The sequence below is a fragment of the Lactuca sativa genome, chromosome 1, assembly GCF_002870075.4.
Source record: "Lactuca sativa cultivar Salinas chromosome 1, Lsat_Salinas_v11, whole genome shotgun sequence".
In the NCBI taxonomy this organism is placed as follows: domain Eukaryota; kingdom Viridiplantae; phylum Streptophyta; class Magnoliopsida; order Asterales; family Asteraceae; genus Lactuca; species Lactuca sativa.
The window spans coordinates 25,780,293-25,852,381 of NC_056623.2; the positions used below are offsets into that span (position 1 = coordinate 25,780,293).

Sequence of the window (72,089 nt, forward strand, 5' to 3'; positions counted from 1 at the left end):
GTATTTACTACGTGCTATGTGTGCATATTGTCTGTTTACTTGTTGTCTATGCTCGGTGAAAGATTTTATACATGTTTTAAATGATTTAAACTATATATGTATTTTATATCTACGAAAATGTTGGGGTAAAACATGGGTAGATATAATAGATGAAATATGAGTTGGACGATGAGTCGAGAGGTGATATAGACTATGAGGTGCTGGTGAGAGGTGTACGATGTGAGAAACCTTTTTCCCAAACGATGTCCCCGTCATTCAGCAGAGTATGGATGACAACCACGGACTATTCTAGATAGTCCAGTGGAACACTAGCAGGCTCGCAACCTGTAGGTGTTGTGAACGATGTGTTCACTCAGTGTACTCTAAACCTTGGTGATCATGCAGACTTGATACCTAGACCCTGGTGATCATGCAGACTTGGTGCCAAAACCCTGGTGACTATGCAGACTTAGTGCCTATTGTATAAATTCTGGCGACTATGCAGACTTAGTGCCTAAACCCCGGTGATGATGGACTTCGTGTCGATTTCTTAGGATGATCCTTAGGAATGTATGAACGAGGAATGGTTGATTCTTAGGGTAGATCCTTAAGAATAAAGAAGATAATGGGGATGGGTAATTGGGTTGATTGTTTGATTGTTTGAACATAATAATTATATTATTGTGGGTTGAAAACCCTATGTACTCACCAGGTTTCCCAACCTGACCCACTCAGTTTATTTATATCACAGGTGTTGATATGAAGTCACATTGCACTGAGAGATTTAAAGAGATGTAGATCACTAGTGTAAATAAATGTAAGTTCTGTTTATGCTTATGTTTCTGTATTAACGAATGACATCCCAAACGTTTTAAAAGGAATAAATTACGTTTCTTCAAAAATGTTTTAATAATGTATTTATCGTGTTTTTCTGGGAACAAATTCCGCAACATTTTTATTAAAAGAAGTACTCTGATTTTTATAAAGCATAAACAAAATCGGTTTTTTCTGGCCGTGAAAATGGGGATGTCACAGTTGGTATCAGAGCATTAGTTTAAGCGAACTAGGAATATGGATTTATTTCTAGACTTAAACTTAGAATGCTAAGCGATGATTGTGAGGTGTGAGCACTGGCTTATTTTAGGAATGATGCCTAAATTGCTTTTATGTGCTAAATGATTTGTTATGCTGTAGTTTGATCGGATCTATGGTCTGTTGCCGACCGGATCTGGAAACCTTATGTGTTTAGGATTCTAAACGTACGAATACGATATTAGAACTAGCATGTAAACGTTTTCGGAGTGATAAGGATGATTTAAACGTCAATCCTAAGTAAAGGTCTAGATTCACCTCATTCGGTGTATAGATCAAGATGGTAAGAACACGTAGTGGAAACGTGAATGCAAATGGGAACCAAGATCAGCCCCCAGTGATTGAGCAAATACCGGTTGTGGTAGCCGCTGCTGAGCCAATATCGATGACCGGAGTGCAAGCAATGATCCAGGCGATGTTGGATCATAAAATGGAGGAAACCAGACGTTTGCTCCAACAAAATCGAGAGGAAGTGACCATACAGATTGAACAGCCCGAGTTGAACGAAGGGCAGACTGAGGAGGGAAACTACAGTGGGACTGTTGGTCAAGCCAACCCACCGATAGTTAGGAAAAACCACCAGGATGGAGGAAATGATGGACGTGGATGCAAATACAAGGACTTCATGGCATCCAAACCACCGAGTCTATCTGGAAGCCCGACGCCGGTGGAAGTCATGAACTGGATCTCCGAGATGGAGACGATGTTTGAGAGTTGCGAGTGTAGCAACAGGCAAAAGACCGCTCTCGCGGTTCCTTTGTTGAAATCTGGAGTACTAAGCTGGTGGAAGCTACTAGCCGATTCGATGCCCAAAGGAGAAGCGAGCAAGATGTCATGGGAGGATTTTCTGGTGCAGTTAAAAATGTAGTACTGCTCTGAACAGGATCTTCTGGAGATCAACAACGAGTTTCAGAATCTAAAGAAGGGAAAGATGAGTGTCGTCGAGTATGCTGCAAGTTTTACGGAGAAAATGAAGCTTGTTCCTCACCTCGTCCCAACTGAACTCTCCAAGGTTAACAAATTTGCCCTCGGATTACCAACGGACTTCGGTCCAATGGTCAAGCAAACTACCACTCTGAAAGCCGCCATCTGGGCTGCTAAGAATGTGGAGACCCAGATACGAGAGAATGGTCTGGAAAGAGCTGAAGTTGGCGAGAAAAAGAAGCATGAAGGATCTTCAAAATCCAACAAGGAAAAGAAATTCTCAAAAACGGAAGAAGGAGGAGGAGGTGAATCCAAGTGGTGCGAGAAGTGTAAAAAGAAGCACTTCGGGAAATGTGGTGAGGAGGTGACTTGCTACAAATGTGGAAAGACAGGGCATTACGTCAGCAAGTGTGCGTCCAACAAGAAGGTGTGTTATGGATGTAACAAAGAAGGGCATATTTCTAGGGACTGCCCGGGGAAAAATAAAGTGGAAAGACCAGAAACGCCACCAAGGCCAAGGGCATTCCACATGATCCTCGACGAAGCAGAAAACCGTGCGAGGAATCAAGGATGAGGACTTCATATTCGAAGATCAAGTCATGTAGTAGCCATAGTATCTTATGATGTAGCCCATCAGAGGCATAGTCTAGGGTGAATTTGAACACCTATGTAATAGTTTCAAGAAATAATAAAGCCTCCGTTTTATTATCGGATGTGTTAAACTGTTATGTGATTCTCTTGTATGGTGACTTGGAAAACTGTGAGACAATACTTGGGACGAGTATGAGTAGGTGTGAAAGGTAGTGGATGCATATACTACTGGAAGCACAGGACTCACGCTTGGATCAGGGAAAGTCACAAGGTTACCAAGAAACTAGTAAATGATTTCGTTTCATTTAAGTATGTCGTTACCATTGTTTCGGTAATGACTAAAAAGATTGTTGATATTCCGACCCGAGTGGTCATATCAAAATTTAGTCCGACTACGATAAGTATGTTACGTGGTTCAGAGAACCAAGTTCGATATAGCACCGACTTAAGCCAAAAGAATTAATCAAAGCAATTAGTAGAGGTATCACGACGGTTGCTAGAAATGCTACCTTTTTAAAATGTGATCTAGAACATGAAGGAAGGTATAGTCTGTTCTGGAATTTGACTCTAAGAGACTTGAGTCTAAGCTTTGCAACATACGATGATAGGTCATTAGAATATGACACATCGATCCATAATAGTAATAGAATAAATCATCTCAAGTTCGTATCCAGTAAGGATTGAGATTGTGACTTGAAGGTTATAATTGGGAGTCTATCCTGAGGTAGAGAGCAGGTACACGATCGAGTACTGCTTGCAGTTAATGAGTCTAGGAGATAGACTTAAAGGAATGTAAAAGTTATAATTATTACCTAAGATGAAGAGATGATGTATGGATTCATTATACGACCCTGTTTCGTTGATGATTCCGGGACGTAATCATCCTAAGGGGGAGATAATTGTAACGTCCGTAGATCCGGGCTAGTCAATTTAAAGGCAATAGGGGTCGAAAACGACTTTTCAACAAAAGATTATTTAGAAAATATTAACCAAGTTGTAGAATATCTCACAAGGTTTTCGTACATATAAAGAATGCCGAAATCCGAGTTATAACGAAGAAGTTATGACCCGTTGAAGTTTCACGACGGAACCGACACGATACCGGGAAGCGTAAATAGTGAATTTACAATAGAGCGAAATTTAGCATTAGCGATCTAAATGAAAGTCGTAGAATATGTTAAACTAAGAACATCGATAAAAAGAACGCCCAAATCTAACTTCATATGAAGAAGTTATGATTTTTCGAAGTCTCGAGCTAGCAGTGAACAGCTCAAAATTCAAATATTAGATCGAGCGGTTTTTAGACGACACGACCTAAATGAGAATCGAAGATCTCGTTGAGAGTAGCGTAACGAGAAAAAGATGGGAGAAAACGGATGTCGGATGAAGAAGTTATGAGGATTTAACAGACCAATCGTGTCCCGGCCCGTTAATAATATAAAATTTAAAATCGAGCCAAAATTAGCCGACAAAGTCTAAACGAAAGTTGTAGAGTACGTTCCCACCTTCGCGTGGATATAAAGAACGTCAAAAACGGAGTTCGTATGAGAAAGTTACGAATTTTTAAAGTTGAAGCATGAATCTACGAAGTCTGTTGCGAGGATTGATGACGTGGCTGCCTGGACCGCCCATCGTTGATGAAGGAACGCGCTTCGGATCATGCCACGAAGCCTTCGCATTACGCCCCGCGTACGAGGTTCGGTACGCCCCGCGTACCTTCGGTCTTATCCGGGTCCTGTCCGAGTGCGAGTCAGTTGGGTCATACGTGTCCGCCTTATCCGAAGTTACGCCCCGCGTAGCCAAGGATTACGCCGAGCGTAGTCCGAGGTCTCACAGGGTATAAAAAGGGGCGAGGGCCTTCGCATTTTTCACACAATTTTCCTTCTCTCTCTAGATTTCTTTCTCTCTCTAGGGTTTCTAACCCCCCCCCCCCCCCTAAGCCCTAGTTAAACCCCTAGCACCCTAAGGAATCCCCGAGGCTCCCGGAGTCCCGAGAAAAAGTAGTTTTTTGGTTTTGAAACGCTGCTCCAATTAAGTTCCAGTTTTCGATAAAATCCGCTGTAAGTGTGCTACGCTTACGCAATTTTTAATATAGCTTTCAAATAATTATAGGAATGTTATTAGGTCCTTAAAATAATTATTTGGGCTATTATTATGAGTTATATTGAGTGTTATTAACGCTTATATAATAATAATAATAGTCAGACTAATTAATTTATCGCGGTTATCGTTAGACTAAACCCTAGTGGTATTGGTACTAGGTTTTATCGAAGGAAAATCGTTTCTAGAGTATCGAAGCACTCTCTGAGTGCTGAGTCATCACCTTTCAGGTGAGTGCATGGTCCCTTCAACTTACACATAGATATGAAGTATTTACTACGTGCTATGTGTGCATATTGTCTGTTTACTTGCTGTCTATGCTCGGTGAAAGATTTTATACATGTTTTAAATGATTTAAACTATATATGTATTTTCTATCTACGAAAATGTTGGGGTAAAACATGGGTAGATATAATAGATGAAATATGAGTTGGACGATGAGTCGAGAGGTGATATAGACTATGAGGTGCGGGTGAGAGGTGTACGATGTGAGAAACCTTTTTCCCAAACGATGTCCCCGTCATTCAGCAGAGTATGGATGACAACCACGGACTATTCTAGATAGTCCAGTGGAACACTAGCAGGCTCGCAACCTGTAGGTGTTGTGAACGATGTGTTCACTCGGTGTACTCTAAACCTTGGTGATCATGCAAACTTGATACCTAGACCCTGGTGATCATGCAGACTTGGTGCCAAAACCCTGGCGACTATGCAGACTTAGTGCCTATTGTATAAATTTTGGCGACTGTGCAGACTTAGTGCCTAAACCCCGGTGACAATGGACTTCGTGCCGATTCCTTAGGATGATCCTTAGGAATGTATGAACGAGGAATGGTTGATTCTTAGGGTAGATCCTTAAGAATAAAGAAGATAATGGGGATGGGTAATTGGGTTGATTGTTTGATTGTTTGAACATAATAATTATATTATTGTGGGTTGAAAACCCTATGTACTCACCAGGTTTCCCAACCTGACCCACTCAGTTTATTTATATCACAGGTGGTGATATGAAGTCACATTGCACTGAGAGATTTACAGAGATGTTGATCACTAGTGTAAATAAATGTAAGTTCTGTTTATGCTTATGTTTCTGTATTAACGAATGACATCCCAAACATTTTAAAAGGAATAAATTACGTTTCTTCAAAAATGTTTTAATAACGTATTTATCGTGTTTTTCTGGGAACAAATTCCGCAATATTTTTATTAAAAGAAGTACTCTGATTTTTATAAAGCATAAACAAAATCGGTCTTTTCTGGCCGTGAAAATGGGGATGTCACAATAGGAGGGAAAGTGATCATTCCATTTCTCTCCACTTCCTTCCTTTAATGAAACTTGGGAACACCATTTTTTTCATTTTCTTCTCATTTCCACCCATTTCATTTCCTTTCTCTCGTTAAGTTGAACGCGGGAACGGGGTGTACCTTCTGTCACAAGGCTTATTTCACTTGTTGTACAGGTTCTCTTCAATCACAGATTCTTTACACTCCCAAATTAAATTCACTTGCTCTGATACCAATTAAAGGAGTTCTAGAATAACTTGGACAACACACCAAGTAAATAGATGATACGGACAGAACACGCATACATGCCACATCTGTTTCATAAATTCGCCAACACAGTGTTCTATTATACCATCTATGCTAGATTTTGTCTCTTCTTTGTATCTCTTGTACATCATCTCTTTCTCTTTGACCTTTTGGTCATATTCTGCTTTATTCACATTCACATGTTGGTGTTGCACGTGTAATTTGAACTATTGAAGCTCGGCTAGAGGTCTACAGATTTGCTGAGGTACTAGAATTAGATCCCTGAAAATCAGACCAAGTTAGAATTTTTCAAAGAAAAGTTTATGGCTAGACAATAGCGTACTTTCATTTATAAATATACATCAAGATGAAATAAAAATGTTGTAAATATAATAAATAAAAAGTACATTGCTATTTCTTTTACTCAACCATTTTTTTTCTTATTGTTTCAAGATTGGCATAGGGACAATAGCAACGACTTTCCATTTATTCTTAGTGTTTCAAGATTTTTTTAAATGCAATACTGTTGTAATTGAAAAAATAAAAGTAAAATATGTAAATGAAAGTACTTTGTTCTTTATGGCCTTTATTTTTTTCTTATTCTTTTAAGAATGCTTGAGCTTTGAACAATCTCATCTTAGCCTCTTCCGCTTCTGTCCTCTTTCTTTCTTCCATCTCCTTTTGCATTTCCTCTTCATGTATGACCACGCTCTTAACCGAAATGGATGATGATGGCTAATCAACATCATGATTATCATTACCATTATTTTGGTGCTCTCTTTCTTCTTCTTCCATTGTTATATCTTTTCTTTTTAATTTCCCCTCTTTCTTATATTCTTCTTATTATTATACTCCATCAAGTCTACCCGTACGTCTTCAACCTCAATATAAGCCTTCTTAGAATAAGCCATTGGTTTCCTTCCTTTTCCACTATTATCAAGATTAACATTTTGGTAATTGATGTGGAAAATCTAATAACATATTGGTTTAGATGATACCAAATCATAGAAGGATTGCATCAAAATCTTTGTTGTAATCTATGTAATCCTACCTTCTTTCAGCATCAGCCAACCCAATAAGTATCCTACATATGTAATATGTAACATAAATATGGAACCTGATAAGAAAAGTCAAATTTGTTTTTTCTTGGACCAAGTACAATGTTGATTGTAAGTTATTATATTTCACCTTCCAATTGTAATTAAAAATCTAACTTTCAACTATTATGTCATTTGAAATATGCAGATGGTTTACATATTTGGTGTTAAATTCAATAAACCAAATTTGATAAAGACGAAACCATTGATACATCAAATTTGCTCAGAAGATTTCCGAAAGATTGAACTCTTTGAAAACTAAGAAAACATGTTGAATGAAATCTATAACTAATCGAATTTGAGGCTCAAACGTACTTACATAATTAGTGAGTCACTGCCTTGTTCGTCGATGAATTCAGAGCTTTTAGTTTCGTGGGACTGCATATTTCAAAGTCTATTGTCGATACCTACAATTACAGAAAACCAGATGTAAAATTCTTCAATAGAACATGAATGTGTTTTAAGCCATTCATAATGAATGTTTGTAAGGATAAGGGAAACTGGCCAATCGATAGTATTTCTTCTATTCAAGGTAGACGAACAATCAATTAGGGATTTGTGGGGGTGGTGGCAGGCAAAAATACGATCACGTGAGAAAATCAAACAACAATAACAGAAATGAAATTGAAGAAAAGAAATGAAATTGAAGAAACAAAATTTACCTGATGCGTGTGTGACTGTGTGTGATACCGGGAGAAACACCGATTGGAAGCAGTGATTGGAAATAGTGATCGGAAGTATCAGTGAAGCCCAATCGTGATTTTGGGATATGGGGGAAAACATGAATTTGGTAAATTTCGTAAATTTGTCATAGGTAAATCTGAAGATAATTCTCCACTTTTTGCAGCATCGTTCAAATATCTCTAAAGAATTTGTGATTTTTGAAGCAGAAATCAGTAAAAATTGAAATAATTCAAAGATGTCAATCAGAATATGTATTCAAATTTCGAACTTGAAAATCCTTGAAGTTTAACATGATTTTCAATTTGAAATTCAAAACTCAAAATTTAAATTCCCTCATGTTTGAATCGATTGTGACTTCTAATTTCAAAAGTGTTAATAATAATTGATTGCAACAAAGGCTTTACTAATATACCCTTTTGAAGACGTGTTGGAAAATATTTAGACATTAGACGAATTCTGGCGTGTTGCGCGGTGCAGGTTAAAAATATATTGTTAGAATATAGTTTTCAGACACTTTTTAGTTAATTCGATTCATCAATTTAGGTTTCTTTATTATTATTATATTTAATGTTTTCCTTTTAACTATGTTAAAAATATATATATTGAATTTTTTTTAAACATTATTTGATACTTTACTTTAGATTTTAAATTTTACACTAAATTTTTAAACTTATTTGATATATTAATGTAGGTTATTTATTTAACTATATATTGAAGTTAACAAATTAAGTATATCATATTGATAAGTCAAAAATTCTTCCATTTATTATAATGTTTACAACTAAAAACATATTTAAGTTATTAAATTAAGTATATTGTATGGAAATATGAAAAGTTTAGAGTTTCAAATGAATGTGGTGAAAGAAAAAAAATCATTTATAATACAGTATGATATGATGATTATAGTATTAATTTTTAAGTCATTGTGATATATACAATCATCTAATAATTTTATAAACTGTTTAAAGTTGTGTAAATTATATATCAAACGTATGATAATCTATATATAACGGGTAACAAAATGTATGAACAAAAATATGAACTAAAACTTTTAGTAACATAAAAATACAAAAACATCTATTATAACATTTGTATTAAAAAAGATATTTATACAACGAATAATAAAAAATATGAAAAATAAACACTACAAATTTTAATAACATACAAACACTAAAACATTTATTATAACATTTACATTAACTTTTCATATTTAAATCACAAATCTCTTCAAATACATTAATGTTTTTATTGAGCAAAACTTTAAAACCTTATAAACGAAAGGAAAATAAAAGGTTATTAATGATTACTAATTAATAATCATAAGTTAAAAACTCTTGAGTTGTAACTAATAAATATACATAAATTAGAAAACTATTGAGTTTTACTGTGAGTTCAAATAAATAAAATACTTGGAAATGTGTATTTATTATTATTATTATTATTATTATTATTATTATTATTATTATTATTATTATTATATTAGTCTAAATAATTGGTTTTGATGCATCATTTTAATCCTTTCAATTATTAAGCATAAAGATATTTAATTATAAATTTATAACATACATAGGTGCATATATATGTTAAACAAATCACATATAATATATATTTTCGTAAATATCATATGTAATTATTCTCGTAGTAATATGGATAAATGGCTTTCATATGAAGAACATATCATGATAAGTCATCATAATTACATATCAAATGTTAAAAATTATGTTATCTTTTAAATATTATCTTGTAAATATGTTGTGTATGATAACCCAACAAAAAAATAATATAAAATAAACATAATCAAAATAGAAAAACTACAATCAAATAAATAAGAACATTAGATGGCTGAATATATAATAAAAATGTTACATAAATATACGTTTAAATCAAAAGAAAAAACTAACATTCTTCTAATTTGCTCAAAAAAACATATATCCGTTTTCTGAATCTTCTTTCTTTATTGAACACCATTCAACCATAAAAACTTGATGACAATTCTTCACTAACCTGCAGTCAAAATGTTTTTCTTGAAAAAAAAAGAATTATAAAGATACTCCAATCAAAACACTGATGTTTGGAGAGTCACATTCAAGATTGAATAATACATACAAATCACATATAAAGGTTAAATGAGAAATTGAATATAAAGAAAGAATAGAAAAGCTTCATTTGTTTTGATTGAAAGAAAAAATCATATTACAATTACCATCGATGCGAAATAACTCAATTCTTCAAATCATCATATTTGAATCGTGAATGCTTCAACTATATAAAAACTTTTGAATCATAATATCTTCAACTAAATGACGACTTTTTGTAAGAAAAATGTACTAATATAACTACATATATAATGAAGGTGAAAGGGTGTGGTGGTTTGAAATGCATGAGGTGTTGAACTTATAGAGTGTGTGATTTTCTTGGAATGAGATTATATTTGATTAATTACTTTGAAGGTGAAAGGGTGTGGGGGTTTCAAATGCATGAGGTTTTGGCAAATTTTTATGGGGGTTTCAAATGCATGAGATTCAAGAAAAAAGACTAGCTTTATAAGTATGTATGATTATAAACAACCTATGTTTTGTCAATTGTTGATTGGCTTTTTTTTCCAAATAACTTTTCCATATATATATATATATATATATATATATATATATATATATATATATATATATATATATATATATATATATATATATATATATATATATATATATATATATATATATATAGGATATAGATCCGGTAAAAAAAAATTTGGTAGGAAGGTAAGAAATTTTTTTTACTTATTTTTTTGGAGAACAAAACAAATGAATCACTAAATGAATCAATAATAACATGATTCACCAAAAAAAATCCCGAAAAAACATTCATTTTTATGATGATTTTTTTTATATTCACTAAATTTGTCATAAAAGTGAATTTTTTTTCTTGATTTACTTAAAAATGAATCATGAAGGTGTTTTTTTTCGGAATCTTTTCTTGTGAATCATCTTACTTTTGAATCATCTAATGATTCAGTTTATTTTTTTTGCTAAGAAAATATGCATATAAAAAATTTCTTACTTTCCTACCAAAATTTTCCTTCTTATTTGATCTTGACTCTCTCTCTCTCTCTCTCTCTCTCTCTCTCTATATATATATATATATATATATATATATATATATATATATATATATATATATATATATATATATATTAACTTGATTTTAAAACTAATTTAATTTGATTTTACAACTAATTTTTTATTTTTTATTGATTTTTTTTAAAATTAATTTAACTTTATTTTATAACTAATTTAAAATTACTAAAAGTACGTTGCTATTAATAACTTAATTAAGCTAAAGTTATAATGACCAACATTAAGTTACTAACAAAATTAAGCACTTTGAAACCATATTAACAAGAAAATAAAGACATAATAAACATCTAATAAAATCATACATGTAAATACAAACACTTTAACTTATTAATTACGCACTTTACAATACAAACAATAGCATCTAAATAAAAAAAAAACTATAACTTATCAATTAAGTACTTTATCCCTTCATCTTATATACACCAAACTATTAATCCTAAATATGACACAATCATACATGTATATAATACATTCAATTCCAATTTTCATTTCATTTTAGACATACAATACAATTTTCATATTACAATTTCATACAATTAAGCATATAATACATCCAATTCAAATTCTAATTTCAAACAATTAAGCAATACATCCAATTTCATACGATCATATCTTATAGCACTTACCATTTTAGACATCCAATTTCAATTTCATACAAATGTATACATCTAAATAAAAAATCAAACAAACCATGTCTAATTCCATTTTCATGCCAATACACCACAGTGAGCATAAACACAAATCAATTATACAATAGGTTGCATAAATCTGAGAAAACATATATAATCACTCAAAATGCATAAACACTTTCATACCTAGGGGTGGCAAATTGTGCTATCGTTTCGTGTTTCTGTCTGACACGACAAGACACGACAAGGTTTTATGTAACACGAACACGACACGACATGATGTCGTGTTTTTTTTAACTAACACAAAAACGAACGAATTAAAAAACGACAAACACGACACGACACGAAAAATATATCATATACTAAAAACTAGTTTATTTAATGAATACTTTATCAAATATGACACGGAAAACACGACAAACACGAAAAACACAATAAAGAATTGCTAAAGGGAAAATACTGGCAATAGTCAAAAATGGGGGGTATTTTCAAAAAATAGACATAAAATAGACTTTTCCGGATATATACATGCATTTCGTGGAGGTAGCTCCGCGGAATCTACTGTAGCTCTGCGGAATGGCAAAATCGTAAATAAATCAATGTATTAAAAAAAACACTAAAGATCCATTCCACAGAGCTACCTCCGAGGAATGAACTCATTCCGCGGAGGTAGCTCCGAGGAATGGATCTTTAGTTTTTTTTTTCACATCGATTCTTCGGGGTTTAGATTCATTCCTCTAACTAATTATTTTTAAGAAAAGATTATCATACTATTATAATCTTATTTGAAAATAATTAGTTGGGGAATTAGTATAAATCCCGAAGAATCGCTGTGAAAAAAAAACACAAGATCCATTCCGCGGAGCTACCTCCGCGGAATGCATATCTATATCCGGAAATGTCTATTTTTGTGTCTATATTTTGAAAAACCCCTCCATTTTTTGACTATTGCCGGTATTTTCTCATTGCTAAATTATGTCAATTTCGTGTTAAATTTTGAACACGAACATGACACAAAACGATATCGTGTTTTTTTTAAAGTTAACACGAACACAAACTCAAATTTTAGTTTCGTCCCAATTTTGTTTTGTGTCGTCTATTTTTGTCGTGTCGTGTATTTTTGTCGTGTCGTGTTATAAATTGTCACCCTTATTCTTACCTCAAAATTCATATAGAATCACTCAACCAAACAAAATCTTAGAAAACATATAAATCAATGATACAACAAGTTTCAATACTAATTAAAACTAACATCAAAACAGAAGAAGAATAAAAATTAGGGAAAGAATTCGACCTTAGATTGTCAAATTTTCTGAAATTTAGCTATGTCGCCCTCTTGGTCGCTGGACGCCGGTAATGAAGGTCTTGTCGCCGGTAATGGAGGTCTGGTTGGCGGCAAGTGTTGTGGCAGCAACCGGCTGTCGTTGGTCGGAATCGGCAGGGAGCAGGCGGCTGGGAGGATGGTGAGAGAAGAGGTAGACGATACAGGAAATTAAGAACGAAAACGGGGGTAAGAGGTAATAGCGACGACAGGTATTAGCAGCAACACTTACTTATTAGCAGCGACAAGGAGAGCGACAAGGAGGTATTAGTGGTGACACCCCTGGAGGGAAAAGTTAGTGTCATTTTTAGGCTTTTACAACCGCTGGATGGAATACAGATCAAAAGGACAGGAGTCGTGGAAGGTTAAGTCAAGAAAAGTGCCTTCTCTAAAATAATATGCGACTCCTGGTCCATATAACTAAGGCCAAACGAAGGCTCTTATCACGTCAAGACATTAATTAATTAAAGGGCTGTCTATTTCAGTTGACCAAGTGTAACGTAAAACAGGAGGTGTGGAAGGCTAAGTCAAAAAAATAAAAAAATAAAAAAGTGTCATAAGAGTAACGATGATAAAAATCACATTGATGCAATAGCTTTTGTGTTCAACAAGACTACACTTGTCATTCCACTGCTTCCTTGAAAAAAATGGTAGACAGAAGCATCTTCCTTATCCTCACTTTGTCTTGCTATATTTGCAGCAATCCTTGTTACTCAGAAACAGATACCTTACTGCAAGGTCAAGAGCTCAAGGACTGGGACTATTTGATTTCGTCAAATAAGGTCTTTGTTTTGAATTTCTTTGGCTTTGTAACTACCATAAGCCCTTATTTAGGGATATTCTACAACCCCCAAAGAAGCAAAAGTTATGGTTATGGAAGAAGAGCATATTATAATGGAGATGGATACGCATATTATAATAGAGATGGGTACAAAGAAGATAAGGCAGTGTGGGTAGCAAACAGAAACAGTCCGAGCAAAGATATATACGTAAAGCTCGTGATAGATGTCCATGGCAAGCTGAGCATCTCATCTGGCGGAGGCACTGTGGTTGATCTCTTCAGTCCTACTCCAGTAGTAACACGCAACGCAAGTGCCACCCTGTTGGATACTGGAAATTTCGTCCTGCAAGAACTTTATTCAGATGGGTCGGTTAAGCGGGTTTTATGGCAAAGCTTTGATTACCCAACAGACACTCTTCTTCCAGGGATGAAACTGGGGATTAATCTCAAGACCGGGCATCGATGGTCACTCACTTCTTGGAGGAACGAAATTCTACCAGCCGATGGGCCTTTTACATTAAAAGCAGACCCCAATGGCACAGGTCAAATGGTGATCCTGAGGCGAGGGAACATCCACTGGAGGAGTGGATCATGGCTGATCAATGCTGGATTCGAGAACGCAGATCTACAGAATTCGGGTCCCGATGTTCGCCTTTACTATATTTCTAATGAGACTGAGCAATCCTTCACATATTTAACTAGAACCTATGATTCATCGCCAGCTCTAACGATGAATTTAAATGGCCAGCTTAATGCTTCAACTCTGAAGTTAAATGTCCAATGCCGCTCAATCAGCTGGGACAATGATTCTGGTTGTGCTGAATATGAGTTTCCAGAGTTAGACTGCAGGAAAGACTACCATTTTTATAAAGGGTTTTACGATATATATGGGAATGAGTATGTATATGATGAAAGCTATAACTTGACTTCATATGATTGCGAAAGACTATGCTGGACCAATTGTTCTTGCATGGCTTATACTTATGCAACCACAAACAGGGCCACCTGCAAGACCTATGGCCCAAGGACAGGGAAAGCTAGAGATGAGTCGTACAGAGAATATTATGGCATCGTGTACCGTGGACCTTATCCTGAAGGTTAGTAAGTTTCAATTTAATGCTTGTGAAGAAAAAAAATGAGCCAGAGAGAAGTTGTAGAAACTGATTTCACAGTAAACTTCCATATGTGTTAGTGCTATATATGTTGCTAGTTATTGCTGTCTTTACAATAAGAAAATTAATTGTACACTTGATATGATAATTAAGCCAGGTATATATCTCTTATATTGAGCTAACCTTCTATGCAATATTTCTGTTGATTTCCGACAAATTTATTTTCTTTCAAAGTTTTTGTTGGGATCGGGCAAAAATCATCCTGTCAAACAAAATGTAACGGACGGCCAGTACTTTGATTATTTGTTCTAAATAAAAATTAATATTCTCGCATTTGTTGACAATGATCTCGACAAGATAATAACAACAAAAATGTGTCGACATGCATTAAAAGAGAACAAATTTTCTTCATTTGCAGAAAAGGAGAAGAAGTGGGTCCGGATTTGGTCGATCATCGCGATTGCATCTTTAGTTTCATTCGTATCATGCTACTTCTTATACAAGAAGCTAAATATTAACGGTAACTACGTCAAGGTTTTTTTTTTACTTTGCACACAATCTATCGATGTATCTAACACTCTTTCTTTGTTAACAAATTAGGGAAAGCTGTTAAATATGTCATGTTGGTTGTTTTTTTGGAAGTGAAGAAAATCCTAAAGCTGTTGCTGCATCGTCTGAGGCACTTCTACAATAACATACGGGCAGATAACAAGGTGAATGCTGAGCTGCATTACTTCACATTTCAAAGCATCTCATCAGCCACAAACAACTTCTCAAGCGCAAATAAGTTAGGGGAGGGGGGTTTTGGAGCAGTTTATAAGGTAAACTTTCAAACACACTCTATTTAACTAAGAAGATTCAAGATAAAAGCTGATGCATGTGATGGATTAATTTCACAGGGAAAATTAGTTGATGGGCAAGAGGTTGCTGTAAAACGACTTTCAAGAAGCTCTGAACAAGGAGTCAAGGAGTTTAAGAATGAAACCGAACTCATAGCCAAACTTCAACACACTAATCTTGTAAGGCTTATAGGGTGTTGCATTGAGAAGAAAGAGAAAATCCTTGTATACGAATACATGCCTAATAAAAGCTTGGATTCCTTTCTATTTGGTAAGATGATCTAACACATGCACGCTTTGTTAATATATCTAATAAAAAAAACTGCTTCATTTCGTACATAAGTTTGGCTATTTTTTCTCATTTAACTTGTAAACAGATCCTAGGAAGAAAGGACTACTGGATTGGAATACCCGGTTTGTAATCATTGACGGCATTGCTCAGGGACTCCTATATCTCCATAGGTTTTCAAGGCTGAGGGTTATCCATAGAGATCTGAAAGCTAGTAATATCTTGCTAGATGACTACCTGAAGCCAAAAATATCAGATTTTGGTATGGCTAAGTTATTTGGGATCAATGAGTCTGAAGCAAATACAAGTCAAGTCGTTGGAACTCTGTGAGTCCATATATAACATGTCTTTTGTGAATTAATATGAGTCCCTAGCTAACACAATCTCCCAAACATTAACTAGATCTTGGTTTGAAATAAAACAGTGGTTATATGCCGCCAGAGTATATGTTAGAAGGCTCTGTTTCAACAAAAACAGATGTGTTTGGTTTTGGTGTTTTGTTGCTTGAAATTGTAAGTAGCAAAATGAATCACGGGAGCAACCAACATGATCCGGAACATCCACTCAACCTTCTTGGACACGTAAGTTAACCTATACAAGACAGATTTTCTTCATGCGAGACAAGTTATTTCATTGTTTAATATATAAGAAAATCATTAACTCATTGTGGCACAAATGTTTAAACTGATTCAGGCATGGGAACTATGGAATGAAGCAGGAAGAGGTTTGGAGTTGATGGATCCGGTATTAGAAGATTCATGCACTCCCAAGGAAGTAATGACATGCATTAATGTGGGTCTCTTATGTGTTCAAGATCATGCGATGGATAGACCTACCATGTCAGAAGTTGTTTCTATGCTCACAAACGAAAATATGCATCTACCTGAGCCAAAACGACCAGCGTTTTTCATTGAGAGGCATGAGCCAGGTTTGACAAAAGATAATAATTTGGAAAATGGCTCCGTGAATGGACAATCGATTTCAATTTTAGTGGCGAGATAGGAGGAGAAAAGCATGTGTAATATCGTTATATAATGTGCCACACTCTGCACAAAGAAATCTATAATTCACAATGTTAATGACGGGGATATGTTGTTTGCTAATGCAACCCCTTTTTTTTTATAAGTTTTTCATGTTCTATTAGCATAGCTGTTAGGAAGTAAATTAAGAGGATAACTAACAAAATCAAAAGCATGCAAGACACAATATTTATGTGGTTCGGTCAAAGTAACCAATGTCCACATGCATGTGGTTCGGTCAAGGTGACCTACGTCCACGGACAGGAAGGGGTATTCATTATTTCAAAGCTCTCAAACAGAGGTTACAAGTATAATTTTCATAGAGATTCGCATAACACTGTAGAATTCAAGATACAAAATGACTTAGCATGCATCCTTATTTATACTTAGGGATTAGACCTAAAACCCTTATGGGCTAAGCCCATAGGCCTATGATTGGTGACAGTCAATCATATTCCGCCATGCCGTATCTTCTAAAACATTCTTCTATATCATACAACCCATGCTAATCGAACACAAGACTGATCCACATAGATCGAAGCCCACATATATTCTATTTCTTCTTTCCCTCATTGTCTTCTCCAATACAAAACTAAGGTTAGATAGATTACGTAAAGAAATGAGGGAGAGAGCATATGGGTACCGGTAATGAGGGGCGGGGCAGGGTATTTTTTCGTTTGATTTTTTGTGAGATTTAATTGTCATTAAGAGAATTCTTAATTTAATCATTTTATTTTTGGTAAGATTTAATTGTCATTAATAGAGTTCCTAATTTAAAACATAATATACGTTTTATAAAATTTGTGGACAAAATAAAGGGGTTTACAAAGATGATGTCAGGAAATAATCCAATGGTGGAAAATATATTATTGAAATGCAATCAATGGTCATGATTTCTTCAGTTTCAAATTAAGGGTTTTCTTTTAATAATATTTAGAGATTTATCAAACTCTGCATGAAAAGAAGTTTGAGTAGGTAGTAATAAATTATTTACAATGTTAATGATTTATAAATTTAAGTGTTCAAGATGTTGATCACAACCTAGTTTGCATGGCCATATGTTGTTGCTATTGCAACCTCTTTTTTTATAAGTTTTTATGTGCTATTAGAGTATTACTTTCCTTTTATGTAACCTTTAACACTTTCCTAGTGGCGGATCCAGACTACGATGTAGCAGGGGCCACTTTGTATAAAAATTAATTAGTACATGAATAATAGTAATTATCTATTAACTTTCAAGGTTTCTTTCTGATTTTTAGCCAAATTGGGTGCCAAAAATGTTAGAGTGGGAACCAAATATGTAATGTTTTTCTAAAAAAAATCTTTTTTTTTGCCTATAGTATATGATGGTACACACTTTTAAAGTGGCAGCAATGCACCCACTCAAAGTGGCTGCATCCGCCACTCTTTGTACTTTTTTACATTGTTGCATGATTTATATTTCATGTAAATTCAGAAATTATCATATAATATGGAGTTATTAGATGGTTATTAGGACTCCATTCATTTTGTAACACCAAAAATTTTAAAACAAATTTTTCGTTTAAAAATCGTTTATCTCTTTAACACTTTTTGTAAAAATCTCATTTTTGTTTAAAGTACAAGGACATAACTCCCTAATCAAATAAATAGAAATCCAGGATCCTCTAAAACATAACTCTTTCTCTGGTGTGTACAATTGAGCCGGTGCCGTCACGTGATCCTGAGAAAACCTGAAACACAAAACACAAAACACTGTAAGCACGAAGCTTAGTGAGTTTCCCCAAAATACCACACATTACACATACTAGCCTCTCGAGGCTATAACTCTGTGGGCCCTTGGGCCCTAACTCTGTGGACCCTCTGGTCCTACCTCTATGAACCTTCCGGTTCTAACTCTGATATACTCTGATATACACACGACATAAATCACATAGAAATAATGCAATGCAACACATCACATAAATAGCATACAATAACTCTGTCACATAACTCTAATTACCACTCAAGGTAAGGTATAGTGAGAAGACTCACCTGAAAGCAGAATGTAGTTATCTTTACACTTGAATCTCGAACTCGCCACCGCCTAACACATAAGGCAAATATCCCTAATTAAACCGACAATTTCTCTTTCCCTCTCTAATCGGGTAGTGGGTAAAAGACCATTTTTCCCCTCTATGATCTCCATTACTTATGTTGACCAAAACCCCAAAGTCAACAGAAGTCAACTCAAGTCAACGGTCAACTCTGACCAGACTCGTCGAGTGCACAAGAGTGACTCAGCGAGTCCATGTGTATCTTCTGACTCCTCTAATGCCTCAATCGACTCGTAGAGTGAACCTTCCACTCGACGGGTCTCCACTGGATTCGAATCGCGGGGCAACCCGACTCGACTCGTCGAGTCTTCCCATGGACTCGGCGAGTTTCCTCCATGACTATGCTCATTCGACCTTCTGAGGCTATATCCGCTTTACCAACTAGTAGATCTAACCTTCTAGCACTTCAAAGTCACGTAAAGGTTCAAACTTTACGTTCATGCAACCCATAATTAGCCATAGATGGAGAAATAACCCTTAAAATGATCACATAAGCTCCAAACTCATAAAGGACTGCATAAATCTGGGGAATAGGGACTCTCTGGACCTCTCAAGGTCTAGATCTGAAGATATACACACAAGGGGACATCACATACTCTAGATCTATTACCCAAAAGAAGAGAAGAAACTCTAGATTCATGACACAAACAAAGATGAACATGAATCCTTACTTCTCACAGCAGCTCTGAACGAAATGATGGAAGATTTGAGTCCCACAAAACAGCCTAACACGAAATCCATCCTTCCTTGCTAGAACACACCAAAATGTGATGAATTGGCCCTCCTCTTGCACCACAATCTTTCTCTCTGTTCTCTAGGTTTTCTCAGGGTGTAGTTGCTGCAAATGAAGGCCATAAGGACCTTTAAATAGGTCCCAAACCCGAGAAATTAGGGTTTCTCTGCCCAGCACCTACTGGGCGAGTCCCTCCTTTGACTCGTTGAGTCCACATATTAAATCCGCGTGAAAAACCCGTCTCGACTCGGCGAGTTGGATCCTCAACTCGTCGAGTCTCTCCTTTAATCAAAAGATTAAACTACACAATAATAACCCTGAAAATCCGGATGTTACAATTCTCCCCCACTTGAATTAGATTTCGCCTTCGAAATCATCCCTTAACCACACATAGGTTTAACCATTAACCCGAAAGGCACTACCGAAATGATCTTCGTACCACACTGATATTTCCTCTATGGACATCTGAAACCACATAGAACCTCGAAAACCAGAGTTTAAACCAACTCTTTCGCCGCTAAAAATACCCCTTCCCAATAACCGGAAACTCTAGTGGCCTGATCTGCCGCCAGACCGCCTACTTGAACGATCACCATGATTTTTGCTCCTTGAATATCAACCTAGTTTCCTCACTGGCTCACTGATTCTCATAAGACCACAACCAACAACCGGCTATCTCTCCTTCAAACCGATCATGCTAAAACATATGAATCATGCCCCACGAATAAAAGGGCTCACACTCCACCGGGGTACATCTACTAGACTGCTATCAGAAACCCTCCGGACAAAGAATCCCCCAACACTCTGTCCTTAGACACAAAAGCATAACCATGCTCGCTCAGAAGTGTCCTCAAACATCCCATTCATAAACCTCAGCTCCAAATTCCATATCTCTTTAACACCACACGAGGTCTGACCGTCGTCTATCGGCATAACTCTTCTGACGGCTCTGGGCCGTCGGCAACCTCTTCCTGATCTGTTGAATTTGTTCGGTCGTCTGAAGCACCGTCTTTGTACTACCCTTCACACGCTACCCTACCTCTCCCCAGCAAATGGGAGTCCGATACCTCCTCCCATAGGTTTAATCATTAACCTGAAAGGCACTACCGAAATGATCTTCGTACCACACTGATATTCCTCTATGGACATCCGAAACCACATAGAACCTCCAAAACCAGAGTTTAAACCAACTCTTTCGCCGCTAAAAATACCCCTTCCCAATAACCGGAAACTCTAGTGGCCTGATCTGCCGCCATACCGCCTACTTGAACGATCACCATGATTTTTGCTCCTTGAATATCAACCCAGTTTCCTCACTGGCTCACTGATTCTCATAAGACCACAACCAACAACCAACTATCTCTCCTTCAAACCAATCATGCTAAAACATATGAATCATGCCCCACGAATAAAAGGGCTCACACTCCACCGGGGTACATCTACTAGACTGCTATCAGAAACCCTCCGGACAAAGAATCCCCCAACACTCTGTCCTTAGACACAAAAGCATAACCATGCTCGCTCAGAAGTGTCCTCAAACATCCCATTCATAAACCTCAGCTCCAAATTCCATATCTCTTTAACACCACATGAGGTCTGACCGTCGTCTATCTGCATAACTCTTCTGACGGCTCTGGGCCGTCGGCAACCTCTTCCTGATCTGTTGAATCTGTTCGGTCGTCTGAAGCACCGTCTTCGTACTACCCTTCACACGCTACCCTACCTCTCCCCAGCAAATGGGAGTCCGATACCTCCTCCCATACAACAGCTAAAAAGGTGGCATACCAATGCTCGAATGATGGTCGTTCTTATAGGAAAACTCGGCCAGGGGTAAGTAGGTGTCCCAACTCACTCCGAAATCCAATACACATGCCCGAAGCATGTCCTTGAGCGTCTGAATTGTCCGCTCACTCTGCCCGTCAGTCTGTGGGTGGTAGGCGGTATTAAAATGCAACCTTGTGCTCAACTCCTCATGGAATTTCTTCCAGAATCTGGAAGTGAAACGTACATCTCGATCTGAGACAATCGAGATCTCCGCGCCGCGATACCACCTCCCTCACGTACAACTCTGCCAGACTCTCCGCAGAATAGCTCCCACTGACTTCCTCTTCACACTAACTATCTCGGCTCATGTGGCACACAAGTCACAAAATTCTCAAATGAAAATTACAATCCAACCAAAAATCGACTCATCCCTGACAGAGACGGAGACCCCATTATCGCCCCTGGTCCAACCACCATGCTCCAAAACTCAATACTAGGGCTACTCAAGCCTAAAACTCTTCTGCATCATACACTGATCGGAGAACACTCCACCATCACACTCTTTTGTCGTCTAATGAGTACTATGGCTCCCCGCAACATCACGACAGCCTCTGACTAGTGAGTACTACGGCTCCCCGTAACACCACAACACCAACTGACTAGTGAGTACTACGGCTCCCCGTAGCAATCACAACACCCTTTGACTAGTGAATACTACGGCTCCCCGTAGTAGCACAACTCCCTCTCTCCGACTCGTGAGTACTACGGCTCCCCGTAGCTTCACCCCATACTCTCATTCACATTACAACGCCACACTACGTCCACTAACTCATGCTCCGCAGACTATCATAGATAGCTACACACACCTGCCCCACATATGAATCACAGACTCTGGCGGCAACCGCTATAACAAAAATACCTACCTCTGCGAAGATCCACTTTCTTAATTAATCCCTCTTGATGTCAATACCCAAAGGGATCCCACTGGAACCGTAGATACATGATACACCACTAGTCGTCTCAAACTCAAGATTCTATATAACTTCGAAATAGGAACATTATACCCGGGTACCACGCAACACCATTTCAGAACATCACGATGTCCTGCCTCAACCACTGATTTCCTACTCCCAGCATCATACAGATACAACAATACATTTCCTCTGAACCCCATAAATAATTCTTCATTAACCCAATGTGAAACTTTAGTGTATCCAAACACTCAACTGGAAAACAAGGAAAACGCTAACGCCTTAGAACACGCTGATGATCCTCCGAAACCTTTTCCCCTACTGCTCAAAATCCAAGCAAAAGTACACATACCGGCCTGGGAGTTGGCTGCTCGATAATCTTCTATCCTCCCCAAAAAGGGGCATATGTAATTCATACTTCGACCCAGACGTTTTCAACTGCCCATACCATCATTACGAGTCTTCCAATTGAAACGACCCTGACCACCACCAGATTCCTGACCATTGGCCACCTGCCGTGGAGACACCCATCCTTTCTCAGACACATACCACATGCATTATCTCGCTCTGTACCTTTCATTGATCACCAATGACCCTGGTCTCATGAATTCGAGTCGCATGTCTCTATATCCAACCCTTAACCGCTCTTACACAAATCTCTGGTTCCCTTAATAAAATACCCGGTTCTCCGCCACTTAGGGTTCGAACCATCACCAATTGACATATCAACACTCTACCCCACAGACGGTTTCCTCCAGAAATATCGCACCTATGCTTGGAAGGTGCCATACAACGCCCAATGATCTCCCCACGCAGAGATCAAGAAACCTCAAATACCCTAAATCTCCGAAGAAATCCTCGGGAACTTCTCATCACGACTGCCTCTAGCCATTCGAAGTCTCATACCAACCCAATACTGAACATCCCAACTGTCCAGTACTATCACTGACTCTTAGACTGAAACAATAAATCATCATACTCCTCATCCTCGACTTCTCAACCCCCGATCCAACACGTGAATCATCACGAGCATAAGGACTCCACAACCATACTCACTACCCATCACAGACAGAAGAGCCACCACTCTGATACACTCGACTGGATTACCCGCTGATACCGCTACCGCACGCCCTACTATACTCAATTAGGGTGTAGTATGGTCCTTGACTATCTCAGTCCCCACTGACTACCTGCTCATGATAGATCATTTCCTTGCAGCAGACATGCTGCCTGATACTCTGGTGGAAAATCATCATCAATGTCAACCGGTAGGGTTTACTCCTAAACCCAAAACTGAAATCTCATGCCTCTCCTACTTCCCACAGGAAACATAAATAACACCCATCAAGTCACAGAAGCTGCATCTCCTGCATCGGCTGATTGCTCACTCAGACTGCAATCCCCCATAAATGCATGCTCTACTAATCCCTGAGTCTTGCGACCACATCTGACATCTTATCAAGATACTCTGAAATGCTCTTGACCTCCCTCTCAAGGGATGCCTCTTCGGACTCAATCATGACCCTCAGGCCTAAAACCCCATCGCGCCTAAACTCCACCAATCAATCCTGATCGGACAACCAGAGAATCATAAACATCATTTGCTAAGAACCATGGTACTCAGCCCCTGACATCTCTTCTCAATCTGCTAGAATATATGGTACTCGAACCATAACATCACTCCTCAATCTGCTCCGATGTATGGTGCTCGAACCATAACATCACTCCTCAACCTGCTCCGATGCATGGTATACAAACCATAACATCACTCCTCAATCTGCTCTGATGCATGGTACGCAAACCATAACATCACTCCTCAATCTACTTCGATGCATGGTGCTCGGACCATAACATCACTCCTCAACCTGCTCTGATGTATGGTACTCAAACCATAACATCACTCCTCAATCTGCTTCTTAGAACCTTCAGAATACTCCGTGTATCGAGTATGGGTCCTCTGCTTTCGGTAGTACGGGCCCATACTACCTGCCACATCTACCCATACTTTCCACACGGACCATCCCAAAGCTCCTAAGTAGCTGCTCAACCTTCTCGTTCACTAATTCCGCCACGCGTGCTCGCTCCTCAACAAAATGCTCTACTCCGCCAGCGTACTCATCTAGCTAAGGTTACTCCTTTGGCTCTTCCTTGGTCCTCCCACTTCTCCGCCATCAGCTGCTGAAGAGCTCCTAATTATGTCATCCATCTACCTCCTGAATATCGTCATATTCACTTGGTAGCTGACTCCCATCATCGAGAGTTCTACAAAGCACAAAGCAAGCAACATTCAGACATCGAAGAATACATAAAACTCGCTCTGGGTGATAACTCCGCTTGCTCTGCTCATTCTCAAAAGTACCACCAAACTCTGCACTCTACCCCTCGCGGGTTCTATCTATTCTTTTGATAAGCACCACAACACTCATCTAGGCATCTCTCCTAGATTACCCCTCTACTCAAATCCCCTAAAAGGATTCCAACTGAATACTCTCACTCATCACATTCTCAAAAGCACATCACATATAACAGCAATCTCCTAGGCTAAGGCATCACAAATCAGGCCACTCTAGTCCTAAGATATGAAATACCCAGCCTGTTGTAACAACGGAAATTTTAAAACAATTTTTTCATTTCTTACAAATATATTTCCATCCAAAATAAGTCATAAAGATCCAATGTATCATGTCATAATACAAATCATATAAATCCCAAGATCATAAATCCCCCATCAGTGTGTACAGATCACGCCGGCGCCTTCCCACGATCCTCGCTGGTACCTGAAACACATATCACAACGATTGTAAGCATAAATGCTTAGTGAGTTCCCCAAAATACAACCTACGCACATACGCCTTTCCAGGCCCTGACCTTCCGGTCCATGTGTCTCAGGGGACTTCCGTCCTGACTAGGTAAACCTTCCGGTCCTACCCACGCCAACCTTACGGTCCACATTACAACGCCTTCCGGCCCATAACATATTCGCCTTCCGGCCCATATCAAGCATATCATACATGGCACATATAACGATTAACTTATCACACATAACACATATATCTCATACCAACTCCGACTTTCCGGTCACACAGTCAAACCCTTCCAGGTATAGTATAGTGAGAAGACTCACCTCGTGGAAAGTCTAAGATCTCGAGTCCTTGCTAACACCGACCCCGAACGACGGCTCAACCTCGCCTAAACATAAAAATATCATTTATTACACAAGGACTTCCACCACTTAGAACTTTACTCCTTATCATCATTCCTCAGAGGGTAAAAGACCATTTTACCCTTCCTTGACCTAAAGTCCTCAAGTTGACCAAAACCCTAAAAGTCACCAAAAGTCAAACCCTGAGAGTACGCGGGGCGTACTCTAGATGTACGCAGGGCGTACGTCGCCAACCCCTCCCTGATCGGGGTCTCCACCCAGTACGCTACGCGTACTGGAAGTTACGCCCAGCGTAACCCCCAGAATCAGCCACTCTCCATTTCTGGTCTTAATCGGTTAATCCATTACTTCCACTTCTGGATCCGACTCTTCTAATGTGTCTAAACCCATAAAGTCGAGACCTTTAAGCCTTGGCACGGCTGTAAAGGCTCCAACATCACAATACAACCTTCTATTCAAACTCAAGGACCTAGATCTCATGCATGGTGAAATCCCCACGTCCAAGATGCCATTTTTATGAGTCTACAACTCCAATAGATCAGAAATATGAAGTATCTAAGCTTATGGAGGCCATTTGCACAAAAGTCTCCACCTTTGGGACTTAAACCCTAGAAAATAACCTTTTAAACATACAACATGAACCAAGTGACAAGATCCAAACTTTATACCTGGAAATGAAGCTTTAGCCCTTGCAAAGCTCAGATCTACACTTGAGCACCACTTCTAGCCTCTCCAACAAGCTCTTCTTCTTCTATGCAACCTTGAAATGGCACCACCAAGCTTAGAATACACACACAATGGCCTAAGAACGAGGGTACACTCTTTTTAGGGTTTCACTCTGAGGGATGGTGGCTGAGAAGACCAGCCACATGTTCCTTTTATAGCCCCATCAAAGCAATTTAGGGTTTGGGTCTGAATAAGTTACGCCGGGCGTAACCTTGGGTACGCCCCGCGTACCTGAGGGAAACGCGTCCAAATGAGGCGCGCGAGTACGCGCAGCGTACACCTTGTACGTCCAGCGTACTCGCTCACCATGAAAACCCTAAATCACTAACTTAACCAAGATGTAAAGCCAAAAGAATAATACCTGGATTTCGGGCTGTTACACCTGTCTCTAGCATGCATAATATCTCATAAAATGTATCATAAATATCTCATAATAGAAAAGTAAGGGTATTTTGGGAAATCACCGTTTAGGCTATGGCCGATTGTACACACTGCTCTTTCTTGCTTTCTCTTTGAACTCTTATTCACTTATAGAAAATCATTTCTTTGAAAACTCTTCTTACTTCCTCAGTTTGACTCCAAATTACCCGAAGGTGCATCCGAATCCCTTAAACCAAGGCTCTGATACCAACTTGTAACACCGAAAATTTTAAAACAAATTTTTCGTTTAAAAATTGTTTATCTCTTTAACACTTTTTGTAAAAATCTCATTTTTGTTTAAAGTACAAGGACATAACTCCCTAATCAAATAAATAGAAATCTAGGATCCTCTAAAACATAACTCTTTCTCTGGTGTGTACAATCGAGCCAGTGCCGTCCCGTGATCCTGAGAAAACCTGAAACACAAAGCACAAAACACTGTAAGCACGAAGCTTAGTAAGTTTCCCCAAAATACCACACATAACACATACTAGCCTCTCGAGGCTATAACTCTGTGGGCCCTTGGGCCCTAATTCTGTGGACCCTCTGGTCCTACCTCTATGAACCTTCCGGTTCTAACTCTGATATACACACAACATAAATCACATAGAAATAATGCAGTGCAACACATCACATAAATAGCATCCAATAACTCTGTCACGTAACACTAATTACCACTCAAGGTAAGGTATATTGAGAAGACTCACCTGAAAGCAGAGTGCAGTTATCTTAACACTTGAATCTCGAACTCACCACCGCCTAACACATAAGGCAAATATCCCTAATTAAACCGACAATTTCTCTTTCCCTCTCTAATCGGGTAGTGGGTAAAAGACCATTTTTCCCCTCTATGATCTCCATTACTTATGTTGACCAAAACCCCGATGTCAACAGAAGTCAACTCAAGTCAACAGTCAACTCTGACCAGACTCGTCGAGTGCACAAGAGTGACTCGGCGAGTCCATGTGTGTCTTTTGACTCCTCTAATGCCTCACTCGACTCGTCGAGTGAACCTTCCACTTGACGGGTCTCCACTGGATTCGAATCGCGGGGCAACCTGACTCGACTCGTCGAGTCTTCCCATGGACTCGGCGAGTTTCCTCCATGACTATACTCATTCGACCTTCTGAGGCTAGATTCGCTTTACCAACTAGTAGATCTAACCTTCTACCACTCCAAAGTCACGTAAAGGTTCAAACTTTACGTTCATGCAACCCACAATTAGCCATAGATGGAGAAATAACCCTTAAAATGATCACCTAAGCTCCAAACTCATAAAGGACTGCATAAATCTGGGGAATAGGGACTCTCTGGACCTCTCAAGGTCCAGATCTAAAGATATACACACAAGGGGACATCACATACTCTAGATCTATTACTCAAAAGAAGAGAAGAAACTCTAGATTCATGAAATCTATCACACAAACGAAGATGAACATGAATCCTTACTTCTCACAGCAGCTCTGAACGAAATGATGGAAGATTTGAGTCCCACAAAACAACCTAACACGAAATCCATCCTTCCCCTTGCTAGAACACACCAAAATGTGATGAATTGGCCCTCCTCTTGCACCACAAGCTTTCTCTCTGTTCTCTAGGTTTTCTCAGGGTGTAGTTGCCGCAAATGAAGGCCATAAGGACCTTTAAATAGGTCCCAAACCCGAGAAATTAGGGTTTCTCTGCCTAACACCTACTGGGCGAGTCCCTCCTTTGACTCGTCGAGTCCACATATTAAATCCGCATGAAAAACCCGTCTCGACTCAGCGAGTTAAATCCTCAACTCGTCGAGTCTCTCCTTTAATCAAAAGATTAAACTACACAATAATAACCCTGAAAATCCGGATGTTACACATTTATAAATGTTCCTATTTATCAAGGCTATATGAGAGAAATTATGAGACTTGTAAGGTTATTATACAAAGTGATGGAGATTTTATTCCATCCCTCAAATTTCTTCTCCTTATCTCCTTGGGTCATTTTCATAGCCAAGTAACCTCCATGCATTGTCGAATTAATTAAGTCAATAAGAGTGCATTATGGTTTTTTTTTGCGATAGTGTTCCACCATGTGTTTGTTCTTATAAGTGATATTAGAGCCTACAATCCCAAAACTCACATACCTTTTGATCGGCATTCTTGAACATGGTTCTTTCTTGGTTGATCTTTTTTCCATACTCTTGTTGATTTTAGTATATCTTTCTAGGGTTTTCTGCAATAAACTTTTCCTCTCATTCTCTCATTGTATAGCCTACCCTTATAATTGATTTCACCATAGATCATATCTAAATCCAAAATCAAATTTTCCTATAAACACAGCCGACTGTAACCAACATAGCCATGAACAGCAATGACTCGGAGTCAATGAGTCTGAAGCAAATACAATTCGAGTCGTTGGAACTTGGTGAGTCCATAACTTATCTTTTGTCAATATTAGTCCCTAACCAGTAACTCTCAAGTCTTGAATGGATATATTGATATATAGTGGTTATATGCCCCTAGAGTATATGTTAGAAGGCTCTGTTTCAACAAAGACGGGTGTGTTTGGTTTTGGTGTTTTGTTGCTTGAAATTATAAGCAGCAAGATGAATCATGGGACCTATGATGTGGAACACCCAATCAACTTTCTAGGGCTTGTAAGTTATTTGAGTTTATTCATTTGATTAACATATCTATATATGATGCATAAATGTCTCAGGCATGGGAACTGTGGAATGAAGGTAGAGGTTTGGAGTTGATGGATCAAGTATTGGAAAATTCATGCACTCCAGAGGAAGTAATGACGTGCATCCATGTAGGTATGCTGTGTGTTCAAGATCATGCTATGATTAGACCTACCATGTCAGAAGTTATTTCTATGCTCACAAATGAAAATATGCATCTACCTGAGCCAAAACGAACAGCCTTCTTCTTTGAGAGGCATGATCCAGATTCAGCAAGAGATGATAATTTAGGAAATGTCTTAGTAAATGGGCAATCAATTTCGATTTTGATGGCGAGATAAAATGCATAATCCATTTACGTTATGTGTCACTAAATCTATAAAATCGACTTGAAGTTTGATTTTCATGCACCTATCTGATGTTTTTATTTAGAACTAAAACTCATGCTAATGTCATTCTAAAAACGATCATAACATGGGGTTGTTTTTCTTTACTTTGTTCTGTGATGGGCTTATTACTGCAAATTACAAACTGCTCGAGGGGAGAGGGGTCTGTTCAAGTGGTGCATTCTAAACACAGTGTTATAATGTATCTATAAGAGTTAATAGATGTATTGATTGTATGATTAATACATGATGAAAATATCGATTCATACTAAAATTTATATGAAACTATAACCAATGCATACATCGTAGAAGGAAATGAGTTCATGCTCGAATGCAACACAAAAGATAACTGATAAAGCATCTATTACAAGGAAAGTGCCTTTTTGACTATTTTCACTCGTAAACCCTTGTAACAGATTAATCAATGATCAATAAAGACAAACTTTATACAGAAAAGCAAAAGAATATAAAAAGATAGACAACGGATTGAAGAAAATGTTGGATGGAATATCCATTTTCACAATTATGAACCTAGACACGTGGTGGATACGTAGTTTGCTTTGAGTGGTCATTCTTTTATAATTTAAACTAGGCGAATGCTCGCGCGTTGAGCAAAAACACCTATATAATTGAAATCTTTACAAATATAGGTTTTTTTAAATATAAAAATAACGTTGTTGTTAAATTTGATTTAATAATTCGTATATTAATTTGATATAAAATATTGATTATTTTGAATTATATGATAATATATACATCTATTATAATTGCATAATCTCAATCATTTGAATGACTTCTACTCGCGAGTTACTCATGAATAAAATTAAATTTGTTGTATGGTTTAATGTTATTTATATTTATTGTTATTGTTAATTAAATTTTTAAAAATTTATTTGCTTAACGTTTTAATTTCTATCATTTAAAATTATTTAAAACATCAAACATTATTTTTTGATTTTAAAGGTAACAACATAGTCATTTATATAGAGTTATTTTTAACTATTGTTATTGTAAGTTATTTTAAGCTACTTATTTGAAAACTTTAATCGATTATATAAATATTTTTAAGAAATATTTTAGTTAAATTGAAATTATAATTTAGTTTTTGAATATAGCACTACAATATATCCCTTTTAACTATTCACAAAATATTCATTAGGTTTTTTTAAGTGGAATTGAAATTTATATTTAAGTTGACATTGTAATGTTATATTTAAATTAACAATTTAAGTATTTTGTCCAAACTGTTCAAAAGTTGTAACTTTAAACTGATAATGGTTTACATACAACAACATATTAAATCTAATAAATTAAGTATAATATGTTAAAAGTTAAAGACATCATTTTATAAGTAGAAATAAAGATATTATTTTATTATTAAAATTTAGTTTATTTATGATTACACTTTAAGTTTGATATTTATCTAACCTTATAAACCAACTTATAATCATTATTAGAAAAACACTACAATTTATCACTTTTAACTATTTACAAAATTGTTTAAGTTATCTTTGCCGGGACTGTGGCCTCTTTCCCAAAAAAATTATTTAAGTTAAACTAAAATTTATATTTAAATTGATATTGTAATGTTATATTTAAATTTATAATTTAAGCATTTTATACAAATTGTTCAAAAGTTGTAACTTTAAAATGATAATAGTTTACATCTAACAATATACTAAAACTAATAAATTAAGTGTAATATGTTAAAAACTAAAAATGCTCCAAGTTCTATGATAAAACCCGCAACGACTCCTTCCTACCGAACTGGAAAAAAAAATGTTTCAAGATCTATGTCAAAACTTTCGAGGGTTTTAGCCAAAAGATTGGTATCAGACCGGTCCCAAAAAAAAGATCTAGATTGAACTGGTCTAAGACTGGACCGGCTTGAAACCGTCTGCGATCGGTCTGGAAAAAGAACGAATTGTTCTGAGACCGGTCTCAAAGAAGACCGGATCGTTTCAAAACTGATGCGGTCTTAAAAAAGATCGGAAATGAAAGTTCATATATATATATATATATATATATATATATATATATATATATATATATATATATATATATATATATATATATATATATATATATACACATATATATATATATATAAAGAGAGAGAGAGAGAGAGAGAGAGAGAAAGAGATAGGTACATGTGAGACGGCCTAATTTTATGAGACCGTGAGACGGCCAAATTTTGTGAGACCGTGAGACGTAATCCTAGCCATTTATTTGGTAGATAAAACAAAAAACATTTTTAAAATGCAAAATAATTGAAAATTTTTCGAAAAAATTTTTTTCAAATATTATTTTTGGAATTTATATTTTCCAAAAAAAAACTAAAAAAAAATACCTTTTTTTTCATATTCTAGTAGAATAAATAAAATATTCTACATATCTGAGAAATCTAGTGTAATAACATTCTAAAAATCATATTAGAATATTTACAGTGTAATATTCTTTTAGGATATTTCACATATTTTTCAACAAAAAATGGTAATTTTTTTTTATTTTTTTTTAAGTAATTAAATTTCCAAAAATAATAATAAAAAAAAAAATTTGGATTTTTCCTTTTATTTTCTTTTTAAAATTATTTTTAGATTTAGTCTTACGGTATCACAAAATTAAAATGGTTTCAAATAAACCTGAACATATATATATATATATATATATATAGAGGGAAGGTTTATATGAAAAACAAAAAAACCCTAAATATCATAAAAATGCATAAAAAAAATACTTAAAGATCACAAATCTTTTTTTTGATTTTATATTCTTAAAAACCGCAGCTTTTTTATACATTCGCTGGAAAAAAAATTAAAAAATTGATTTTTATTTTTTTATTATTTTTCTGGGTTTTTTTCAAAAAAAAATTCAGTGAAATTATATAAAAAGTTGCATTTTTATGCATATATATATAGGGTTTTTTTGTTTTTATGTATATTTTTTATGCATTTTTATCATTTTTAGGATTTTTTTGTTTTTCATATAACCTAAACTTTATATATATATATATATATATATATATATATATATATATATATATATATATATATATATATATATATATATATATATATATATATATATATATATATATATATATATTAATTACACATTATTTAATTGACTTCTTCCATAGTTCCATTCTTTCTTTTATTTAATTTTAGCATATATTTTTATTAAAGCTTAATATATTATTTAATATATTATTTTGCTGTTTAATTACTGATTCAATATTAAACCATTACCAAAAGCAAACATATATTTTTCCTTTGGGCTATCGTCCTAACATAGTTAATTTGATATATCAAAATCATGTATGTCATAGATAAAAAATAATAATAATAAAAAAATAAAAATAAAAATAAACAGTACATTACCTATGGTAAGGCCCTCCCTTAGATGATGCGGTATGAGCTAACAACGAGAAGCAACCAGGTGATGTGGCACACGAAAACGTCGTCGTGAAGGGGGAACACCGCCCCCCCCCCCCCCCCCCCCAACTCGTTGCATCTCGTGGGCGTTATGACGAAGTGAAACGGCAAAATTTTTACCCGTTGCTTTTATGACCGTTTGCAAACGGTCGATATTCAATTTAAAAAAAAAAAAAAAAAAAAAAAAAAAAAAAACATTTTTTACCTTTTTTTATTAAAGGTAAAAAAAATTTCTCTCTATATTTTCTATACTTTGTTAAAATTCTCTCTTCACCGATATTTAAAGTTTACATATTTTCTCTATATTTTCTACACTTTTTTTTATCAATATATATATATATATATATATATATATATATATATATATATATATATATATATATATATATATATATAATATCATTCTAATTTAAAGTTTACATATTTTTTTAAAATTCTCTCTATATTTTCTACACTTTGTTAATCAAAAAATGGAGCAAAACTCAAACACCCCCCCCCCCCCCCCCTCATCATCAAACCCAAACACAACCTCGTCTCTCGGATTCACGGGTTATGAAAATTATTTCAACATTTTATTGTTTCAAGCTCACCACAAATCTCATACCAAGGCGCCGCTTTCAATCCCGCTTCACCGGTATTTACAACCGGCTTGAGGCGCAACAACAAAGCGGAACCAACGACTTTAATTTGTTCAAATTTGCTAAGGAGCAATATCGGGTTGTAATGAGTCATGTTTTTTTTAACACCCAAAGTTTGGAAAGCCAAGAAAAGAAAGAAAACCCCAATTTTAAGGGGAGACTCGGCGAGTCCGAGCGGGATCCGGGTTGAGGTATAAGCGACCGACTCGGCGAGTCGGCCAAGGTGACTCGGCGAGTCTGGTCTGAGCAAGGAAAACTCTAAATCTGGGACTTGGAGCTTATTTAAACGTCTCATTCTCTCCCCTAGGGTTCGTTTACTGCCTCTCTAGCACATAACACTAAACCCTAGCCGCCATAATCGTTTTGGAGCAAGATCTACCCTTAGTGAAGCTTTTGGAGCTTGGAAGAGAAGATAGTCATTGTGGAGCAAGAAGGAGGCCTTAGATCCAGAGTTGGTGGAATATTTCTGAGCATTTAAAGGTAATAAATCGTTACCTTCCCTCTTTTGTTTAATAGATCAACCTTGGCTATGTGATTTGGGGATTTTATGCCATGCTTAAGATCTATTTCGAGTTAGAAGCCTAGATCTGAAGTTGCTACTTCAGATCTGAGTGTATCTTGGCCTAGAAAATCATAAAGCATCTATTCTTGGGTTGATAGTGAAGCCTCTTTGTCTTAAACCCTAGTTTGGATTGTTTTAAGCCTAGATCTCTTGATCTACACGTAAAGTTTGCCACTTTACGTGGGGGATAGGCCTTAGAAGTATGGATCTATGAGTTAGAAGCCCTATTTGGCTCGAAAAGCCACTGCATGGATTAAGGACTAAATAGACTCGGCGAGTCCTTCGAGTGGACTCGGCGAGTAGCTTGAAGATGAGGAGGAACTCGACGAGTGGGATTAACAGCTCGTCGAGTCGGATGAAGTTAGGCATGAACTCGGCGAGTTGGAAGAACAACTCGACGAGTTGGTTGAAGATTGCCTTAGACTCGGAGAGTCTATTCTTGGACTCGGCAAGTCAGGTCGCGAAACCCCAAACCCTTCGAGTTGAAACTCGAATCAGTGAGTCGGGTGGAGACTCAGCAAGTTGGACAGGTCAGGACTCGGGAATAGTTGACTCGGCGAGTCATGGACTGACTCGGCGAGTCGAGTCGCGAATAGAAAGACCCTGAGCATATGAACTCGGCGAGTTATTAGGTGGACTCGGCGAGTAGGGTTGACCTGGAAGGTTGACTTTGACCAGGATCTTGACCTTGACTAGAGTTGACCTAGTTGACCTTTGGAGGTCAGTTGGACTAAGTATTATATTGACATTTGAAGCTCGAGGAGCTAGTGGAGCAGCAGTTCGGAGTCAGAGGTCAGGTAGCAGTCAAAAGGATTAGCAGCATCAGTTCAGCAGTCTCAGGTGAGTTTCCTTCCAGTAGGAACGGGTCTAAGGCCACAATGCCGGCCCGTTCAGTTAGCAGTAGTTTCCGGACTTCGGTCCGATGCAGTAGTTAGTATGTTTGATGCCTTCGTGGCTCAGACAGGATTTATGTGTTATGTGTTCCGGGCAACAGCCCGATGCAGTATGCAGTATATGTGTTTATGCTAGTTGATGTGTTATGCTATGCTATGTTCAGTCAGTTTCCGGACTTCGGTCCGATGCAGGGGACAAGGTCCCAGTCAGTTTCCGGACTTCGGTCCGGTGCAGGGGCAAGGCCCCAGTTAGTCCGGACTTCGGTCCGATGCAGGGGACAAGGTCCCAGTCAGTTTCCGGACTTCGGTCCGATGCAGGGGGCAAGGCCCCAGTTAGTCCGGACTTCGGTCCGATGCAGGGGACAAGGTCCCAGTCAGTTTCCGGACTTCGGTCCGATGCAGGGGGCAAGGCCCCAGTTAGTCCGGACCTCGGTCCGATGCAGTGGGCAAGGCCCAGTATGTGCTTTATATGTTATTGCATGGTATGTGGTAGATTGGGGGAGCTCACTAAGCTTCGTGCTTACGGTTTTCAGTTTTGGTTTCAGGTACTCAGTTTTCAAAGGAGGAGCTCGGGAAGATTGCAGTGCACACACCATAGTCAGTTAACCTGGGAATGTTTGACTCTGATAATGATAATATGTTTTGAATTTAATACTCGAAGATTATGTTATGACTTATGATACAGTTTTTATAAATATGATTTAGTAATGTTTTTAAAGAAATTTTTAGTTGTGATTTTTGGGTCGTTACAAGTTGGTATCAGAGCCTTGGTTTGAGGGATTCGGGCGCACTCCCGAGTGTGTCTGAACTCAAACTAAGGAAGAGGTATAAAGTTTTCAAGGGAAAAACCATGGTTACAAAAGAATTTGAGAAAAGAAAACAATTTTAGAAAAATTATAAAGAAAAGAGTTTTAGAAAAAGCGGAAAGAGTTTTGAAAAGAGAAAAGGGTGTGGTGCATGCAATCAGCCGAGCTCAAGTAAGTACTCCCAAATTACCCATACAAGTTATGTTATGATTATCAGTATCAGTTTCAGTTTCAGTTTTAGTTTCAGTTTCAGCTTCAGTTTCAGTAGAACAGCATGCTAGAATAGGACTAAGGATCTAGGATGATGCCTTATGTGCCTGCTTTATGTGTTTCAGCTTGATAAGAATTTTATGCTAGTAATGAGTAGACAGTAGTAGGATAGCCTGTGTAGGTTATGCCTGATAGTATGAGCTTAGCATTGTATGCTAGTACAGTTTCTTGTTATGAGAATAGTTTTGCCTGAGTATGTTTCCTTTATCCGAATGCTGCTTGCTTTGTGCTTTGTGGGACTCTGAGTGATGGGAGTTAGCCATTAGGTGAATACTGATGGGTTTTGAACATTCTAACACTTCCTAAGTGTACATGCAACCCTAATAACCTTGGATCTATGTTTGTCTAATTATCATGCAAAGTTGAATTCCAAGGTTATATTCCTATCTAGCATACATGGGGAACAATTTTAACTTGAATCATAGATAGAATAACTTACCTTGTTGTTGCTTGTGTTCCTTGAAACCTTGTGAGCCTAGCACCCCAAGTGTGATGCCTCAAATGCTTCACACAACACCAAATGCTCTTGGAAAGACTCTTGAGATAACACACACTTCTCAAAAATCGGCCAAGCCCTCTTGTTTCCTTAGTAGTGCCGATTTTTGGTGGAGAATATGCTTCTTATATAGTGTTGACACATCTAGGGTTACACCATGTAAACCCTAATGTGTCATGGCTCTTCATTTCCATGACCCATGGGTTTGTAACTCCCATGGAGCATCCATGGAGCATCCTATGGGTAGAACCCAACTTGATAATCCATGGAGCCTCTTAGCCCACTATACAAGATATGGATGATTTACACAATCAACCCATATATTTAATTAGTTATCCTTTGATCACTTAATTAATTCCAAATTAATTCTTTGATCAACTAATCAAATAATATTATTAATATATTAGAACTTATAATATATTAATAATCTCCAAGTGTTATTTCTCTCATTTAGTCTATCCAATTGCATGGTGCCATGCAACCCAAATGGACCATGCCGGGTCGGGTCAAGTACAAGCCCGAAATAGTTATGGACTTAGACACCTTATCCAACAGTCTCCCACTTGGATAAGTCTAATAACTATATCTCTAGTACTTCAGGAACCGACCGGCAATCGTAGCTCTTTACAAGGTTTCTCGAAACTTGAGAAGATGATGGTACGCCATTTAAGATAAGTGATCATATAATCCTCCGTTCTAGATATCAGCCGGACAAATACATGGAACATAGTCTTGCTTATTGTCCAGCATTTGTTTCTCGATTTCCGATTTGTTTGACATAGAACTTAATTGAACACATCAACTTAGTTCTGACCGGGCCCGGTACATGGGTCAAAACAAAATCATCGAGGGGCCCAGATATCAGCTTCTAATCCAAGAAGGAACAGATAAACTTCGACTCATATGTTTGTTCTACCACTCATTGAATTACACACAAAAGTACGTTTTATAACATCGAGTTACCAATGCGGTTTCGTACAGTCAATGCATAACCAACTTGTAAGTAACAAATCATATCTCTAGGTTTGAAGACTTATATGATATTACCGTCTCACGATCACTCGAGATAGAATTCCATGAAGTGATTCCAGTGAGCGTGGGTTGAGTCCAATGCTCAGAACTTATGAGCACTCATGATTGTTGTAGCCTTGTCCAACACCTTGGACCTCTACAACCCATCATGACAGTCTTGATTCATACCTACTTCCGACATATGACCGACTGTGGAGGTTTGAATAATATGTTACACCAAACAAAATTATTCTGGAAGTCAAAACATGCAAAAGAAATATAGTAAACGATTGACAAGAGATAGCAACACTTTACTCATAAATAAAACACCTTTTATTCATCATCAAATGTCAATTACACTTTACAAATTTCTGAGTTATCTAACTACTAAAACTTATATCATCCTTCAGCCCTATGCTCCGAGCATGCTGGAGATGCTTAACCCTACTCAGTCCCTTCGTGAGGGGATCTGCTGGGTTCTCATCCGATGATACCCTCTTTGCCACGAGGAGTCCTTCTTCGATCCGATGTCTAATGAAATGGTATTTTCTGTCGATGTGTCTGGATCTCCCATGATCCCTTGGTTCCTTGGCTAAGGCAACAGCACTTTCACTATCACAGAAAATTTCCATTGGCTCTTTAATAGCTGGTACAACTCCAAGGTCTCCAATGAAGTTCTTCAGCCATATCGCTTCCTTTGCTGCTTCACTAGCTGCAATATACTCTGATTCACAAGTAGAATCAGCCACTGTCTCTTGCTTGGAACTCTTCCAAGAAATTGCTCCTCCGTTTAGGGTAAAGACCCAGCCCGACTGAGAGCGGAAATTATCCCTATCAGTCTGGAAGCTAGCATCACTATACCCTACAACTCTCAAGTTATCACTCCCACCGAGGGTAAGGACCCAGTCCTTAGTCCTCCGTAGGTACTTGAGGATATTCTTTACCGCAGTCCAGTGTGCCTTGCCAGGGTTCGCCTGATACCTGCTAACCATGCTCAAGGCAAAAGCTACATCGGGTCGAGTACACGTCATAGCATACATGATCGATCCTACAGCCGAAGCATAAGGTGTTCGACTCATTTCTGCTATCTCAGCCTCAGTGCTAGGGCTTTGTGTCTTACTCAACCTGGTGTTACTCTGGATGGGTAACTCTCCTTTCTTGGAGTCCTGCATGCTGAATCGCTTCAGCACCTTATCCAAGTAGGTACTCTGACTAAGTCCAATTAGTCTTTTACTCCGATCTCTCAAGATTCTTATCCCTAGAATATAGGCAGCTTCACCAAGGTCCTTCATAGCGAAACACTTCCCAAGCCAGGACTTTACTTCCTGCAGGGTTGGAATGTCGTTTCCTATGAGTAGTATGTCATCCACATACAATACCAAAAAGCTAACTATACTCCCACTAGCCTTGACATACACACAAGATTCATCTTCACTCCTAGAAAAGCCAAATTCCTTGACCTTTTCATCAAAGCAAAGATTCCATCTGCAAGGTGCTTGCTTCAATCCATAAATGGATTTCTCAAGCTTACACACTCTATTAGGGTACTCGTTGCTGACAAAACCCTCTGGCTGACTCATGTAAACATCTTCAGCCAACTTCCCATTAAGGAAAGCGGTTTTGACATCCATCTGCCATATTTCATAATCATGAAATGCAGCTATGGCTAACAGAACCCGAATAGACTTAATCTTGGCTACCGGAGAAAAGGTCTCATCATAGTCCACTCCAGGAATTTGAGAGAAGCCCTTTGCAACCAGTCTAGCCTTATAAGTGTGTACTTTACCATCCATGTCGGTCTTCTTCTTGAAGACCCATTTGCACCCTACTGTCTTACGACCTGGTACATTCTCAACCAAGTTCCAAACTTGATTGTCATACATGGATTGTATCTCGCTATCCATAGCCTCTCTCCATTTTGCAGACTCGGGGCCTGCCATGGCTTCCTCGTAGCTGTTAGGGTCATCTTGACTTACTAGTGTTTCATCACTAATAAGTGTCTCACCTTCTGCAGTAATATGGAATCCATAGTAATGCTCAGGTGCACTCCTAACTCTCGTGGAACGTCTCAGAGGTACAGATTTGTCAATTGGCTCAACAGGAGTTTCCTCCTCAAGTTGAGGGCTAGAGTTTGAAGTTCCTTCACCGCTTGATTCTTGAATTTCTTCAAGATCAATTTGCCTCCCACTGTCTCCTTGGCTTATAAACTCTCTTTCTCGAAAGACTCCTCTTCTTGCTACAAAGACCACATTGTCACTAGGTCTGTAGAAGAGGTAACCAAAGGAATGCTGTGGGTAGCCGATGAAAATACACCTCTCGCTTCGAGGTTCGAGCTTATCATGAGTCTCGCGTCTCACGAAAGCCTCGCAACCCCAAATCTTGATGTGGTCTAGTTTAGGTACTTTACCAGTCCACATCTCGTGAGGAGTTTTGGCAACTTTCTTTGTAGGGACTAGGTTGAGGATATGGGCGGCAGTCTCTAAGGCATACCCCCAGAATGAGATTGGTAGCGTAGCTCGACTCATCATGGAACGAACCATATCTAACAAGGTTCGATTACGCCTCTCAGCCACACCATTCAACTGTGGTGTCCTGGGAGGTGTCAATTGTGAGACTATCCCACATTCCCTTAGATAGTCGAGGAACTCTGAACTAAGATACTCACCACCACGATCGGATCGAAGCATCTTAATGTTCCTGCCCAATTGATTCTCGACTTCCTGTTTAAATTCCTTAAACCTCTCGAAAGTCTCTGACTTATGCTTGATCAAGTAGACATATCCATATCTACTATAATCATCAGTAAAAGTCAAATAATAACGATTAGCATCCCTTGTGGCATGTTTGAATGGTCCACACACATCCGTGTGTATAAGGTCCAACAAACCTTCACCCCTCTCACATGAACCTGTGAAGGGTGACTTTGTCATTTTTCCAAGTAAGCATGATTCGCAACTATCATCTGACTTTAGGTCAAACGACTCCAAGACTCCATCTTTTTGGAGTTGGCCTATGCGTTTCTTGCTTATATGTCCAAGACGACAATGCCATAATGATGCTTTATCCAAGTTATTATTAGTAGAATCAATACACAAAACATTATTTCCCAAGTTATCTACAACAGATACAGCTTCATACACACCATCACAAGGTAATGCTTTAAAATAAAAGACATTATTATAGAAAACTTCTATAGAACCAACTTCATTATTAAATGAAAAGGTAAACCCTTGTTTGTACAAAGCATGAAAGGAAATAATATTTCTTGCCATTCCTGGCGAATAACAACACTTATTCAAATCTAAACTAAACCCACTACTTAGCGATAAAGTATAAACTCCAATCTTGGTAACAGGTATAACTTTCCTATTCCCCATGATCAAGTTTATCCTTCCTTGCTCCACATCCTCACTTCTTCTTAGTCCCTGCAAGTCACAACAAATGTGAATACCACACCCGGTATCAAGGACCCAAGAATTAGAATGGGGTGAGTTATTAGAAATGATAGTGTAAATACCTGCATGGTTGGGTTTAACTTTCCCATCCTTCACATCTTGCTGGTATTTTGGGCAGTTCCGCTTCCAATGAGCTTTTTCATGGCAATAGAAACATTCAGCCTCTTTTGGGTCAGAAGAAGGAGTAACGAAACCTTTCTTGGTTCCACTTGAAGAAGAGCCATCAAGGGTCCGAGCCTTGGTACCCTTAGAAGAGCTCTTTCTCTTCCTCCCTCGATTCTTCCCGATTGCCAAAACCGGAGTAGAGTTTTGAGTAGGAGTGATAGCAACCGACTTCCCCTTAAGACCTGTTTCTGCGGTCTTGAGAAGTCCCTGAAGTTTGCTGAGGGTGACTTCTTCCTTGTTCATGTGATATGTCATGCGGAATTGATCATAGCACGATGGTAAGGAATGCAAAATAATATCTATTGCAAGATCCTCCGGGAAGTTCACATTAAGCTTCAGCAAACGATCCACATACCTTTGCATTTTCTGCATGTGGCTCGTGACGGATTCCCCGTCCTTCATCATGGTTGTTATCATGGAGCAGATGATCTCATACCTCTCTTGTCTTGCACTTTGATGGTATCTTTCCATCAAATCTTGGTGCATGTCATAAGGGTAGAAATCTTCATAAGACTTTTGGAGTTCCGCTGTCATCGTGGCCGTCATGATGCAAGCCACTTTCGTAGCATCCCTTTCATGTGCCCGAAATTCAGCGATCTCCTGAGGAGTTGCAGTGGACTCATTAATCTCCTTAAGCTCCTTGTCAAGGACATATTCTTTGTCCTCGTAGCGGGTAATCATCCTGATGTTTCTGATCCACTCATTAAAGTTGGATCCATCAAAGGTGACTTTCCCACACAAGTTCATAAGGGAAAAGGAGCCATTAGGATTAGAGCCAGAAGCATTGTTGAAAGACATCTGAAGGAATTAGGACAAGATTAGTTTAGATATAAGAGAGTCCTTAATAAAACACCCAAATGTAATATTAAGGCTAGGATCCAATCACAATATAATATAACTTAGAAGAGGTATGCCGTAATCTAAGCTATATCATATTTGAAAGGTAGGTGAATGACGATTCACCAATTTCCACCACGAAAACCGCAATATTTTACTATTAGGTTTTTTGAATGGTTCTTAGAAATTCCTAGATTCTTTGAGATTCAATGAACTTTTCAAAGGCATGTTTCAATCTCGAGTGTGCCCTCCAAGTTTTGTGACTGGGATACCGAGGATCACAAAACGAGGTGTGAAGTAACCATGCAAATCACTTGGTACCCTTAAAGTTTATCACTCAATCGATGTGCCGGTTAACCACACACGCTCCATCGATACTATAATAAACCCTAAGTCACCCTTTACCTACCTTGTTAAGTCCAAGTTAGTGTGCCGGTTAACCACACACGCTCCACCAACGACTTAATCAAAGTGTAAAGTGTAATTTCATGGAATAGCACCTTATTCACATTTTTCCTAAAGTAACTAAGATTGGGAATTTAATAAAACATTTAGTTACTTTATAATATTCATCATACTTTGAATGAGAATTAATAAGTCCTTGTCTTACCCGTTCGGCTAACGACCCTCCACCGATCAAGCAAGCGGTGGGTGAGAGTGGACACCCATTAAGTCACCATTTTATAGGCAACAACCTTATACCCACCTTATAGACCGGCTTCGTGAATGAGGCGTACTAGCGGTAAGACGACTTTGTTCTTATACATATATATATAATTATTAAATCATAATAATATAAGTATAAGGGTTGAATTTTAACTTTTAAAAATTCTAGGGGTTGGAACTAAAGTTTTAACTTAACTTTACTTGTTCCAAAACTTGAGGGCAAGTTTTGTAAACTTTCAAAACTTTTTCATTTCTTGTAACTTATGAGTTTAATAGAGTAATAAAATGAGGACTTTTCATTTTTCCTAACTCTTGTGTTCTTTTAATGGTTTTTATTCCAAGAGACTTTTGGTTTTCCATAACTTGAGGACAAGTTATGGACTCCATTAAAACACATTATGATCATGAATTAATCTACCACATAGGTTACAAATAATTCCTATGATCATCTAAACATCATAAGAACAAGAACATGAACATGAACACTTTCAAGAATCAAAATCACATTTAATCTTTGTAATTTTGATAACTAGTTGTTGTAAATGAGTTAGAAAAGACATTACACCTTCTAAAATAAGTTTTCAAGTACCAAAACATTTTAGGGTAATGATTCTAATCCATTTCCAGCAACACAAGTCGAAATTCTGCACTCTGTCGACCCTACTCGCCGAGTGCATAAACCTACTCGCCGAGTAGGTTGAAGATACACGTGAACTCGTCGAGTCCTCCCCATGGACTCGCCGAGTCCATCAGTCAGACAGCAAGATTTTCGACTTTCTTCAACTTTTAAGCACAAATAACAAACAAACAAGCCTAGGCTCTGATACCACTGATGGGTTTTGAACATTCTAACACTTCCTAAGTGTACATGCAACCCTAATAACCTTGGATCTATGTTTGTCTAATTATCATGCAAAGTTGAATTCCAAGGTTATATTCCTATCTAGCATACATGGGGAACAATTTTAACTTGAATCATAGATAGAATAACTTACCTTGTTGTTGCTTGTGTTCCTTGAAACCTTGTGAGCCTAGCACCCCAAGTGTGATGCCTCAAATGCTTCACACAACACCAAATGCTCTTGGAAAGACTCTTGAGATAACACACACTTCTCAAAAATCGGCCAAGCCCTCTTGTTTCCTTAGTAGTGCCGATTTTTGGTGGAGAATATGCTTCTTATATAGTGTTGACACATCTAGGGTTACACCATGTAAACCCTAATGTGTCATGGCTCTTCATTTCCATGACCCATGGGTTTGTAACTCCCATGGAGCATCCATGGAGCATCCTATGGGTAGAACCCAACTTGATAATCCATGGAGCCTCTTAGCCCACTATACAAGATATGGATGATTTACACAATCAACCCATATATTTAATTAGTTATCCTTTGATCACTTAATTAATTCCAAATTAATTCTTTGATCAACTAATCAAATAATATTATTAATATATTAGAACTTATAATATATTAATAATCTCCAAGTGTTATTTCTCTCATTTAGTCTATCCAATTGCATGGTGCCATGCAACCCAAATGGACCATGCCGGGTCGGGTCAAGTACAAGCCCGAAATAGTTATGGACTTAGACACCTTATCCAACAAATACTTCACACCACATGTGATCAGGGTTGAATAATCTCAGAGTGTTGGATTTGGCCCTATTGCACAGCTCTTGTTTGAGTCCAACCGTTGTAGGGACGAGTCTTTTACTTGAAGGATTATCTGAGCCTCGTCACATGTGATGGTAATCAGGTGGTGGCTAATTGGCATTACAAGGAGGCCTTCAGCAGCTGAGGACTGTTTGGGTGGAGTCATAGGTTCCCTAGGGCAAGCCTAGGATGAGAGTAGCATAGATCAGTAGAAGAGAAAAGGGGACTTGGTGGAGTTGAGGTAACTCTTGAGGAAAGTACGGATAGATGTGGAAAGTAGTATGGGCCTGTACTACAGAGGATCCGTACTCGATTGAAGAGGGGCCAAGGCAAAACCAGGGAACTAGTAGAGTGTGTGAGAGATTCCGCAGTAGTAGTGTGTAAATTGATCAGGAATTGTTATATTTTCAGCATGGTGACATTGCGCGAGCTACCAGTTGGCAGTTCAGGTGCCGAGGAGGGATCTGGCTCGGGCTTTAGAGCCGGACAGCTTGATGATCAGATGAGGGATTTCATTTCCGCAGAGATCGTGCGCAACATCATTGATCAGACTCCAGTGATTTTCGGTTCGATTAGAGAGGCTATTGTGGAGCTCATGGACAGTCATCTTGAGGCCTTTAAGGCCGGGATAGTTTCAGGACAGATTGGGGCTCGTCTAGATCCTGATTCTTATGGAGTTCGGGGATCCATCAGGGAGGGAGATCCCATTTCTAGTTTTTGCCATCAGGGGACAGGAGTGAGTGGGGCACCCTGTCTCCAAGAGAGACCTCTGCATGATTGGATAGTTGAGGAAGTTTTGCGAGCCATTCGCGAGAATCTGCCCGACATGATCGTGAGGATCACTAATAGATTGATCGAGAGGCTCCAGGATCAGACAGCTGTTGCTCAGTCGACGGGCAGGGAGTCGGAAAGGAAGAGGAAAACGGATGAGACACAGGTAGCCACAGGCTCGGGCAAGAGGCCCAAAGGGTCGGATTGGAGATCGAGGTACCATCAGAGCCGCAGTCGATGTGGGAAGTGTGGTAGGTCGCACTTGGGTGCGTGCAGGAGTGGTAGTGGTGATGATTTGGGATGTTTCAGATGCGGCCGAATGGGTCATTTCAGCAGGGATTGTACTACTACCATCGCCCAGGGACTTGACCCGATATGTTTCCATTGCAGTCAGAGAGGCCACAAGAAGGCCCACTGTCCGAGTTTGTATACAGCATGGCAGGTGCCAGCTCCTGCCCCTGGGACTTCGAGAGCCGCCAACTGACATCAGGGCCGGGCAAGGGCGCCTACGGCTCGGAGCTGAGTTTTCCGGTAGATTGCAGCAGAGATTCGAGCAGCACTGAGTGTTGGAGGTATGTATCTTTTACCTTCCTGTCAATTATTATTTATGATATTATTGTTATGTTGTTGTAGCGATATTTATAAACGTATGTATTGGGGTATCATATTACCTGCTTGTGGTTGAGTTTTATGCCATCTGCATACCTTGGAATTAGAATGGTGAATTGGAGGTCGTCCCCTCTAGATCAGGTTACTTCGGATACAGTAACTGTAGCATGTATGTGTAAGATGCAGTAGTGCCTTACTACTTGCGGAAGGCGTTAGTCGGGTAATGATCAGTTATATTTTCAGTAGTGATAACCCAGAGTTTTTAGTGGAGTAGCTAGCGGTCAGTAAGGAAGTGGGTTGGGGATGTGCACCCCCAAACGCAGATTCTCGGGACGTAGTCCCTAAAGCAAATACAGTTAAGAATCGAAGGGTGCTCAGTCAGATAGCAAGTAGGGTGCGGATCTGGTAAGAGTTAGTTGGAGCGCTGGCAAGGGTAAACGTCGGCGGACAGCATATCGCCCTTTTAATGGAAGGAAGGTTGGAAATCCTTTCGACCAGTGAGCAGTAAGGATCTAGCCAAATCCAAGTGGGGGAGAACCCTCCGAGTATACAAGGATAAGAGCCACGTAGACCCAGAATGAGTGTGCGCGGCCTCTAAGAAGAAATGATAGTAGCACAGTGATCGATGGATTGAGAAGTTCAGAATTGGGAGTTCGAGGACCTTCCCAGCAGTTAGTTCATGTAATCGAGATGGTTAGAAGCTGGTTGAGAATCCAGGATTGGAGGACCACCTGTAGAGGCTCAAGTGAGTCGGAATGAGGATCCTGAGAACGGTTAGCAAGAGATGTTTTTGTATTAGTAGCCAGAGACAGAGTCAGCATGCAGGATTGTGTAGATTCAGGAGTTGGGAGTTTGGAAACTTCCCAACAATAGCTTCTTGTATCCGGATTAGTAGACGGTTGGTTTGGGAACCAAGCCGAAGAGTTCCTCGACGAAGCGCTAAGTATATCAAGGATATAAGATGTCGAGGATGATGCAGTATTTAAAGACTGAGGGCTGGTTTTGAGAAATCAGGATGAGGAATCACTAGCGGGACTAGGGATAGTCAGGATGTCCTCGGGATAGTAGTAGTATTGTTGTAAGTCTGTGGGGGTAGCCGTAGCATTCACTAGCAGTCAGATAGTAGTAGTAGTGTTGTAAGTCTGCGGGGGTAGCCGTAGCATTCACTAGCAGTCAGATAGTAATAGTAGTGTTGTAAGTCTGCGGGGGTAGCCGTAGCATTCACTAGCAGTCAGATAGTAGTAGAGTGTTGTAAGTCTGCGGGGGTAGCCATAGCATTCACTAGCAGTCAGATAGTAGTAGAGTGTTGTAAGTCTGCGGGGGTAGCCATAGCATTCACTAGCAGTCAGATAGTAGTAGAGTGTTGTAAGTCTGCGGGGGTAGCCATAGCATTCACTAGCAGTCAGATAGTAGTAGAGTGTTGTAAGTCTGCGGGGGTAGCCGTAGCATTCACTAGCAGTCAGATAGTAGTAGTAGTGTTGTAAGTCTGCGGGGGTAGCCGTAGCATTCACTAGCAGCCAGATAGTATTAGAGAGTTGTAAGTCCGTGAGCATAGCCACAACCTTTATCAGATTGGTAGGTAGCATGAGCGCGTTGTTGGACGCGGGGAAGCAGTAGTACCCACCAGTTCGGGTGCAGTAGTGAGGATATGGGAATCTACGGGTTAGATTTCGGATTTCCAAGTATTTCAGTTATGGTTAAGTCGGCAATTTGTCAGTAGATCGTCACCTCAGTTATGAGATCAGAGTAGTAGTGGACCGATGGGGTTCGGGTATGTTAAGGGCTACCGTCAGTCTGGGAGCCATCATATTGTTAGTCATGGAATTAATGATGTCAGGATGTGACGTAAGGACCTGATCGGTGGATCGGGAGGTTGTTAAAGTTGCAGTGTCAGGATGACCGGTGGAAACTAGTTCCAGAGGAAGATTTCGTTGAGAAGTTGTGGGAAGCAGCCATTTAGCCAGTTCAGTGATTCAGCCAGTTCAGTGATTCGGTCAGTTCAGTGTTTCAGTCAGTTCAGTGTGTTTCAGCCAGTTCAGTGTTTCGGGTAGTTTAGTGTTCCAAGCAGTTCAGTATTGCAGGCAGCTCAGCATTTTAGATAGTTCCAATAGGAGTAGCAAAGTGGATAGAACAATTATAAATAGTCGAAGAATCTTGCGGAGTCGCTGGGAGCGACTAGGAGATTGCGATGGAGTGTAGTGACCGGTAGGAGTCCGGTAACTCAGATATTGACAGAATAGTTGGACTAGGGAGGTCTCAGTGCATCCGGTAGGCGGATAAGGGGTAACAGAATTCTCAGTCGGAGGAAGTAACGTTAAGAAAATTATGGAAAAGGGAAGGATTCAGTATGTACCAACAGTAGTGACCAGCACTGTAAGTGGCTGGAATGATGGACAAAAGGGGTGTTAGATTTCCCAGGCAGAGGGTTAGAGGCAGTTCGCAGGACAGTTGGTCATAGCAAACTTCGAGGACGAAGTTTAGCTTAAGTAGGGGAGAGTTGTAACACCCAAAGTTTGGAAAGCCAAGAAAAGAAAGAAAACCCCAATTTTAAGGGGAGACTCGGCGAGTCTATGGAGGGACTCGGCGAGTCCGAGCGGGATCCGGGTTGAGGTATAAGCGACCGACTCGGCGAGTCGGCCAAGGTGACTCGGCGAGTCTGGTCTGAGCAAGGAAAACCCTAAATCCGGGACTTGGAGCTTATTTAAACGTCTCATTCTCTCCCCTAGGGTTCCTTTACTGCCTCTCTAGCACATAACACTAAACCCTAGCCGCCATAATCGTTTTGGAGCAAGATCTACCCTTAGTGAAGCTTTTGGAGCTTGGGAGAGAAGATAGTCATTGTGGAGCAAGAAGGAGGCCTTAGATCCAGAGTTGGTGGAATATTTCTGAGCATTTAAAGGTAATAAATCGTTACCTTCCCTCTTTTGTTTAATAGATCAACCTTGGCTATGTGATTTGGGGATTTTATGCCATGCTTAAGATCTATTTCGAGTTAGAAGCCTAGATCTGAAGTTGCTACTTCAGATCTGAGTGTATCTTGGCCTAGAAAATCATAAAGCATCTATTCTTGGGTTGATAGTGAAGCCTCTTTGTCTTAAACCCTAGTTTGGATTGTTTTATGCCTAGATCTCTTGATCTACACGTAAAGTTTGCCACTTTACGTGGGGATAGGCCTTAGAAGTATGGATCTATGAGTTAGAAGCCCTATTTGGCTCGAAAAGCCACTGCATGGATTAAGGACTAAATAGACTCGGCGAGTCCTTCGAGTGGACTCGGCGAGTAGCTTGAAGATGAGGAGGAACTCGACGAGTGGGATTAACAGCTCGTCGAGTCGGATGAAGTTAGGCATGAACTCGGCGAGTTGGAAGAACAACTCGACGAGTTGGTTGAAGATTGCCTTAGACTCGGCGAGTCTATTCTTGGACTCGGCAAGTCAGGTCGCGAAACCCCAAACCCTTCGAGTTGAAACTCGAATCAGTGAGTCGGGTGGAGACTCAGCAAGTTGGACAGGTCAGGACTCGGGAATAGTTGACTCGGCGAGTCATGGACTGACTCGGCGAGTCGAGTCGCGAATAGAAAGACCCTGAGCATATGAACTCGGCGAGTTATTAGGTGGACTCGGCGAGTAGGGTTGACCTGGAAGGTTGACTTTGACCAGGATCTTGACCTTGACTAGAGTTGACCTAGTTGACCTTTGGAGGTCAGTTGGACTAAGTATTATATTGACATTTGAAGCTCGAGGAGCTAGTGGAGCAGCAGTTCGGAGTCAGAGGTCAGGTAGCAGTCAAAAGGATTAGCAGCATCAGTTCAGCAGTCTCAGGTGAGTTTCCTTCCAGTAGGAACGGGTCTAAGGCCACAATGCCGGCCCGTTCAGTTAGCAGTAGTTTCCGGACTTCGGTCCGATGCAGTAGTTAGTATGTTTGATGCCTTCGTGGCTCAGACAGGATTTATGTGTTATGTGTTCCGGGCAACAGCCCGATGCAGTATGCAGTATATGTGTTTATGCTAGTTGATGTGTTATGCTATGCTATGTTCAGTCAGTTTCCGGACTTCGGTCCGATGCAGGGGACAAGGTCCCAGTCAGTTTCCGGACTTCGGTCCGGTGCAGGGGCAAGGCCCCAGTTAGTCCGGACTTCGGTCCGATGCAGGGGACAAGGTCCCAGTCAGTTTCCGGACTTCGGTCCGATGCAGGGGGCAAGGCCCCAGTTAGTCCGGACTTCGGTCCGATGCAGGGGACAAGGTCCCAGTCAGTTTCCGGACTTCGGTCCGATGCAGGGGGCAAGGCCCCAGTTAGTCCGGACCTCGGTCCGATGCAGTGGGCAAGGCCCAGTATGTGCTTTATATGTTATTGCATGGTATGTGGTAGATTGGGGGAGCTCACTAAGCTTCGTGCTTACGGTTTTCAGTTTTGGTTTCAGGTACTCAGTTTTCAAAGGAGGAGCTCGGGAAGATTGCAGTGCACACACCATAGTCAGTTAACCTGGGAATGTTTGACTCTGATAATGATAATATGTTTTGAATTTAATACTCGAAGATTATGTTATGACTTATGATACAGTTTTTATAAATATGATTTAGTAATGTTTTTAAAAGAAATTTTTAGTTGTGATTTTTGGGTCGTTACAGTTTTCGAATTTGAAAAATCATGGGAATGGTTGCGAGCGGATCCAAAGTGGAATAAAACGCCTAAATCGTCGGAGGTTCAATCCAAAAGGTCTCGCAATTCTAGCTCGATCGACGTGTCGAACGCACGAACTAACATCGACCTTAACGCCGACAACGATGAGATCCCGGATGATATCCAAGAGATATCGCCACCACGACGACCGCCAGGACGCGACAAAGCGAGGTGCGCTGCAAGACATGCGGAGGAGGTGGAGACGAGAGCAAAAGAGGCGGTGGAAATGAGAGCGAAATTCAACGAGCATAATTTATTAATTAAAGAAAAAAAATAGTTGAAACGTCGTCATTTGGAGTTCCTAGAAAGGCAGGCACGGGAGAAGAAGGAGCAAAAAGAAAGGGAACTAATGACACATCAGTTGTCAATTCTTCGGACGAGTGAGGAGGGTTTGGCTCCTGCTGAACTAGCGGTGCTATAAGCGATGAAGGAACAAATTAGGAAGAAATATTTGAGTTAATTATGATTGTTATGTGGTTTTAGTAGTAATCTAAATGATATTTTAGTTATAATATTAGGTTTAAAATTATGTTTTTTTAAATTGTAATCGTAATTTTAGATTTTAAATATTATGTCTTTTTTTTAATTTTATTTTTTATAAAAAATATATTCATGTTAGTGATTAAAAAAATGCAAAAAAGAAAAAAAAAACAAAAAAGAAAAAAAAGTAAAAAAAAAATGAAAAAGTAAAAAAAAAAAAAAAAACCCAATTTCGGAAATAAAAAAATAAAAAAGAAAACATATTTATTTTCAAAAAGTTGATGTTTCATCTTGTTGCTCATTTCCCCACTTGGTGTTATAACACCACTTGTTTATATGGCATATGAAGTGAAATTGATACTCACCTGAGTTCCTTTGTATAAAAAATAATAATAAGTGTCAAAAATATTTAGGTTATATTTGACACATTACAACTATCTTTTTTTTCGATTTTTTAAGATGTTATGTTTGGCAAATCAAAAAATGATTTATATGATTTTTTTTTTTCAAATCTATTTAGACTAGCATTTTAACAAAATTATTGAGTTTTTTCTTTTTAATTTTCTCAAATATATCATTTATTAATTAGAAAATAAAAAACCGGTTAAAGTTTACACTTACTTTTCATCTAACAGCCAAAAATGTGGTTTTAACATATATAATTAATATAATAAAAGTATAAACAAAAGGACCTTTACGAATGCAAAGCTTATTAACAGTTTCGGCTTTGGTGGTTTTGGATCATATTTGGGCTTCTGTTCAGACCATACTTTGGAGTTTGGATGGTTTTTTTTAATTGAAAAGCATGTCAGCTAAACCAGTGTAGGAACCGGGTGAGCCTGTTTAGGCTTTTTCAAACTTGGGCCCAACTTTGCTCATTTGCCGATATTAAAGACTATAAGGTCCGATTCTATGATTATACATTCGAATCAAACCAACTACTTTTTTTAGGAAAGATTGGTATGACAGACAACAAATAAACCAAACATCTCAATATGACAAGTTAAACACGAAGAAATCACAACTTGAATACCTTGTCGCAACAATAATTCAAACAACTGTCCCCAAACTGGATCTAGTCATCTTTGCTCTTAAATATTGTTATGTCATAACGTTCTCATTATAATAATGGAAAAAGTAAGATGATTTATTATAGAAATTCAAGATTACTTTGAAATAAAATATGGAATGGAGTGACCAATAAGAAGTGATGATGGCGTTTGATGGGACGGTGCCAAAAGTTGGATGCCATAATCATCCAAAAACACGGGTCCCTTTAAACTTTGTCTTTTCTAGAACATAATAATTCAAACAGCCTTGCCTGAGTTTCCTTTGTATTTGTATTTATCAAACTCCTAATCAACAATGTGAAGCAACTTTTAACATAATTTCGCCTTTTTAGTATAGAAAATGTATATAAAAATGTTATCAAAGTTCCAAACAACTCATCAAAATTAAATTAGTTAAAATCAATCATGCAGTTCTAAATTAGTTTCATTCACATCAAACATGATCAAATATTTTATTACATTTTAACCGGTTTTAATACATAGGCGGACCTACAATTGGAGCAGTGAGACACTTCCCCCACTAGGACTATTCACTATTCGGATAAAACCAAATTATCCAATTGGACAATTTGGATTGGACTATTTGGTTCGGATATTCGAATTTTTGGATTGGTTTTTTAACAAAACCGAATTATTATTTTGGATTTCGGATTGGTTTTGGTTTATAAAATAACAACCGAATAGTTCAAAAAAACCGAATAAACTTTTATTATTTATCTATTTATAATATATATCCATAGTTATTTATTAATTTGGTAATTTATTTTTTCAAATAGGTTCAAAACATTTCACCCGATAAAAAAAACATTAATATGCATTTTCTATCAAAAGTTTTCTATCTATAAAATATTTAACTATACTATATATCTTCTTAGTAGTTGTTAATGAATTTCAAAACACAACTAAATAATTTGTTTTTGGTTCTTATGTAAAGTTGGTAATATTATAATTATATGTCGTTTTAAAATATTTTGTTTTTTGAAAACTGAATTATAAAAAACCGATCCAACCGAATTGTATTTGGATCGGATCGGATCAGATTTGAATTTAGATTGGACTATTCGGATCCATGTTTTGAAAATCGAAATCAATTTTGATTCACTTGAGTGGATCGGATCAAACCGATCCATCCAAACGAACACCCCTATCCCCCACAACAAAAAAATAATAATAATAAATAGGTATATTTTTTTAAAAAAAATTGTTTTGCCCTTTCAAAATAACATATTTTTACTCTTTAAATTTTTTTTACCCCCATAAAGGAAATTAAATTATTTTTTGCCCCCTCTTCTAAAAATTTATGGGTCCGTCCCTATTTTAATATAACATTTATAAGGTCTTTAGAGTCAATTACATAAACCATCCACTTGGTTTCTAAAAATTATGCATTGCATATATTCTTATTTTATAACTTTTGTGTCCATATGGTTTGTATCTTATGTCATGTGTGTAAGCAAAGTTGTCTAGAGAAATATAGTGTCGATATTGATTGGTTTTTCTTTCATATAAGATTGTTCCCCAGATTTTAGCCTAAGGTTCAAGATACAGGAATTGTTGAAACAAAAAGGTGTTTGGCTTCCAATCGGAGGGGAGACACTCGGAAGTGTTGATGAAGCAAAGTTTAAGAAAAAAGAAGAAAAGACTAATTCTACGATATTGTTATTGCTTCTGGACGAAGTTCGTTATGATGTTGTCAATGAGGAGTGTGCATTTTATTGTTTAAAGGACTTTTTAATGCAAGTTGCTCGGTCCCTAGCGGGCTATCTGTTGTTAACGCGAAGAAGCGCACCAAGCCTAATATTGTGGTTTGCCATGATTCTCATCGATTTTCCAAATAGAGTGTAAAAGGAAATATATACATATAAATATGAATTTATTGTAACATTCCAATTTTCAAGTATGAGATTCATTATTTAAAAGCAAGTTTCCCTTTTTAAACTCGGCGAGTTGATAGCCTCAACTCGGCGTGTTGAAGGGTTTTTGGGTCGTGCATTTTTGTGGACCAACTCGTCAAGTTGGTGAGGAAAACTTGATGTGTTGATGGCTGGATGGCAAACCCTAAATTTTTTTGCACCCTATATAACCTTCTTAAGTCCTTAAGGCTGATCTTTTATCAACGTCCAAACCCCCCATGCCGACCCTTGTGAACCCTAATCACCATTCTCTCTCATTTTGTGAGCTTGGAGAAAAGGAGAAGAAGTAAGAAGAATGAGGCAAGGATCTAGCAAGCAAATCTCTCATCTTTAGTTTGGCACTCTTCTGAACCTTTGTAAGTGTCCAAGATCTGATTTTTACTCCTTTATGTAGCTAGATCTTGAGTCATGTCCCTTTTTCTCCTTATTCTTGGATGTTGCATGGATGGATTTCATAAAGGTTGCAACTTTATGAATCTCCTGGTCAAGGTGGCCTTATAGTGGTTTGGATCTGGTCTTTAGCCAAGTCTTGATGTCATGCATGGAGTTTAGGTCACATTTTCCCTTTTTGACCCATTTTGGTTTCAAGACATGCATGTCTATAATGCACCAACCTTTGGGACGTTTTTGAGGCTAGAATGTCTTCTGGAAAGATTGGCTTTCAGGTCTCTAGGTTTTGAGCTTAATGGTCATGACCTTGGGTTTTCAAGCCTTGTGGAGAGGTTTTTGAGCACTTAGTATAGCCTCAAAGGATAAAGTTGGAAGCTTTATCATTTTAGACAACATTTGAGTTTAGATCTGAGCCTTAGACTCCCTGGAATAGAAGAATCAACTAAATGTTTTAAGCTGAGAAAACTTGGCGAGTTTTCTAGCCAACTCGACGAGTTGGCTAGGGTTTTCGGTTTTCCCGACCTTCTGAGTATTGTAGAAACTCGACGAGTTCATGGGTGCACTCGACGAGTTGGGTCAACATGGACTATTGACCTTGACTTTTGAGGGCATCTTGGGTATTTCGGGTTTTGATGGAATTGGTCATGGTGGTTGTGGGCATTGAGTCAGGAGTTAAGATTCGGAGTCAGACCTTATCAGTTATGCACTGCTTGTGAGGTGAGTTTTCTTCATTGTACTTTCGGGTCGAAGGCATCAAGGTCGGCACATTGGTTTGATAACCTAACATTGTTGATATGATGAGTATGGTATTGACATGCATGCTAGTTTTGATATGCTAGTCTAGTAGATTTGTAGGGCTACATGTGCTACTATTTGTTTATGTGTATATGATATTATATGTTATATGTCGACATATTGTATGGGTTGGGTTGAGGTTGTACTGCTCCTTGTTGTAGCCAGCAAACCTTGAGTATGCCAGATATGAGCGGAGGGCATTCCAGACTCATATTGAGGACTCATAAGCATTCCAAATACAATTTGAGGGTCGGGAAGGGTATGACAGACTCGTACTGAGGGCTTAGAGGTATTTCGTCCAAGGACTGATCAGGATGTGGAGCAAGCTAGACATAGGTTGTGGGTCGAGGGCAAACCAAACTTATGTTGTGGCCTCAGGGGTAATCCAGTATGTTAAGTTGTGGACCCATTACATGTTGTTATTATATTTGTGCTAATTGTTATGTATCGGTATTTTGGGGGAACTCACTAAGCTTTGGGATTATAGTTTTAGGTTGTGTTTTAGGTTCTTCGAATGATCACGGAAAGGCGAAGACGTGATCGTGCACCTCCTCATGTTTTTATTTTACGGTTTTAGGAGGTATCTGCCCTCGGATAAAAGAAACAACATCCGCGCGAATGATCTCCCTGACCCGGTCCTTAGTCAATGTTGGCCCATTCTGGCCATCTGATCCTCATCCTGATCCGGATCTTGCCTCTAATCGTCTTCTAATCTCCATACTAAAAATATACCAGGGAGATATTAGATAAAACACATATAACACCATGTAGCCAATTCCCAACAAAACCCTAGGGGTTGTGACTTCCTTGCTACGCGTATGGGTCCTGTGCTTCCAGTAGTACGGTCCCATACTACCTTCCACACCTACACGTATTTGTATCAGAGGATCATCGCAACAACCGTAACAATACTCACTGGAATACACATACACTCCATGCTCACTTCCTAGAGGAAAGCTAAACATTATGCAACTGGTCGACTGACCCCACACAACCCATCCATGAAACTTTCACCAACCCTGCAGCACTCATGTATGCTAATCATACATAACATTGGACCATATAGACAGTTGAATACCTGATTCTACCCTAATCCCTTCATCAAACAAGAACAAGAAATAAGACTAAACCAAACATTCTCAGGCAATAGAATCTTAGTTATGTACAACTATGTTGCATACACCAAGCAACTTCAGTAATGATGTCAATTTCATACAAGAAGAACCCTAAACTATCAAGCATCATATAATCACACAATTCTATCATGCAATTCCTGAAGATCCCTATCCTATCACTATCATGCTTTTCTGAAAAATCATATATCATCAGGATCAAAACGCAGAAAATATAACAAGTATGGGTATTTTGGGAACCACTCTCTTGTTTGGGCTCTGGCTGACTGTACACACCACATTTTCCTGAAAAATCGAAGTTAAGTCAAGGTCCACATTCCCAAGCCTAAGCCAACAATCAAACAAGAACATGACAAGAGACCGAGCCCATGTCCTTAACCCAAATCTTTTATTATAATTTTTTTTTTCAAAAACAATTTGCAAAAACTCTCGGATCCTAGTTTGAGACTGGATTCACACAAGTGTTCCTCCAATTCACTCAAACTAGGGCTCTGATACCAACTTCTAATGTCCCATTTTCACAACCAAATATTTTCATTTTTATTAAGGTAAAACATTCCAATTTATAAATCCCTTATTAAGAAAATTATTTATTCCGAATTACAATTATTCTAAATCAGAGTTTTATAGAAAACATAGAATCCTCAATGTTGTCGATATGTGTGTACAGTCCCGCCTTCGCCTACCCATAGACACCAATGATACCTGAAACAATGTAACATCCCGGAATAGCAAGAGTAGAGTTGAAGGGCTAAAAGTGTTATTTGGGAAAGAGCGACTCGGCGAGTCCATGGATGGACTCGGCGAGTAGAGTCGCGGCTTGGTCGCGTGTTAAGCAGCCGACTCGGCGAGTCGATGAGATGGACTCGGCGAGTAGGCACTGAGTGGAGAAAGCCCTAATTCTCGGGGTTGAGCCCTATTTAAAGAACATTATATCCTTCCCCCAGCCTCTTTATTCCCTCTTGAAGTCCAGAAACCCTAGAAAGTGTGATTGAAGAAGATTGGAGCGTATTTGGAGCATTGGAGGAGTTTGTTGAAGGAATCTTGTGAGATTGAAGGCTTGGGGCAAGGGGCTTTGCTTGGATTCGAATTTCATTGCAGTTGGGGCGTCCATTGGAGGTAATATCTCGTTCTTGGACTGATTGTATGTTGTTTCTTCATTTTGGGGTTTGTGGGATCTTGTCTATGGATGAAATTGGAAGTCTAGAGGTTAGATCTGAGGTTGCTACCTCAGATCTGAAATGGAGAAGAATCAGAGAGCATGAAAGTCCCTGTGTTGGACTGTTTAGTGAAGCTTGCATGTCCCAAACCTTAGTTATAAGTGAATAAGGCCTAGATCTCTTTGGATTCACGTAAAGTTTGCCACTTTACGTGATGGATGAGTTGTATGAGACTAGACCTATGTTTTGGATCATTTGCATGGCCTGGAATGCTTCTGAGTGGATTCAGACCGGTGGTACTCGGCGAGTCACATGAGTGGACTCGACGAGTTGCTTGAAGATGAGCTGGGACTCGGCGAGTTGGAAGAACAACTCGGCGAGTTGGATGAAGATGGCCTGGAACTCGGCGAGTTGTATGAACAACTCGGCGAGTAGGTTGATGATAGTCTTAGACTCGGCGAGTCTGTTCTTGGACTCGGCGAGTCTTGTCGAAGAGTCCCGATATTCCCTGGTTGAGTCGAGAATCGGTGAGTCAAGGGATGACTCGGTGAGTTGTATGCGAGTGGACTCAGAGTTGTTGGACTCGGCGAGTCTCGGAGTGACTCGGCGAGTTAGGTCGCGGATTGAGTGAAGTTCTGATTATAGGAACTCGGCGAGTCATAGGGTTGACTCGGCGAGTAGGGTCAGCCAAGGGTTGACCGTTGACTTTTAGGGTTTGGTCAGCGATGTGGACTTTGGGCCAAGAGAGGGGTAAAATATTCTTTTACCCTTAAGAGGGTGCATTGAGAGGATTGATTCTAGTCTTGAGAGTTGTAGTCATGAGAGTTTTGCCTTACGTGTTAGGCGGTGGCGAGTTCGAGATTCAAGTATGGAGATATCTGCTTTCTGCTTGCCAGGTGAGTCTTCTCACTATACTTTACCTTGAGTAGGTAATCAGAGCTATGTGTTAGTGTGTGTATATTATGTGTATGCTATGTGTTGTACTGCATTATTTCTATGTGATTTATGCTGTGCATGTTTGCAGAGTTGGAACCGAAGGGTTCCTAGAGTTGGAACCGGAAGGTTCACAGAGTTAGAACCTGAGGGTTCACAGAGTTTGGGTGCACGGACCCATAGAGTTATGGCCTCGAGTGGCTTATATGTGTTATGTGTGTGGTATTTTGGGGAACTCACTAAGCTTCGTGCTTACAGTGTTTTGTGTTATGTTGTTTTCAGGTTTCTTTCAGTATCACGGGACGGCACCGGCTGGATTGTACACACCAGAGAAAAAGTCATATTTTGGAGGATCCTGGTTTTCTATGCAAGTGAAAATGAAGCTATGTTTTGTAATTCAATTATGAATGAGATTTTAAACAAGTGTTCTAAGAATAAAATGATTATTTTAAATGAAAATTTTGTCTTGAAATTTACGGTGTTACAAGTTGGTATCAGAGCCTTGGTTTGAGGGATTCGGATGCGCCTTCGGGTAATTCTGGACTCAAACTGAGGAAGAAGTGAGAAAGGTTTTCAAAGAAATAATTTTCTAAAGCGAATAAGAGTTCAAAGAGAAAACGAGAAAGAGCAGTGTGTACAATCAGCCAGAGCCCGAACGGTGATTTCCGAAAATACCCTTACTTTTGTGTTATGAGATATTTATGATGCACTTTATGAGATATTATTGCATGCTAGAGACAGGCTAGGTATTCCATATATTAGGACTAGAGTGGCCTGATTTGTGATGCCTTAGCCTAGGAATTTCTGTGATATGCGATGTGCTTTTGAGTATGTGATGAGTGAGGATATTTGATTGGAATCCTTTAAGGGATTTGAGTAGAGGAGTAATCTAGGGGAGATACCAAGATGAGTACTGTGGTACTTGGAGAAAGATTAGTTAGAGCCCGCGAGGGGAAGAGTTGCAGAGTTCGGTGGTACTTCCGAGGAGGAGCAGAGCAAGCGGAGTTATCACCCAGAGTGAGTCATATATATTCTTCGATGCTCGAATGCTGCTTGCTTCGTGCTTTGTGGAACTCTCGATGATGGGAGTCAGCTACCAAGCGAATATGACGATATTCAGGAGGTAGATGGCTGGCATCATTAGGAGCTCTTCAGCAGCTGATGGCAGAGAAGTGTGGGAATCTGGGAAGAGCCTAGGGAGTAACCTTAGCCAGATGAGTGCACTGGCAGGGTAGAGAATTTCGCTAGGGAGCGAGCGCGCGACGGAATTGGTGAACTAGAAGGTCGAGCAGCTACTTAGGAGCTCCGGGATAATCCGTGTAGAAAGTATGGGTAGATGTGGCAGGTAGTATGGGCCCGTACTACTGAAAGCAGAGGACCCATACTTGATACAGGGAGTATTCTGAAGATTCTAATGAGCGTATTGAGGAGTGATGTTATGGTTCGAGTATCATACATCGGATCAGATTGAGGAGTGATGTTATGGTTGAGTACCATACATCGGAGCAGATTGAGGAGTGATGCTATGGTTCGGGTACCATACACCGGAGCATATTGAGAAGGGATGTCATGGGATGAGTACCATGGTTCGTAGTGAATGATGCTTGTGATTATCTTGTTATCCGGTCATGATTGATGAGGTAGAGATTGGACGCTATGGGTTTTAGGCCTGTAGGCCATGATTGAGTTTGGAGAGGCGTCCCTCGAGAGGGAAGTCGAGTGCCTATCAGAGTATTTTGGTAAGGAGTTAGAGGGAGAGGAGAATTTCGGTCTGAGTTGAGCAATCAGTCGATAGAGGAGAGGTCACCTTCTATGTGGGTGGTGCTATTTATGTTCGTGTGCAAGACACGAGAGGCCTGATGTTTTAGTTTTGGGTTTGGGGGTAAACCCTGCAGGTCGTTATTGGTGATGATTTCTCCCAGAGTATCAGGTAGCATGTGTGCCGCGAGGCAGTGACTTATCATGAGCAGACAGTCAGTTGGGACTGAGGTAGTCGAGGACCACACCACACCTATTTGAGAATAGTAGGATGTGTTGTAGTGGTATCAGTGGGGAGTTCAGTCGAGTTTTGCAGTGCAGAGAGTTTTCATCTATGTTGGGAGTGGGTCCCTGTCCTTGGGACAATTCCGGTGTTGGAGCGTTGGTTGATGAGTTGAGGTGAGAGGTACGATGATTTTGCGGTTCAGTCTATGAGCCAGGGATGTTATTGAGCAGTTGAGATTCTTAGTGCTAGATTGGTATGAGATTTGGAACGACTAGAGGCAGTCGTGATGAGAAGTTCTTGAGGAGTTCATCAGAGGTTCAGAGTATAGGGGGTTGATTGATTTCCTTAAGGGGGAATTATCGGGCGTTGTGTAGCACTTTCCTGGGGCAGGTGCGATTTCGCTGGTGAAAAAGAGTTGTGGGTTGGTTGTGTGCTAATTGGTGATGGTTCGAACCCTAAGTGGGGGAGAACCGGGTACAGTATGTAAGAAAGCAGAGATTTGTCAAGAGTAGTTATAAGTGGAGTATAGAGATATGCTGTAAGAAATCATGAGACCAGAGATGTCGGTGATCGAGGAAAGGGGTCAGAGTGAGTTAATGCGGTAAGTACTTGATGAGAAGGATGAATGTCTCCATGGCAGGTGTTTGGTGTTGTTGCAAGTAGATAGAGAATGATTAGGCAGCCAACTCCCGGGTCGGTATGTGTATCCTTGTTTGGATTTTGAGCGGTGGAAATGGGTTCGGAGAATTATCAGTGTATTTAGTAGCGTTAGCGTTTTCTTGTATTTCAATTGAGAAATTGGATACACCGAGATTGCAATTTGGAAAAATGCAGATCTAATTTTGGGGTTCAGAGGAAATGTATTATTGTGTCTATATGATGCTTGGGGCAGGAGATCAGTGGTTGTGGCAGGATCTTGTGATGTTCTGTTGGGGTATTCTGAGATATCCGGGTATGATATCTGTATTTCGGAGTTACTCGTGAATCTTGAATTGAATCGACTTGTGGTATATCAAGTATCTATGGATCTAGTGGGAGCCCTTCGAGTATGGGCATCCAGGGAGATTATTTGAGAGAGTGGATTTTCGCAAGGGTGGGCATTTGTTATGTTGATTGCCTCCAGAGGCTGTGATGGATATTCGAGTCGAGTATGGGTAGCCACTGATGATAGACTGCGGAGCACGAGCTAGTGGAGTCAGAGGGTGTTGTGATACTGCGGGGAGCCGTAGTACTCACTAGTCAGAGGGTGTGTGATACTGCGGGGAGCCGTAGTACTCACTAGTCAGAGGGTGTTGTGATACTGCGGGGAGCCGTAGTACTCACTAGTCAGAGGGTGTTGTGATACTGCGGGGAGTCGCAGTACTCACTAGTCAGAGGGTGTGTGATACTGCGGGGAGCCGTAGTACTCACTATTCAGAGGGTGTTGTGATACTGCGTGGAGTCGCAGTACTCACTAGATGGCAAGAGAATGTGATGTTGGAATGTTTTCCGAGCAGTTTATGATATGGAAGAGTTTTGGGTTTGAGTAGCCCTAGTATTGAGTCTTTGGAGCCTGGATGTTGAATCGGGGGCGAGACGGGGGTCTCCGTCTCTGTCGGGAGATGCGGTGAGATGCGCAAGGGATATGCGCAGCAAAAACCGGAGATCAGAGCTGAGACGATCCTCGATTGGATCGTATTCTTCTCGCATGAGGAAAAGAGGATTTCGTGACTTGCGTGTCACTGGGCAAGGAGAGTGGTCACGGGGAAAAGGTTAGTGAGATGTTTGGATCATGTTATGGGTGACCTTTGGAGGCTCAGCGGTGGAGTCAAAAGCTAACCTGGTGCTCAGTCTCGAAGAGGGATATGAGAAATGAGCTAGAGCTTATCATGAGGTTGTCTGAGGACACTCCAGAGCGAGTGAGCGATTCAGACGCTCGAAGTCATGCTTCGGGCATGTGTATTAGATTTCGGAGGAAGCTGCGGCACGTAATTATCCCTGGTTGAGTTGTCCTATATCAACAGCCATCATTAGTGCATTGGTATGCCGCCCTTTGAGCTGTTGTATAGGAGGTGGTGTCGGACCCTCATTTGCTGATGAGAGGTAACGCATGGACCCGAGAGTCCTTGCGAGCAGATCCAGAGCATGTGCGATACATGGAGTAGTGGCAAGGTTGTCAAGTGGATTTCCCTAGGTAAGGGAAGAGAAAGGTATGTAACCCCAGAGGGGGGGGGAAAGTGTTGGTTCACGGAAGTGAAGGTAGTAGTGCGAATGGATGATTTAGAGTATGAGGGTTGAACGCTGTGTCTGTTACAGTGGTATGGAATGACATCATGATGAGATATCTGCTGAGGACGCGGAAGGGATTCCGCGGGTGTAGAGCCAGGAGTCTCGGAAGGATCCAGGGAGAGAATCATGGACTCTCAGTGTGATTCTGATCAGGGTATTGGGTATGTATCAGTGGTTCATCCTGGGGGGGAATGTTTGAGGATATCATCAGTGTATCGGCACTTCCAACCTGTGGGTGTTGGGGCTAGTTCAGCATGTGTATGTGATTGCAAGAGGAGAACTCGTGAGAGTTGCTCTGAGAGTGAGAATGGGTCTCTCAGTCGTTCCGGAATGGATAAAGTGGGCTTTGGATCGGGGATCCGGTGGTTCATGGTCTCCTAACCCTTATGGGTCGAGTGATCGTTGAGATTTAGAACAGAGTTGCATCTTGGGTAATTCTCGGTTATTGAGAATGATGATCAGGGGTACAGTCGATGCCCGGTTCGAGATGGTGATCAGGACACCATGAAGGAGGGGAAAGTATGTTCGAGTTTCGATATTTATGCCTTGAGAGACCTGGGCCGGTTAAGGCCCGGTGGAGCGTTGTGGGAATATCCTTGGAGTTGAGTTGCTGTAGGCTTCGAGGGCGAAGCCTAATATAAGTGGGGGAGAATTGTAACATCCCGGAATAGCAAGAGTAGAGTTGAAGGGCTAAAAGTGTTATTTGGGAAAGAGCGACTCGGCGAGTCCATGGATGGACTCGGCGAGTAGAGTCGCGGCTTGGTCGCGTGTTAAGCAGCCGACTCGGCGAGTCGATGAGATGGACTCGGCGAGTAGGCACTGAGTGGAGAAAGCCCTAATTCTCGGGGTTGAGCCCTATTTAAAGAACATTATATCCTTCCCCCAGCCTCTTTATTCCCTCTTGAAGTCCAGAAACCCTAGAAAGTGTGATTGAAGAAGATTGGAGCGTATTTGGAGCATTGGAGGAGTTTGTTGAAGGAATCTTGTGAGATTGAAGGCTTGGGGCAAGGGGCTTTGCTTGGATTCGAATTTCATTGCAGTTGGGGCGTCCATTGGAGGTAATATCTCGTTCTTGGACTGATTGTATGTTGTTTCTTCATTTTGGGGTTTGTGGGATCTTGTCTATGGATGAAATTGGAAGTCTAGAGGTTAGATCTGAGGTTGCTACCTCAGATCTGAAATGGAGAAGAATCAGAGAGCATGAAAGTCCCTGTGTTGGACTGTTTAGTGAAGCTTGCATGTCCCAAACCTTAGTTATAAGTGAATAAGGCCTAGATCTCTTTGGATTCACGTAAAGTTTGCCACTTTACGTGATGGATGAGTTGTATGAGACTAGACCTATGTTTTGGATCATTTGCATGGCCTGGAATGCTTCTGAGTGGATTCAGACCGGTGGTACTCGGCGAGTCACATGAGTGGACTCGACGAGTTGCTTGAAGATGAGCTGGGACTCGGCGAGTTGGAAGAACAACTCGGCGAGTTGGATGAAGATGGCCTGGAACTCGGCGAGTTGTATGAACAACTCGGCGAGTAGGTTGATGATAGTCTTAGACTCGGCGAGTCTGTTCTTGGACTCGGCGAGTCTTGTCGAAGAGTCCCGATATTCCCTGGTTGAGTCGAGAATCGGTGAGTCAAGGGATGACTCGGTGAGTTGTATGCGAGTGGACTCAGAGTTGTTGGACTCGGCGAGTCTCGGAGTGACTCGGCGAGTTAGGTCGCGGATTGAGTGAAGTTCTGATTATAGGAACTCGGCGAGTCATAGGGTTGACTCGGCGAGTAGGGTCAGCCAAGGGTTGACCGTTGACTTTTAGGGTTTGGTCAGCGATGTGGACTTTGGGCCAAGAGAGGGGTAAAATATTCTTTTACCCTTAAGAGGGTGCATTGAGAGGATTGATTCTAGTCTTGAGAGTTGTAGTCATGAGAGTTTTGCCTTACGTGTTAGGCGGTGGCGAGTTCGAGATTCAAGTATGGAGATATCTGCTTTCTGCTTGCCAGGTGAGTCTTCTCACTATACTTTACCTTGAGTAGGTAATCAGAGCTATGTGTTAGTGTGTGTATATTATGTGTATGCTATGTGTTGTACTGCATTATTTCTATGTGATTTATGCTGTGCATGTTTGCAGAGTTGGAACCGAAGGGTTCCTAGAGTTGGAACCGGAAGGTTCACAGAGTTAGAACCTGAGGGTTCACAGAGTTTGGGTGCACGGACCCATAGAGTTATGGCCTCGAGTGGCTTATATGTGTTATGTGTGTGGTATTTTGGGGAACTCACTAAGCTTCGTGCTTACAGTGTTTTGTGTTATGTTGTTTTCAGGTTTCTTTCAGTATCACGGGACGGCACCGGCTGGATTGTACACACCAGAGAAAAAGTCATATTTTGGAGGATCCTGGTTTTCTATGCAAGTGAAAATGAAGCTATGTTTTGTAATTCAATTATGAATGAGATTTTAAACAAGTGTTCTAAGAATAAAATGATTATTTTAAATGAAAATTTTGTCTTGAAATTTACGGTGTTACAAACAATAAACAACTGGATAAGCATAAAGCTTAGTGAGTTTCCCCCAAAAATACCACCACACAAACGGATAACATATATGGTCAAACATGTTGGGTCTAATCAACCGTCAGGTTGGAATACCACATGCCCAGTCAACCTCTGGATCCAGTCATCATCGGGATGGAATACCCCGGGTTGGAATGTCAATATACAATGGGTCCAATCTGCCATCAGGCTGGAATACCTAGGGTTTTTTGGCCTACCACCTCAACCTTACCGCTCTCCCCGAGCCTTCGTGCCTACGGATTACAGCTGGCCCGCACCGGGTATCATGGCCTACAACACAAAGGAGGATCACCTCAACCCAAACCAATCACAACATATTGACATATAAACAATCAGGAACAAGTAGTTACATAATACAGGCAAAAACCAATCATACAGTTCACTACCGCCTACTAGTCTCCTCACAGCATACAAACCTGCTACCAGTTAACTGTTGGATTAGGTGTCTAAGTTCATAACTATAATCAGTATGTAGTTAACCCAACAGTAGCATGGTCTGTTTCGGGTTTCCTTCACCAAAACAATTTGACAAGATGGATATTTGAGAAAGAGGTTATTTGTGATTTATTAATATATTATAAGAATAATCTATTAATTGAGAAATCATATTATTTAATTGGTATTGATCAACAATTAATTTGGAATTAATTTAGTGATCAAAAGAGACTGATTAAATTTCCGAGGACTGATTAGGTAAATCAGTAATACATATAGTTTGGGCTAAAGATCCATGTTGATTATTTATTGGATTAAAAGCCCAAGTGAATTATTGGATTAAAAGCCCAAGTGAATTAGGGTTTACAAGTTGAAACCCTAGGAATTCCAAACTATAAAATGAACCCCAAACTATAAAATGAACCCCTAGCTTGCTCAAATCGTCCCATAAGACAACTAAGGTGAATGCCTAGCCGATTTTAGGTTCATAACCTCTCTCTCATATTCATCCGATTGTTATTGGTGTTTGTGACTTGTTTGAGGCATCACACTTGAGGTGCTAAGATCTTGAAAGGCCAACAACTACAAGCTACAAATAAGAGGTATTCTTCTAACTAGTTTTATGATTCACATACCAAATTTGTATGCTAGATAGGTTTCATGCTTTGGATAATTTTTGTTACATGTATAACTAGAGAAAACTTAGATCCAAAGCACTAGGGTTGTATGTGCACCATAAGAGTGTTATAGTACATAAAACCCAACACTAACCTCCATAGAATGCGTAACCACCCGAACATATGATCCTACTCTAAAGCCACAACCAAACAAGGAACAGCTAAGAGAGCCAAGACCAAGAGCTCTCAGGTCATCCTACATTGCCAAAGACAATCCTTAAGGGCACTTCATAGATGATAACCAAAAAGCACATATAACATACAGTTCTACACTTCACTACAAGTTAGCATCTTACTTAATACCATAACACAAATCTAATAGATCACTACAGCATAGCAGCATACTCAATAGCAGAACACAGATCTAACAGATCACTACAGCATACCAGCATATGCAATATCAACAATCCAAGGAATGCATGACCGTATATACTCAGAGGTGAGATAGTCACCCGGACAGGTGATCCTACTCTAGAACCACAACCAAAGAAGGAACATGTAAGAGAGCTTAGATCAAGAGTCCTCAGTCTATCCTACATAACTATATACACTCCCTAAGGTATCCCTTTACTAACAGATAACCAAAACTAGTGGGCCGACATTGGTGTCTTCGACCCACGGTACAGTGAGGCGAAACTCACCTCGATATACACGTAGGTAACCACAGTAGTAACAAAGAACTCTACCTGCTTCAACTCACTTCCAATCACCTACAGGAAGATACTTGAGTCAATACCCGATCACAGGTCATAGTTACTTGCAACAGTGACTACCTCACATGAAATGACGATTAGGGTTTCACATAAAATGACGATTAGGGTTAAGTAAGAACACATAACTCATTAAGGACTTAATCACCTAAGGGTAGGACTTATTAAGGTTTGACTTAGTCATTCTCGGGTGAAATAATAATCTAATCACAACTCAATTACACACCCAATCATTGTCCAAAATAGAGCTCTGATTCTAAGATTTCCACATAAAATAATAACTAGGGTTAGTGCTCCACACTTAACCCCTTCTGGACTTAATTCATTAAGTCCAATATTGCATTAACTTAATTGTAGGGCATTATTAAGTATTATTTAAAGTTTAATTAACAGTTTTAACGAGGGTCCCGACCAACTCCAAAACTAGGGTTCTCTTGACATTAGGGTTTTCTAAACCCTAATTAGGGTTTCCAACCTCAAACTCTTGCCACTCATACAAAATTTAAATGCTTAAGTCGTTAAATGTTTAATAAGTCGGGCACCACTCACTGCCACCTCGGACAGTGGCGGTTGGCAGCAATATGTGGCGGCAACCACCCACACATGGTGGCAGTGGCGGTTTCGAGTGATAAATCCAACAATCCAAGCACACATAAAAGTTCCTACATCATTCATGCATACACTAGCACCACAATGAATACCAAAATGCTCAAAACAGCCACCAAAAAGGGTGACATGAGGTGGCAGCCACCACCTCAAGGTGGTGGTGGTGGGTTTTCCTTGATTTTTCTGGCCAAGAATGCTTATACAACATCTCATCATTAAAACATGCACACACACATACACACACAAAGCCACCCATACATGGTGGCTGGTGGTGGAAGAAAATGCAATAAGGGTAGTAGCCACCATGATTGGCTGTCATGGTGGTTCTTTGATACGTGTGAAATGTACTAGTTTTAATCCTAACTAACTTAAACAAAAAAAAAACACACGGTAGGGAGTGTACCTATCAATTAGCAGTTTAGTGAAGGTAAGTAAGGTATCAAACACAAGGAACGGTAAACAATTAAAATTACTACTAATATTATCTAATTTAAACAATGAATTAAAGAGTGGTTTTTCTTCTCTACTTTTACAAGACTAGAAACTTAAGTAATTAATTAAACACTTAGCAAGAACTAACGACTAAAAAGAGTTTTAAAGACAACTATATTCAAAATTATTAAAGAGACTTCTATTTAGATTCAATTCACTTATTCCTATGAATGATTGCGTGACAAGTGCAATACATTAAAATATCTTCAATTACCGATTCTAATGTGATTAGGTTCATGTTCACTGTTATTGTAACACTTGTGTTTCTAGCCTAGGCATTTATATTGAGTTGATAGTCTAGGTTAACTTTTGTAACTCATTTTGAAGAAATGAAAAGGAATTATGTGAATATTATGTGAATTATGTGTTTTATGCTTAATTATTAGGGCTTAATTAATTAAGAATAAAAATAAGCGTAAAAATTAAAGTGTGAGATAAGCCCGATATCTTTACATAAAGTTGTAGGGGTCGAAACAAGGATTTCGGGGATATAAAGAATACCAAAATCCGAATTATAACGAAGAAGTTATGACCTGTCGAAGTTTCGCGACAAAACCGACACGGTGCTGAATGTCGTAAAAAGTGAGTTTTCGATAAACTACTTTTTAGCCTCAGTAATCTAAATGAAATTCTTTGTATTTGTTAAACCGAGAAGTTCGATAAAAAGAACGCCCAAATCTGACTTCCTATGAGGAAGTTATGATTTTTCGAAGTTTCAGCTTAGCAGTAGACAGCTAAAAACTCGAATTTTAGATCGAGCGATTTTTAGCCGACACAACCTAAATGAGAATTGGAGGTCTCTTCATTAGGAGCACAACGGTAGAAATTCTGACGAAAATGGATGTCGGATGAAGAAGTTATGAATTTTTAACGGATTTCCTGTCCCGGTCTGTTAAAAATAATAATATAAAATTTAAATTCAAAATTAGCCGACGAATTCTAAACGTAAGTTGTTGAGCGTAATTTTAGCTACGCGTGCATATAAAGAACGTCAAAAACGGAGCTCGTATGCGAAAGTTATGGATTTTAGAAGTTTTGGCGCGAAAATCGAGAAAATTCGCATAGTCACACTTTGCCACGTCACCCTCACTTAGAATGTGACACGTGTCCTGCTGAGTCACCAAGCTGTTGAGTCACCGAAGCTGCTGATTCATGCGAAGCCACATGTCGGATCCTGATTCGACCGAAGAGGAGGCCCAATCCGAAGCAGCCAGCTCCCCAGCCGAAGCTTCGTCCTGCTGCCGCGTGTTCCGAACCTCGCATGTGCGCCTGTAGACTCCGGTCCACTTAGAAGCCGCCAGCGAGCCCTCGCAGGTGCGAGCCATGCGCAGCCTCGTGCGAGCCTTCGCCTGCGAACCCTCTCAGCCGTCGGATCAGATGCTTCTCAGCCCTTGGATCAGAAGCCTCGCCCCTATAAATAGAAGGGTGCGAGACCTCCCGGGTAATTTTGGAATTTTGCCATATTTACCCCTAAACCCATATTTCTTTCATCTTAACATTCCGCGAAGCCCCGGTATCGATCATAAAGCCCGGAATACTCCACGAAGAGCCCGAGAAGCCTGAAAAATTTATTTTTTTCGGTTTCGAAGCCCGACTTTTACAAAGCCCGGTTTCTCAATAAAACCCCTAGTTTTATTAGAAACGATCGTTTTAGGAAACGAATTGCTGCCTGATTATCATCAAATCATGTGAGTGTATAGTCACTTTCATTTTACACATAGATATGAAGTATTTACCTTATAATACGTGCTATATGTAAATATATTAATTGTTTATTCGAGGTGATTGTTGTGTTGATGTTTTATACAAGTTTTAAACTGTATAAGTATTTTTATCTACAAATATGTTGGGTAGAACATGGGTAGATAGTGATGTGTGATAAAATAAAATTGATGAGAGGCCTCGATGTGTTTTGAGATCAAGTCATCTAGCGGAGTTTGGATGACGACCACGGACTTTCTAGACAGTCCAGTGGGAAACATTAGCAGGTCCGCAACCTGTAGGTGTTAATGAACTGAGAGTGTTCATTCGCTGTACTTCATCCCCCTCATGGTTGCATTAGGACATGTATGGCTAAGGAAACCCCTTAGCAGTAGTGTCCATCCCGATGATATTCTTTAAGCTAAGTCCCTTGTGACAAGTGTTTAGGGACATAAAGTGAGGATAACGGGAACGGGTAATCAGGGTTATTGTTGATTGATGAACTTAGTAAGTTTATTATTATTGTGGGTTGAAAACCCTATATGCTCACCAGCTCCTAAGCCTGACCCACTCAGCTTTTTATGTTACAGGTAGTGGACCCCGAGCATAGTCGGAGGACGACGAGAGATTTTTGGATTATAGGCCAATAGTTGTAAATAACTGTTGAAAGGCTTATAATGTCTTGTTTATGCTTTTGATTTGTATCGGAACATGACATCCCGAGGTTTTGATATATATATATATATATATATATATATATATATATATATATATATATATATATATATATGTGGAAAACATATACCTTCTTAATGAAGGGTTTTGATAAACTTTTATCATATTTTGTTTGGGGACCAATTCCGCAATATCTTTTGAAAAGATTTCTCTGATTTTATTTTAAAAAACATAAATTAAATCGGTCTTTTTCTGGCTGAGAAATTAAGGGATGTCACAGTAATGGGGGGTGAAAGTGGGTTAGATCTGATCCCACATCGGCTGGGAAGGAGAACTAAGCATTCTTTATAAGGGGTGTCGATACCGTCCCTGTCACAACGCGTTTTAAAGCCGTGAGGGCAGCAGATCTCATAAGAACTCTACAGTTAAGCGTGCTCGGGCGGGAGTAGTACCAGGATGGGTGACCCCCTGGGAAGTCCTCGTGCCGAGTGGCCCAAAGCGGACAATATTGTGATACCTGCCAAAGGGGGATGTTACAAATGGTATCAGAGCCAGGGCACGGGTCGATGTGTTCGACGGGGACATCGAACCCTATAATAGGGGGTGAAAGTGGGTTAGATCTGATCCCACATCGGCTGGGAAGGAGAACTAAGCATTCCTTATAAGAGGTGTCGATACCTTCCCTATCACAACGCGTTTTAAAGCCGTGAGGGCAGCAGATCCCATAAGAACTCTGCAGTTAAGCGTGCTCGGGCGGGAGTAGTACCAGGATGGGTGACCCCCTGGGAAGTCCTCGTGACAAATCAATCCAAGCAGTGATCAACAGATTAAACAAAAGATTTTACTAGTGTTCAATTCGAATCAAGCAAGACTTGTAATAGTAGTTAGTTAAATTGGTTGGCTCAATTAACTTATATATGGTTAGTCATCATATATAGCTCACACAATAACTTACTTATTTTCTAGTTAACCTTAGGTTATGTTCACAACACTAGGCTTATAATATTGTTATCACAAAATCATAAGAGGTTAGCAATCAAGAAAGATGTTCAAGCAATCTCAATAACTCATTAATCAACAAAAAATAATTTTCATTAACACAAGGTTCTTTTAAAAAGCTTAAGATGATAAATAATCA

At 39.4% G+C, this 72,089-nt stretch overlaps 2 protein-coding genes across 3 annotated transcripts; both read left to right on the forward strand.

The window, feature by feature from the left end:
• The first annotated feature begins 13,304 nt into the window (after positions 1-13,304).
• Positions 13,305-17,193, forward strand: LOC111876206 (G-type lectin S-receptor-like serine/threonine-protein kinase At1g67520). Of its 2 annotated transcripts, none has more exons than XR_002844931.3 (7): positions 13,305-14,962; positions 15,396-15,497; positions 15,578-15,798; positions 15,877-16,087; positions 16,194-16,431; positions 16,508-16,686; positions 16,799-16,938. XR_002844931.3 is itself a non-coding variant. In XM_023872747.3 (7 exons), the coding sequence occupies exons 1-7, from the start codon at positions 13,732-13,734 to the stop codon at positions 17,105-17,107; spliced, it is 2,469 nt and encodes an 822-aa protein (XP_023728515.1). In that variant the 5' UTR covers positions 13,659-13,731; the 3' UTR covers positions 17,108-17,193. The 2 variants fall into 2 exon arrangements, 1 of the variants encoding a protein (XP_023728515.1); XM_023872747.3 differs by having other exon boundaries at positions 13,659-14,962; positions 16,530-16,686; positions 16,799-17,193.
• Positions 17,194-29,479: 12,286 nt separating this feature from the next.
• Positions 29,480-29,976, forward strand: LOC111876317 (receptor-like serine/threonine-protein kinase SD1-8). The gene is made up of 2 exons (XM_023872863.1): positions 29,480-29,608; positions 29,671-29,976. Exons 1-2 carry the CDS (start codon positions 29,480-29,482, stop codon positions 29,974-29,976), a joined length of 435 nt encoding a protein of 144 aa, XP_023728631.1.
• Positions 29,977-72,089: the final 42,113 nt, after the last annotated feature.

Excerpts from the sequence above, each read along its gene's own strand:
- LOC111876206 (XM_023872747.3), top strand. The coding sequence starts at position 13,732 with ATGGTAGACAGAAGCATCTTCCTTATCCTCACTTTGTCTTGCTATATT. Across the intron at positions 15,498-15,577 it reads CAAGAAGCTAAATATTAACG|GGAAAGCTGTTAAATATGTC; the intron begins GTAACTACGTCA and ends TTAACAAATTAG. Across the intron at positions 16,088-16,193 it reads CTTGGATTCCTTTCTATTTG|ATCCTAGGAAGAAAGGACTA; the intron begins GTAAGATGATCT and ends ACTTGTAAACAG.
- LOC111876317 (XM_023872863.1), top strand. The coding sequence starts at position 29,480 with ATGTTAGAAGGCTCTGTTTCAACAAAGACGGGTGTGTTTGGTTTTGGT. Across the intron at positions 29,609-29,670 it reads CAATCAACTTTCTAGGGCTT|GCATGGGAACTGTGGAATGA; the intron begins GTAAGTTATTTG and ends TAAATGTCTCAG.